Here is a 60948-nt window from a genome sequence, read left to right on the forward strand (position 1 = left end):
AATACCTATTAATATCCTTCATAAGAAGCAGGTGAGCAGCTATACAATAGCTGTATAATTTACATTTTAATGTATAACTCTTGGTATACTGGAGGAATTATGAAGGAGCTAAAGGGGAACAAAAATGCATTAACTCTAATGCATATAAAATAGCTACATTGTGGAATCCATTTCGACCACCAGGGGGCAGGGGACTTTTACTTGCTAACATCAGCGCATGCTAGTGCTAGAGTCCAACCGTCTTCCACTTACATGAAAATGTATCTATGGGGACAATTAAAACCCAATAACAAACTTACAGCATTATAAATAAAATTGTTATTAATTGTGTAAGTTACTTTCAAGTTTGATGACTTAAAGTATACTTTAGATAACATTTTACTTCCACTTGGGAAGTTTTATTTTGGCTCCAGTCATTTGACTTCTCAAACCAAATAAATCTTGAAGGCAGCTGTCTGGGCTTGTTTGTACTACTCATGGGGCGATTAACACTTGTTTAAATCTCTTAAAATGACATAGGAATGGCTGAGTTTGGTTTAATCGTGTAATTTAAATTACAATGTCACTAGGAACTACATACACTGAGAAAAATAATGAATTCAAATCACACATGAACGTTCAACAGGAGAGAAGACACTGGACAATAAATGGACCAATCACATCCACTGTCTCCTTGCTATCAGCATCTCACAATTGGGCCTAGAACTAAAAATCTAAATTAGTGCACAAAATACTTAAACATTGTATGCATTTTTAAAAGATCCCACAATATTCCCTCCCTCAGGTTTTACACAAGTGCAAAGAACCTGCTCAATTAAGTGGTATGTGCATACAAAATTTCAATTAAAAATGCCACTTCCCTGTCAGGAAGAATAACCAAGAAACATCTTACATTCAGAAGCATTTTATTCAAGACATTAACATTTTACAAAAAAAAAAAAAAAACACCTCAGGTGGAAGTTCAGAACCATTCTAATACTCATCTTCATCTTCTACATCCTCAGCAGAGTCTGCTCCAACTTCTTCATAATCCTTCTCCAAAGCAGCCATGTCTTCTCTGGCCTCAGAGAACTCCCCTTCTTCCATTCCTTCACCAACATACCAGTGAACAAAGGCCCTCTTGGCATACATCAGGTCAAACTTGTGATCCAAGCGGCTCCAGGCTTCTGCAATGGCTGTGGTATTACTCAGCATGCACACAGCCCTCTGGACCTTGGCTAGATCTCCACCAGGAACCACAGTTGGGGGCTGGTAGTTGATACCCACCTTAAAGCCTGTGGGGCACCAGTCCACAAACTGAATAGAGCGACGGGTCTTTATGCTGGCGATGGCAGCATTGACATCTTTGGGCACAACGTCCCCACGATACAGCAAGCAACAAGCCATGTATTTGCCATGCCGAGGGTCACATTTCACCATCTGATTGGCAACCCCCTCATTTTCTAACGCTGCAGCGTTGAAATCATCATGTTCCACAATTGTTTTGCTTTTCTTTATTGCTTTGCTTAAGAACAAATAGTTTACAGAAAATGAAGTAATCTGATATCAAAAAATCTGCAGTGTAACAGAGAACAGGAATTTGAGAACATTATCTGAGGCTTTTAAACCTTAAGACAGAAGCACTTCAACATTTTACTTTAAGGAATTTAAAAATATTTAAACACAATCATCAATGCATTTACAATTTCTTTGGTTTTCTCAGGAATGCTATGCAAACCTGTACTTATTCTTGTACGTATTATTACCTTTACTATTGTAGGTATTTTCAAACATTGAACTGGCTGTAATTTGAGAATAATAATTTTCTTTGTTTGTCATCTTTGAATTTCCACCTATTTTTTCAAAATCTCGCACAGTTCTAACATTCAGAAAGGGCTCATTGAAACATAATCCTTTCTAGAAAAAGTTAGTTGCATTTGTCTTGGAGAATTATTCACACTGGTGTGGACAGGAACCAGACGTCTGAAGAATTTAAAGTCTTTAGAGCATAGGTCTGATTGAATTTAATATTCTGTACGGTGTAAAATTAAATCTGACACATGCAAAAGGTGTGGCCCCCTTTAAGTCTCAGACATGTATAAGTCATTGAGCTTTACATTGAGTGTAAATAATTCTTTTTAACTTAGTTAATCTGACTTAGTCAAATTGAAGATAACACAAGGGATTGTGGGGAAAAAAATCCAGAATTCAAAGCTTGTTATGTGGTTGCAAGGTATATTTGGAGACTTCCATTGCCAAACTCAGTAAGGCCTTCTTTAAAATCAAACAGTGAATTAACACGAGCAGAAATATGACAAATTAAAGTTTATCTCATGGTAGGGGTGTGGTTTTACATCTTTTCACATAATCATCAAACATGTATTTGACCAGGGTCCCACACACTAGTTTCATCAAAGAAATTGTAAATAAAATGGTTAGAAAAAAACATAATATTTCACTATTATTACCACCACTGTGTTATGACCATCTCCTTATTTCTACACTCACTGTCTACACTGTCACTGTACATTTACAAGGTCCATCTGTTGCTGTACATTGTTTGTCAATGTCCACTATCAGTGTCCACTGACGAAAGACTAAAAGACGACCAACACAAACTGTGCAGCAACAGATGAGCTACTGTCTCTGACTTTACATCTACAATGTGGACCAATAAAGGGGGTGTGTCACAGTGTCGGAGTGGACAGTGAGTGGACAGTGAATGGACAGTGAATGGACACAGTTTTAAAAAGTCTGTAATTATAAACCTACAAATTGCTCTTGTACAGACAGTGGAACTCAGAGACAGGACACTGAGTGTATAAATAAGGAGGTCGTCATAATGGTACCATTAATCTGTATATGTTTACAGGGATATTATTACAAAAGCAATTCCCTGTCAATAAAACGACAAAGCTGGTCTCCTGTAGTATCTGCAGGTCCATAATGCACCTTTGTGAATAGGTCCTGTGAACATATCACACAGAGTCAGCTGCACTGAAGAAAACAGAGGTTTTATATATACAACAATAGTCCAGCACTTTAATCATGTCTTCATTTCCTAACAATAAATTCAATTGCTCTCTAAACAGATCAATGGGTTAATTTTTAATGAAAAATTGAAGCAGTGAAAACTCTTGTGTCGACTCTTACCTTGTGCACTACACACTTCTCTGAATCTAATACAGGAACAAAGAGTCATACAGATAGAATATGTTTATACTGAACATTAATAATGTATATTAGTGTAAATACAGTAAATTGTACATGATCAGAAGCGGTTAAGTACCTTTTCTGAAGATGATTTTAAACATAACTTGAAAGACCAGCGCCAGAGCAACCACAATCACAACAGCAGAGACCCCATAGAAGAGCATTAAAGTTTCACTCTGCTCTGACTCTCTGAGATCTGAACACAGCACATAAAGGAAAGAAGAAACACAGAGAGGTGTCAGAACACTGTTTACTGCTGAAAACCTTTTGGTGTGAATTTGACAACTTCACAAGTGTCTGAATATTTATGGACATGTGGTTCACGTTGTGATCTTGAGCTTGTTTGTTTGTAAAATGAGTTTTGAGAAGTATCTTTACCTGCTGTTTTATTTTCATTGTTTACAGTTTTAAAACAGCTGGGAACAGCTGAAAGGTCAAAAATAAAGAGTATTAAGACGTGTATACAGCAGCATATATATATTAGCTCTGAGTGATACATATTAGCTCATCTTCTATTAGAAAACACCTAGACAGCACTATATCTTTATGCTTCAGCTCAGTTTTTTTGTTTAGTTTTGCTGTCTCTCTTCCACTTTTAATAGCACACTCACTAAGACACCACCACCACATCAATGTTACTGCTACGCTGAGAATGATCCACTGACCACATAATGTGCTCTGTATGTGTTCTGAATATTGAAGAACAACAGAGCAACTGATCGATTACAATTAAAATGCTGGTCAACAATGTGCACCTATTGTCCATTTTATCAACACCACTGACAATATAAGTTTAGAAACAATTAGGTCATTGTAATGTTATTGCTGATCAGAGTTTAATTTATATGATTATATAATGCATTATGTGTTTAGCTGTCACAGTGAAATGAGATGTGCCCTTACTTATTGTTTTATTTTCCTTGCTCTCCAAATCAAAGACCTCATCAGATGCTGAAAGATAACCAGAATGTTACAGCATTTGAGGTTGGGTTAATATCTGCTTTAAATAATTATATAAATATATATTTATTAATATACATATGCACAGAACACACATATAGAAATACAGTCATGTGAGGACACCCTATTAAAACTTTTGTCTTTTTGAATATTTTGAAACAATTCTGCATGGAGGAATGGGGACGTTGGAGACTGGTAGACGGTTACAGCAAACATCTGATTGAGGTCATTTCAGCCAAAGAGGGAAATGCCAGATATTAGGGCATAGGGTGTCCTAACGTTTTCCTCACAAGAGATTTTTATTACATTTAACAACTTATGTTTGTAAGTAATTTCTTCAGGTTTATAAGCTCCATCTCTCAGTGCTGTTCAAATGAAGCTCAAATGTCCATATGCTTAAATATGTTCAAAAAGACAAAGATTATCATGGGGTGCTTCTTCACATGACTGTATATATATAATGCATTATGTGTTTTACCTGTCACAATGACATTGATGCCGTGGCCTGTAGCAAACACAGGTTTTAGTATTTCACACCTGTAAAGACCAGCGTCCTCCACAGATAAACTCCATAAAATCAGGAATAAGATTCTTTCCTCCTCATTAATATTCCTCCATGTTGTTGAAGTGTGATTGCTGTGATTCAGAGGTCTGCAGTTATTCCCATCACTAATTTTACACCATGAGAACGATAATTTCCTCCAGCACTGAGGCTTCATTATAACAGGGCAGTTAATCATCAGAGTCTTAAGTTCAGGAGATTTACAGACTGTGTTCCGAGAAACTTTTATAGATGGTATACAATCCAGCTCAATATCTAAAAACACACACACACACACACACACAGAGAGAGAGAGAGAGAGAGAGAGGAGAGAGGAGAGAGGAGAGAGAAATCAGCATCGTCCGTGTCTGTTTATTGCATGACTCTCTATTAAAGCAGGTTAAATGTAATCATGAAAATAATAAAAAAATATTAACAATAAAAATAAAAATAATAACTGGATTGTTTATGTATTTATCGGGTGCTGAATGTAATTCTAAAACTTGTAATTCTAAAATTTTCTCAGTGCATTTAAATATTTAAATAAAATATTTAATATAAATATAAAATATTTAAATAAAAAATATTAATTTGTTATAGTTAAAACATTAAAAATGTTCTAAATCTTTTGCGTGTAGTTAATTTGTTAAATTTGTACAGTTTATAATTTTTTTTTAAAAGAAATTGGATGGTACTTATACTAAGTGTCTTGGAGAATCTGCCACAGTTATTTTTATATATATTAAATAATATAGCAAAATTAACTACACATATAAAAACCTTAGGTTTGAATGATTTAGAGCCTTTTTATTGTTTTAATATAATACACTAAACTGACCTCCTTCAAACTGCACTTAACTGAACCTCTAACAGGAAATGAACAGAACAATGATCCGTGTGAAAAGTAAAAAGTTAAAATGTTAATTGTGTTTACAGATCTAGGGTGTTATGCCAATGCCAGATATAGTTTACATTACAATACATTTACAGACATGAATTACTTCACTTTTGAGAGCTCAGTGCTGTAATGAATCATAGCTTTTTATCATAGATTTTTTCAGTCATTAAATAATAAAAAAATAAATTCTCTCTCTTTCTTTCTCTTTACAAATATATAACATTAACTGGCTCTTTACGTTAAGAAATGTAGTTCTTTGTATAAAACATGTCTGTTATATTGATGCCAGAAAATCACAACTTAAAACAGTAAATTAACTGACCTTGTGTGTGTCCACTGTCACTGAATAAAATCAGATTCAGCAGCAAAACACAGATGAACACTGAGGTACAGGACTCCATTAATGATGACCTTTAAACAGAACAAGAGAATAAGAACAAAACGTAGCTGTTAATCTGTGTGTGTGTGTGTGTCTGAAGGGTCTTCAATTCACAAGCTATGCTGCATTGTGTGTGTGTGTGTTTAGTTATATCCTGTGAGTGTCATAAACTTTCCCTCTGAACTGAACTGAAAAACAGCTAAGACCAATATGCTATGCATTACAATTTATACTAATCTGCATATCAAGGTTATGTGATTTATGAACCATTTCCAGAAAATTTGGGACTTACTAAGAAATCAATAAAAACTGAAATATTTAACAGACCAAAGGGCATAGAAAATATTTTTAGTGATAAACATGATTCTATTCTTTAACTTTAAACAAATGTATATATTGATGCCTGTAACACACACAAGACAACAAAACAACTGACATTTACCACTGGGCCACATCACTTTTCCTTTAAATTATACTTTAATCATTTGGGAACTTTCAGTGAAAGTCAATGTAAATATATATTATTAATAAGTAATTTGGAGCATTTCTACTGGTCCATTCATGAAATTGACAAATAAAGGACAGCTTCTGTTTTCAAATGATGTAGCAAACTAAAAATGGACAAAAAAAAAGTGTGTTTTTGATTGGATAGCAGCAGTACAGTGTAATACTGTGTCCTATTCTACTAACATTTACAGCACATATATTGTAAGGTCTCTGACTAAACTGTTTTTAAAGCACTTCAGTTTTTCATGAGAACCAGATCTCAGAATTGCTTTTAAGTCAAAACTGAATCAAACTAGACTTTAATAGTTGAACAGACTGTTTGCAGAGACCAGTGGTTTTAGTTTACCACCCTCACTTGTTTCCTGTACGTTTTTGATACTCATGGTCGCTACTGAGCCCACGTTATACTGCTGTGAATAAGGGTAAACTACATACCTCAAATATTGTGTAATTGATTGTTATGGACGTTCTGAAATATCCAAAAAGCACAAAGACGTACGTGGTGGTGTTTGTGTATGAACACAGAGCAATCTTGTGGTCATTAGACTAAAGCTAATAGCCACAAAAGAATAGCCTTGAAGTTTGACCCCTGAAAAGGATCAATCAGAACAACAGACACTGATTAAAGATTCTGTATTAAATTTAGAATAATTTGAAAGAGATATAATGAAGTGCACTTGAAGAACACACTTATGTAACAATGACGTGTGCACGTCCACTGTCAATGAATGCGGGAAAAAAATACCCTGAAAACAACACATAAAAAGACTCTATATTGATAAGAAGCTTATATAAAAAAGACATATCAATAGTGAGTGTAATATAAAAGTATTCATGTTATATTAAAGATCCTGCATTAGGCCAAAGCTGCTTTTAGATTTACCCCCCAAAACACAACCAAACCAGCAGCTTCTCATTTTCTGGACTAGTCTTTTAATTCATCTTACAGCCGTTTTGGATGGATGTTGAATCTAGACTATAAAGAATTTCCGACGTCTGGTTTCTATAACTTCCACTTTAAACAGCTCTGTCTAGGATAGTGTTAATTTGTTTAAAACAAACACTTCAATCTCATGGCTTTAAGGATTAAATGAGTTGAGTGTTGAAGGGTGATGAAATTCTGTTCTGTTCTGTATATATATATAAATAATAAGATGTTTCCTTAGTACATACATCTTGTTTCAATAGTCTGGACTGTGTCAGGTTTCTTGGTCCTTGTGTGGATATGAAAGTGAAAGTTTCACAGGAAGTTACAGCAGATAATATAAAGCCTCATATCACAAAGGCCTTAACTGCAGCAAAAGTGATCAGAATACCTATTAATAGCCTTCATAAGAAACAGGTGAGCAGCTATACAAACTTCTGGCTGTATAATTTACATTTTAATGTATAACTCTTGGTATACTGGAGGAATTCTGAAGGAGCTAAAGGGGAACAAAAGCATCAACTCTAATGCATATAAAATAGCTACATTGTGGAATCCATTTCGACCACCAGGGGGCAGGGGACTTTTACTTTCTAACATCAGCACATGCTAGTGCTAGAGTCCAACCGTCTTCCACTTACCTGAAAATTTATCTATGGGGCCAATTAAAACCCAATAACAAACTTTGCCTCCAGTCATTTGACTTCTCAAACCAAATAAATCTTGAAGGCAGCTGTCTGGGCTTGTTTGTACTACTCATGGGGCGATTAACACTTGTTTAAATCTCTTAAAATGACATAGGAATGGCTGAGTTTGGTTTAATCTTGTAATTTAAATTACAATGTCACTAGGAACTACATACACTGAGAAAAATAATGAATTCAAATCACACATGAACGTTCAACAGGAGAGAAGACACTGTAAAACAAATGGACCAATCACATCCACTGTCTCCTTGCTATCAGCATCTCACAATTGGGCCTAGAACTAAAAATCTAAATTAGTGCACAAAATACTTAAACATGGTATGCATTTTAAAAAGATCCCACAATATTCCCTCCCTCAGGTTTTACACAAGTGCACAGAACATGCTCAATTAAGTGGTGTGTGCATACAAAATTTCAATTAAAAATGCCCCTTCCCTGTCAGGAAGAATAACCAAGAAACATCTTACATTCAGAAGCATTTTATTCAAGACATTAACATTTTACAAAAAACCACCTCAGGTGAAAGTTCAGAACCATTCTAATACTCATCTTCATCTTCTACATCCTCAGCAGAGTCTGCTCCAACTTCTTCATAATCCTTCTCCAAAGCAGCCATGTCTTCTCTGGCCTCAGAGAACTCCCCTTCTTCCATTCCTTCACCAACATACCAGTGAACAAAGGCCCCCTCGGCATACATCAGGTCAAACTTGTGATCCAAGCGACTCCAGGCTTCTGCAATGGCTGTGGTATTACTCAGCATGCACACAGCCCTCTGGACCTTGGCTAGATCTCCACCAGGAACCACAGTTGGGGGCTGGTAGTTGATACCCACCTTAAAGCCTGTGGGGCACCAGTCCACAAACTGAATAGAGCGACGGGTCTTTATGCTGGCGATGGCAGCATTGACATCTTTGGGCACAACGTCCTCACGATAAAGCAAGCAACAAGCCATGTATTTGCCATGCCGAGGGTCACATTTCACCATCTGATTGGCAACCCCCTCATTTTCTTACGCTGCAGCGTTGAAATCATCATGTTCCACAATTGTTTTGCTTTTCTTTATTGCTTTGCTTAAGAACAAATAGTTTACAGAAAATGAAGTAATCTGATATCAAAAAAATCTGCAGTGTAACAGAGAACAGGAATTTGCAAACATTATCTGAGGCTTTTAAACCTTAAGACAGAAGCACTTCAACATTTTACTTTAAGGAATTTAAAAATATTTAAACACAATCATCAATACATTTACAATTTCTTTGGTTTTCTCAGGAATGCGTTGCAAACCTGTACTTATTCTTGTACGTATTATTACCTTTACTATTGTAGGTATTTTCAAACATTGAACTGGCTGTAATTTGAGAATAAATATTTTCTTTGTTTGTCATCTTTGAATTCCACCTATAATCCTTTCTATAAAAAGTTAGTTGCATTTGTCTTGGAGAATTATTCACACTGGTGTGGACAGGAACCAGACGTCTGAAGAATTTAAAGTCTTTAGAGCATAGGACTGATTGAATTTAATATTCTGTACGGTGTAAAATTAAATCTGACACATGCAAAGGGTGTGGCCCCCTTTAAGTCTCAGACATGTATAAGTCATTGAGCCTTACATTGAGTGTAAATAATTCCACACTTTAACAACTTATCTGAGTTAGTCAATTTGAAGAAATTGCAAGGGATTGTGGGGAAAAAATCCAGAATTCAAAGGTTGTTATGTGGTTGCAAGGAATGTTTGGAGACTTTGATTTCAAAGAGGGCCTTACTGAGTTTGGCAATGAAACAGTGAATTAACACGAGCAGAAATATGACAAATTAAAGTTTATCTCATGGTAGGGGTGTGGTTGTACATCTTTTCACATAATCATCAAAACGTGTATTTGACCAGGGTCCCACACACTAGTTTCATCAATGAAATTGTAAATAAAATGGTTAAAAAAAAAACCATAATATTTCACTATTATTAACACCACTGTATTATGACTCATTACATATCGTGACCATCTCCTTATTTCTACACTCACTGTCTACACTGTCACTGTACATTTACAAGGTCCATCTGTTGCTGTACATTGTTTGTCAATGTCCACTGTCAGTGTCCACTGACGAAAGACTAAAAGACGACCAACACAAACTGTGCAGCAACAGATGAGCTACTGTCTCTGACTTTACATCTACAACGTGGACCAACGGGGGGGGGGGGTCAGTGTCGGAGTGGACAGTGAATGGACAGTGAGTGGACACAGTTTTAAAAAGCCTGTAATTATAAACCAAACAAATTGCTCTTGTACAGACAGTGGAACTCAGAGACAGGACACTGATGTATAAATAAGGAGGTTTTCATTATGGTACCATTAATCGGTATATGTTTACAGGGATATTATTACAAAAGAAATTCCCTGTCAATAAAACGACAAAGCTGGTCTCCTGTAGTATCTGCAGGTCCATAATGCACCTTTGTGAATAGGTCCTGTGAACATATCACACAGAGTCAGCTGCACTGAAGAAAATAGAGGTTTTATATATACAAAAATAGTTCAGCACTTTAATCATGTCTTCATTTCCTAACAATAAATGAAATTGCTCTCTAACAGAACGATGGGTTAAAGGCTAAGCACCAGCTCTATGAAAGTGTCAAACAAATAAATACAGTGGAATCTGAGTTCCTAACTTGTGTTTATTGATGGTCAGAAAACATGTTATTTCTTACTAATTCAAGGAATAAGGTTTAAAAGGCCGTTGGTCCCCCGCCCCTACGCTACTCGGCTACGTAGCTGCATTACGGAGGTTTATAGAGTCGGATGAATTAGAGTTCCACTTCAATCACATTTACAAGAAAAACGGTACCTCTAAATCTGAGTTTAGCTTATTGCTAGGCTATTGTCATGAATAATGTTGGTTATTTAGCTATCACCTAGATACTGTCATAACAGTCAGTCATAACGGTGTTTTACCGCGGCGTTGTTCAGCTGTTGTCCACCAGTGACGTCACTGTTGCGTTCAAGAATTTCCGTAGCGAGCTCGGGTTTTTCCGTCAATTTAATGAAATTGTCAGTTTTAAAGCAAATTAAGCTGCTATTTTCATTTTAATTCATACTTATATATGTCAGTAACTAAAGTAATGTGAAATATTCATGGAGGTCCATTAAGTGGTGCTTAGCCTTTAATTTTTAATGAAAAATTGAAGCAGTGAAAACTCGTGTTGACCCTTACCTTGTGCACTACACACTTCTCTGAATCTAATACAGGAACAAAGAGTCATACAGATGAAATACAGATAGAATATGTTTGTACTGAACATTAATAATGTATATTAGTGTAAATACAGTAAATTGTACATAATCAGAAGCGGTTAAGTACCTTTTCTGAAGATGGTTTTAAACATAACTTGAAAGAGCAGCGCCAGAGCAACCACAATCACAACAGCAGAGACCCCAGAGAAGAGCATTAAAGTTTCACTCTGCTCTGACTCTCTGAGATCTGAACACAGCACATACAGGAAAGAAGAAACACAGAGAGGTGTCAGAACACTGTTTACTGCTGAAAATCTTTTGGTGTGAATTTGACAACTTCACAAGTGTCTGAATATTTATGGACATGTGGTTCACGTTGTGGTCTTGAGCTTGTTTGTTTGTAAAATGAGTTTTGAGGAGAAGTATCTTTACCTGCTGTTTTATTTTCATTGTTTACAGTTTTAAAGTCCATGGAAACGGCTGTAAGGTCAAAAATGAAGAGTATTAAGACATGTGTATACAGCAGCAGATACATATTAGCTCTGATTGTACTTCATCTTCTATTAGAAAAAAACCTTACTTAGTAAAGTGCCCTTACTTATTGTTTTATTTTCCTTGCTCTCCAAACCAAAGACCTCGTCAGATGCTGAAAGACAACCACAATGTTACAGCATTTGATGTTGGGTTAATATCTGCTTTAAACAATTTTATTAATATATATTTATTAATATACATATGCACAGAACACACATATAGAAATACAGTCATGTGAAAACAATAGGACACCCCATTAAAACTTTTGTCTTTTTGAATATTTTGAAACAATTCTGCATGGAGGAATGGGGACGTTGGAGACTGGTAGACGGTTACAGGAAACATCTGATTGAGGTAATTTCAGCCAAAGGGGGAAATGCCAGATATTAGGGCATAGGGTGTCCTAACGTTTTCCTCACAAGAGATTTTTGTTCATTACATTTAACAACGTATGTTTATAAGTAATTTCTTCAGTTTTATAAGCTCCATCTCTCAGTGCTGTTCAAATGAAGCTCAAATGACCATATGCTTAAATATGTTCAAAAAGACAGATTATCATGGGGTGATTTTTCACATGATTGCATATATAATGCATTATGTGTTTTACCTGTCACAGTGACATTGATGCCGTGGCCTGTAGTATACACAGGTTCTAGTATTTCACACCTGTAAAGACCAGCGTCCTCCACAGATAAACTCCAGAAAACCAGGAATAAGATTCTTTCCTCCTCATTAATATTCCTCCATTTTGTTGAAGTGTGATTGCTGTGATTCAGAGGTCTGCAGTTATTCCCATCACTAATTTTACACCATGAGAACGATAAATTCCTCCAGCAGTGAGGCGTCACTATAACAGTGCAGTTAATCATCAGAGTCTTAAGTTCAGGAGATTTCCAAACTGTGTTCCGAGAAACTTTTATAGATGGTATACAATCCAGCTCAATATCTAAAAACACAGAGAGAGAGAGAGAGAGAGAGAGAGAGAGAGAGGTTCAGTTAAGTGCAGTTTGAAGGAGGTCAGTTTAATGTATTATATTAAAACAATTAAAAGGTTCTAAATCTTTCAAAACAAAAAATTTTGTGTGTGTAGTTAATTTGTTTAATTTGTACAGTACATTTTTATAAAGAAATTGTATGGTACTTATACTAATTGTCTTGGAAAATCTGCCACTGTTCTTTATTTATATATAAATATATTAAATAATATAACAAATTCTCCCCGTGTCCGCGTGGGTTTCCTCCGGGTGCTCCGGTTTCCTCCCACAGTCCAAAAACACACTACTTTTGATGATACATACAATTTTAAGTAACCTACGTTAATTTTTTTTTTTACTTTTCATAAAAATAATGCCAAGTAAGTCACAATTTACTAAAGTACTGGAATAGGAAACTAATGCATGGGCATGAATTAATGAGCCATTCAAAGTAATGTCATCACAATTCCTCTCAATGCTGACAACCTAGTTTTCATAAAAATAATATGTGATCACAATTTATTAAGGCTTGGGTATAAGATTAACCAGTAACAGCCAAGACATTTTCAGTTTTTAATAATTTAATTCCTACAGCTTCTAAAGTGTGGAATATCACACTCTTCTAATTAAACTCTAAATGCTGCCTGGGTTTCCTCCCACAGTCCAAAAACACACGTTGGTAGGTGGATTGGCGACCCAAAAGTGTCCGTAGGTGTGAGTGTGTGAATGAATGAATGAATGTGTGTGTGTGTGTGTGTGTCTGTGTTGCCCTGTGAAGGACTGGCGCCCCCTCCAGGGTGTATTCCCGCCTTGCGCCCAATGATTCCAGGTAGGCTCTGGACCCACCGCGACCCTGAATTGGATAAGGGTTACAGATAATGAATGAATGAATAGAACAAATTAACTACACATATAAAAACCTCAGTTTTGAATGATTTAGAGCCTTTTTATTGTTTTAATATAATACATTAAACTGACCTCCTTCAAACTGCACTTAACTGAACCTCTAACAGGAAATGAACAGAACAATGATCCGTGTGAAATGTTAGAGGAAGCAAAGTAACTGAGACTGTGAAAAGTTAAAATGTTAATTGTGTTTACAGATCTAGGGTTTTATGCCAATGCCAGATATAGTTTACATTACAATACATTTACAGACATGAATTACTTCCCTTTTGAGAGCTCAGCGCTGTAATGAATCATAGCATTTTATCAAAGTTTCTTTCAGTCATTAAATAAAAAAAAAATAAATTCTCTCTCTTTCTTTCTCTTTACAAATATATAACATTAACTGGCTCTTTACGTTAAGAAATGTAATTCTTTGTATAAAACATGTCGTTATATTGATGCCAGAAAATCACAACTTAAAACAGTAAATTAACTGACCTTGTGTGTGTCCACTGTCACTGAATAAAATCAGATTCAGCAGCAAAACACAGATGAACACTGAGGTACAGGACTCCATTAATGATGACCTTTAAACAGAACAAGAGAATAAGAACAAAACGTAGCCGTTAATCTGTGAGTGTGTGTGTGTGTGTGTCTGAAGCGTCTGCAATTCACAAGCTATGATGCATTTTGTGTGTGTGTGTGTTTAGTTATATCCGGTGAGTGTCATAAACTTTCCCTCTGAACTGAACTGAAAAACAGCTAAGAGCAATATGCTATGCATTAAAATTAATACTAATCTGCATATCAAGGTTATGTGATTTATGAACCATTTCCAGAAAATTTGGGACTTACTGAAAAAGCAATAAAAACTGAAATATTTAACAGACCAAAGGGCATAGAACATATTTTTAGTGATGAACATGACTCTGTTTGTTAAATATAAACAAATGTATATACTGATGCCTGTAACACACACAAAACAACTGGGACAGAGACATTTACCACTGGGCCACATCACTTTTCTTTTAACTTATACTTTAATCATTTGGGAATCAAAGGTTCTAACTGTTGAAGGAAAAACCTTTGTAACTTTCAATGAAAGTCAATGTAAAAATATATTATTAATAAGTAATTTGGAGCATTTCTACTGGTCCATTCATGAAATTGACAAACAAAGGACAGCTTCTGTTTTCAAATGATGTAGCGAAATAAAAATGGACAAGTGTGTTTTTGATTGGATAGCAGCAGTACAGTGTAATACTGTGTCCTATTCTACTAACATTTACAGCACATATATTGTAAGGTCTCTGACTAAACTGTTTTTAAAGCCCTTCAGTTTTTCATGAGAACCAGATCTCAGAATTTCTTTTAAGTCAAAACTGAATCAAACTAGACTTTAATAGTTGAACAGACTGTGTGCAGAGACCAGTGGTTTTAGTTTACCACCCTCACTTGTTTCCTGTATGTTTTTGATACTCATGGTCGCCACTGAGCCCACGTTATACTGCTGTGAATAAGGGTAAGCTACATACCTCAAATATTGTGTAATTGATTGTTATGGACGTTCTGAAATATCCAAAAAGCAAAGACGTACGTGGTGGTGTTTGTGTATGAACACAGAGCAATCTTGTGGTCATTAGAGTACAGCTAATAGCCACAAAAAAATAGCCTTGAAGTTTGATCCCTGAAAAAGATCCATCAGAACAACAGACACTGATTAAAGGTTCTGTATTAAATTTAGAATAATTTGAAAGAGATATAATGAAGTGCACTTGAAGAACACACATAAAAATACTGTATATTGATGAGAAAAGTTTTATTAAAAAAAAGCCATATCAATAGTGAGTGTAATATAAAAGTATTCATGTTATATTAAAGATCCTGCATTAGGCCAAAGCTGCTTTTAGATTTTCCCCCCGAAACACAACCAAACCAGCAGCTTCTCATTTTATGGACTAGTCTTTTAATTCATCTTACAGCAGTTTTGGATGGATGTTGAATCTAGACTATAATTAACAGTCTTGCTTAAAGAATTTCTGACGTCTGGTTTCTATAACTTCCACTTTAAACAGTTCTGTCTAGGAGAGTGTTAATTTGTTTAAAACGAACACTTCAATCTCATGGATTTATATTTTTATACGTTAAAGACGATTTACTTAGTGAAGCAAACTGATTTTAATAAAAGATGCTTTAAAAATAAGCAATTCTGTATGTTTTAGGTTACTGCCATTTTGCTTGAAGTCCAATAAAGATTAAGATTTTTATATTAGTTATCTCTAACAAAAAAAAAAGTAATAAATGTAAATCCTTTTTAAATTTAGATTATCATGAGATTTATTCACCATAATTTCTTTTGGGCATAACGGTGGTTTCAGGGTAGAGTATGTATATATACACAAAACGTTGTCTTAGTTCATTTATCTTGTTTCAATAGTCTGGACTGTGTCAGGTTTCTTGGTCCTTGTGTGGACATGAAGTGAAAGTTTCACAGGATTGGTTTAATCTTGTAATTTAAATTACAAGGTCAAAAGGAACTACATACACTGAGAAAAATAATGAATTCAAATCACACATGAACGTTCAACAGGAGAGAAGACACTGGAAAACAAATGGACCAATCACATCCACTGTCTCCTTGCTATCGGCATCTCACAATTGGGCATAGAACTAAAAATCAAAATTAGTGCACAAAATACTTAAACATGGTATGCATTTTTAAAAGATCCCACAATATTCCCTCCCTCAGGTTTTACACAAGTGCACAGAACATGCTCAATTAAGTGGTGTGTGCATACAACATTTCAATTAAAAATGCCCCTTCCCTGTCAAGAAGAATAACCCACAAACATCTTACATTCAGAAGCATTTTATTCAAGACATTAACATTTTACAAAAAAACACCTCAGGTGGAAGTTCAGAACCATTCTAATACTCATCTTCATCTTCTACATCCTCAGCAGAGTCTGCTCCAACTTCTTCATAATCCTTCTCCAAAGCAGCCATGTCTTCTCTGGCCTCAGAGAACTCCCCTTCTTCCATTCCTTCACCAACATACCAGTGAACAAAGGCCCTCTTGGCATACATCAGGTCAAACTTGTGATCCAAGCGGCTCCAGGCTTCTGCAATGGCTGTGGTATTACTCAGCATGCACACAGCCCTCTGGACCTTGGCTAGATCTCCACCAGGAACCACAGTTGGGGGCTGGTAGTTGATACCCACCTTGAAGCCTGTGGGGCACCAGTCCACAAACTGAATAGAGCGACGGGTCTTTATGCTGGCGATGGCAGCATTGACATCTTTGGGCACAACGTCCCCACGATACAGCAAGCAACAAGCCATGTATTTGCCATGCCGAGGGTCACATTTCACCATCTGATTGGCTGGCTCAAAACAGGCGTTTGTGATCTCCGATACAGACAGCTGCTCATGGTAAGCTTTTTCAGCAGAGATGATGGGAGAGTAGGTGACCAGAGGGAAATGGATACGAGGGTATGGGACCAAGTTTGTCTGGAACTCCGTGAGATCCACGTTAAGAGCTCCATCAAAGCGTAAAGATGCAGTGATGGAAGACACGATCTGGGCAATTAGTCTGTTGAGGTTATTGTAGGAGGGGCGCTCAATATCGAGATTGCGCTTACAGATGTCAAAAATGGCTTCATTGTCAACCATGAAGGAGCAGTCCGAGTGCTCAAGGGTGGTGTGTGTGGTCAAGATGGAGTTGTAGGGTTCTACCACTGCAGTAGAAACCTGAGGTGCAGGGTAGACTGAGAATTCAAGTTTGGACTTTTTGCCATAATCCACTGAAAGGCGCTCCATCAGCAAAGATGTGAAGCCAGACCCAGTTCCACCACCAAAGCTGTGGAAGATCAGGAATCCCTGCAGACCTGTACACTGGTCAGCCTGGAGAGGGAGCAGAAGAGCACTGTTAGAAACCATTCAAGGGGTTTAACGCAACATGTCGAGGAGAAAACTAAACACATAGCTTACCATTTTTCTCATTCTGTCAAGGACAGAGTCCACAATCTCTTTGCCAATGGTGTAGTGGCCACGGGCATAGTTGTTAGCAGCATCCTCTTTGCCACTGATGAGTTGTTCAGGATGGTACAGCTGCCGGTAATGACCATTGCGAATCTCATCTGTGAGTAAACAATTAAGCAACCACCAACTCATACTCCATTCTGATACACTAAAAAAGGCACATATTCTAAAAAACATAGAACAGGATATTTCAGACCAAGCGATTCAAATTACGTTACCTACAACCGTGGGCTCCAAGTCTATGAAAACAGCTCGTGGAACATACTTTCCTGCTCCAGTCTCACTGAAGAAAGTACCAAAAGATGAGTCAGCCAGAGCAGTGCTGCCAGCAGTGATCGTCCCATCAGGCTGGATACCATGCTCCAAACAATACAATTCCCAGCAGGAATTACCCATCTGGACTCCAGCCTGGCCAATGTGCACAGAAATGCACTCCCTCTGTTGGGCAAAAAGCTTCAGTCACACCAGTGGCAGCCTATATCGTAAGATGTTCAAGGAGGTTCCAGGTGTCTACATTATCACTCAGCTTATATTTGCATTGCTCAAAGGGAATATTTGTACAAAATATAAAATAAATTCTTACACCCCTAAACACATTCCCCAGTCTGCTTTTCTATAGGCCTAACACAAGACATTACACAGCAACATGGTACTTTCCCAAAATATCCTACTGAGATTTATATAAAACCCTAAAAAAAGCCACAGGTTTTGGGTTGCTACATATCCTGTCCAAAGTTGCTTAAAGCTCACCAGAGCAAAGCTGACCCTAGCCCAAAATTATTAGGCATTAGCAATAGGCTATAAGTCACATATACTTTTTTTTCCTAATCAGCGCTTTATTAAAATCGTTGTCCTATCTTTGAAGGGCATGAATACAAACTTTGAATTAAATCAACTTAAAGCACTGTAAATGCCTGGAGTACACCAACACATCAGGGACTTAACCAGTGTTCCCTGGCTCTGTGTCATTAAGTTATCTGTATCAAAAATAAGCACATTCTACTATATTCAGTATGAAAATAGATCAGTACTGCACAACTAACATTTTCATCATGACTTGTTTTAAAGAACAACCCGATTTGGCTTAAAGTGTAAGATCAGAACTTACCATTTTAACAGAAGGCCTTAAACTGAAAAGTCACAAAACTGTAAACAAAAATAAACAGACTAGTACAAGTTACTGTGACCTCTCAAACACAACCAGCTCCTACAACAGCCCAAACTAATCGAACTTAATGAAGTGCAGCTGTTTTAACGGCTTTATGACGGGCGACCGGAATTGGTGGGCGTGGCTTGTGAATTTAGACCGGAAGTGAGTTTTGCGTTTTTAGAGTATTTTTGTAAAAATATTGTTGTAGGGACAGGCAGAATTAAACACATTTAGGCTTGTGGTAGATCCTTTTAAACGCATAAAGAATTCATCATTTTAATGGCTAGCAAGTAAAAATGCAAAATTTGTTTCCAGCAAAAATCCAGTTGAAACCTGTAGACAAAATATAAAACATGCTCCAGTCAGCTGTAAGAATTGCTAAAAATCTGGTGAACTTCCACTTTTTCTTACTTGCAAATGTACTCTTTTATCTATGGGCCAATTCAATCCCAATATTGTAAACTTACAGTTTTATAATTAAAATGGTTGCCAGTTATGTGTCACCATCATCATCATCATTTTCTTCTCCGCTTCTCCATTTCAGGGTCGCAGTCAGTTATGTGTCAGTTACTTTTAAGTTTGACTACTTAAAGTATACTTTAGATAACATATTACCAACCTTCCCCACTCTGGGAATTTTATTTTGCTCGCAGTCATTTCTCACTTTTGTGGAAGCCCATGAAAATGTAGGAGAGACTGATAACTGTACAAACCAAATGAATCTTGGAGGCGGCGTTCTGGGCTTGTCTATACAACTCATTGGGCTATTAACATTTGTTTAATCTATTAAATGAGGTGGGAATTACTGAGATTTGTTTAATCTTGTAATTTATTTAAATTTCAAGGTCACCAGGAACTACAAACACGATTTGAGAAAAATAATGAATTCAAATCACACATGAACATTCAACAGGAGACAAAAGACTAAAGGAAAAAGAAATAAATTAACCAGTGTCTCATTTGCATGTTTTAAAAAATCCTATGCAATCCAGCAAGCAAAGCTTGGATTTCATCATTTGTAGAACCACATTTAAATTATTCAGTGTCATCATAACCCATCTGGCAGAGAATCTCTTTTGACTTTATTAAAAATAATTAAATATCAAAACTACTGTGAGGAGTCGGTTTCCTCCGGGCGCTCCGGTTTCTTCCCACAGTCCAAAAACACACGTTGGTAGGTGGATTGGTGACTCCAAAGTGTCCGTAGGTGTGAGTGAATGTGTCTGTGTTGCACTGTGAAGGATTGGCGCCTCCTCCAGGGTGTAGACCCGCCTTGCACCCACTGATTCATGACAGGCTCTGGACCCACCGTGACCATGACCTAAGTGGTTACAGACAACCAACGAATTTATCTCATAATTATGACTTAGTCATAAGAGAGATAATACCCACTAACAGAATGGGTTATACACACACACACTATATATATATATATATATATATATATATATATATATATATATATATATATATATACACATACACACTCAGTGATTATAGTCCGACTACGCCACCTGAGGAATTTCACCTCAGGAAATAAGACTAGTAAAACTAGCCAGGCAACCCAGGTTCGTCTGTTGGGGACAGAGGCTCATGGTCCACACAATATTTTGTTTTCACAATAAAAATTTTATTTCAGTACACATTCAAACATTACCCTAAAACACTAAAATACTTTAGCTGCAGCTTTTGAATTAATACATCAACATTAATTAAAAATCATTCAAAATTACTATTTTAAAATGACAACAAGGTGCCATAAACTAGCTGCCACAACTAGAAAGGAAAAAAAAAACACAAATTGACAAACTCAAAGTATAACCAATTACAATAAAACCAAAATAAACAAATGAAAATCAACAATTTCCGAAAGAAATACAAATGTCGCAGAATAAACTGCACCTTGAAAACGAAACAAAAAAAAAAAGAAAAAAAAAAAAGAAACAATTTAACAGACCCGCAATTGATACGAATCTATACAGCGCAGCAGCATGACTTAGCCAAGACGTGGAGAAAACAGCAGCACCATGAGAGGAGGAGCAGCTAGGAGAATGTTTAAACTCCATTTAAAAGAAGTTTATCTATCTCTGTCGGCACAGAGGTGCGACAACCGATAGAAGAGGCGGAGCAGCTGGCAGTGTCACGGTTCTGACGAAACATAGAATGTAAATACAATAGATGCCGGGAAATATTCTTAGAGAGATGAAACATGCCTAGCTGGAATTAAGCTGTGAAGCAGCAAAATAGCGAAAATGCAAAGCACAGAACAGCAACGATGCCAAGCAGAGAATGATTGAAGGCCTCAGACCACGGCACAACACCCACAGCAATCACTACTAAATACACACAAATCACACTGTTACTCCACACATTGTAAACCCACACAAATAAGGAAAATATACCGAAACCCATGGTCCTACCTCAAATAATTAAAACACAAATCGTTGCAGTTGTACCCGAATCCACCACGCCAAACCACACACCAAGCCAACAACAGGGGGGTCAAGTTCACCGGAAAGGGGGGAGCCAAGCAGGTCAAACGAATCACTAAGTCCTCCTACTCCCCCTTCTTATAGGGCTAAAGTGACATCCCCCAATTAACCCTTGACATTACCCTTACATCAGTATCAAATGGAAATAAATAAAACACAATCTACCACATTCTGCCCCCACGACGATGAGACACAATAACAGTGCTGACTGTTAGTCCCATGGCCTAAAAAGAGCAAACTGCTCACCAGACACCACTCTTACCAAATTATTAGAACCCATACCCAGTGGACCAGCAGATCTGGGGAGGTGATGAACGTTAGGGTGCTGTTCAGCTGTAATAGGGGTAGTACGCCGCAAATCCCCCAAACTGGAACTAGGTTGCTCCCCTGAGCATGAAGCCACTGGGCAAGAGCTTATCACCCCTAATGCTTGGTCCAACCTGGGCCCCGCCACAAAATCTTCCCCAGTGGACTCCACCTCAATATCGATGTTCGGCACAGGACCTGCCTAGGACCCACTAGGGCTAACTAAAACAGCATGAGGGATCTTAGAGACCCACACACAGAGGTCATCATCGCTAACTGAATCACCCTCCACTACAACTGGAGCAGGGGAAGACCCACTGGAAGGGGAAGGAAGAGGCACCGGACGCAACCTGGCCTTTAACATGCTCCGGTGTACATGTTTTACCTGCTGCAAATTTTCCAGAGTTGCTATGGTATACACAGCCCCCTGCCCAACCGGTGCCTTCAACACATGATAGACAACAGAACTCCAAATATCTTGAATTTTATGCCGGGCTCTCCAGCTATTATCCCTCAGGTACACCAACTGACCCACCTGCAGAGGTGCCTCACGCACCTTCTAATCATGACGCTCCTTTCGACGTCCAGCTGCCTGCAACATTTTCTCCCGGGCACCATCAAAGGCAACCTTAAGTTGGGCCTGATGCTCCAACACCCAATCATGTACCTCTCCTGACACTGGCTCAGACACTCTGCCAAGGAGGAAATCCACCGGGAGTCTAGCTTCTCTCCCAAACATTAAAAAGAAGGGCGACTCGCCTGTACCCTGATGGGGAGTAGTATTATAGCAAAACAGGACTTGGGGTAAACAAGAAGGCCAATTCCGCTTCCTTGCAACAGGAAGGGTGCGCAACAAATTGTGAAAAGTCCTATTGAACCGCTCACACTGCCAGTTTCCAGCTGGGTGGTATGGGGTAGTCCGGGACTTTTCCACCCCATATAAACTACAAACCTGCTGGATAACAGAGTTCTCAAAACTCCTACCTTGGTCAGAGTGAATCCGATTGGGTATCCCAAATTTATAAAACCATTCAGCCAAGAGAACCTGCCCCACTGTAGTTGCCCACTGATCCCGAGTTGGGCTTGCCACTGTGTACTTACTGAACACATCATTCATAACCAATACATTCTCCAGCCCATTTGCTGCAGGCTCTAAAATTGTAAAAGCTATGGCCACAATCTCATTAGGTCTAGAGGCCATCAAATGCCCCATAAATCTATGAGGCCCTGACCCAGAATCTTTAGCTACTTGGCAGCGCTCACATTCTTGACACCACTGTTTAACATCTAAAGCCATTCCAGGCCAATAACAGCGCTCCCTCACCAGTTCAGAAGTCTGCTCTACACCCTGATGGCCATGCTCCTGGTGTAGTGAGGTCAAAATATCCCCCTTAAGGGCTGAGGGTAGGAGAAGCTGCAAGTTCTCCTCACCTCCCTCAGGACAGAACACTCTATGGATCAATACCCCATCTTGTTCCACCAATCGAACCCATTGGCACAACAGGGCCAAAACTGGTCGAGAAAGCTGCCGTCTCTCTTCTGGAGTGGGTTGCCTTTGTTCCCTCCAGAAATGCCAGATGTCCCTCAACACTGAATCTGCCACCTGAAGTTGGCAAAGATCTGATGGAGAGAAACTGGGGAACACTGAAACTAAGGTCTGGCTGACCGGAACTCTACTGTCCAAACCCGACACCTGCTGCAAAGAAGCAGGAACAGCGGTACCAGGCAAACCCTGCTCTGTCAAACTAGACCCCAAAACATACTGCCGAGAAAGGGCATCTGCATTCCGATTACTTCGACCTGACCGATATTTGATTTCAAAATTAAAAGAGGCCAACTGAACAGCCCAACGGTGTTCCATAGCCCTCAATTTTGCAGTCTGAAGATAGCTCAAGGTATTGTTATCGGCAAAGACAACACACCGGTGACCCAACAAATACTCCCGGAATTTCTCTGTTATGGCCCACTTGAGAGCCAGAAAATCCAATTTCATGGAACTATAGTTGGTCATGTTGCGCTCAGTCGGGCGCAGGCCACGGCTGGCATAGGCTACTGGCCTAAGGCAACCATCCTGTTCCTGAGAAAGGACAGCACCTAGACCACTATAACTAGCATCAACTTCCAGGATAAAGGGACGTGAAAAATCTGCATAGGCCAACACTGGGGCAGAAACCAATTTGGCCTCAAGGCCTCACATTCAGGTGTCCATGCCTCACCCACAGATGGACCAGACCCCTTTTTAGACTTGGTGCCAGCCAATTTTGCCACCAACCTAAGGAGAGGGCCAGCTAACTGGGCAAAACCCTCCACGAAACGCCGATAATAGCTGGCAAACCCCAAAAAAGAACGCAGATCTGACACGTTTTGAGGCCGCCGCCACTGAGCCACTGCCTCAACCTTAGCAGGGTCTGTGGAAACCCCCTTGGCCGAAATCACATGCCCCAAATACCCAACCTCCTGCTGAAAGAAGGCACACTTCTCTAATTTAACCTTTAGACCTTCCCTCTGGAGTCGATCAAGGACAACCTCCAACCGCTGAATATGCTGAGAAACTACCACAAAGAGGAAAATACCACAATATCATCATGATACAAAAGTAAGGACTGACATTGTTGGTCACCAAACATCCTCTGCATGAGATGTTGGAATGTGCTTGGGGCATTGCAAAGCCCGAAGGGCATACGATTCCATTCAAAGAGGCCGAAAGGAGTACAAAAAGCTGTTTTGGGTTTATCCCCTTCAGTCACCAGCACCTGATTATAACCACTGGCCAAGTCCAAGGTAGAAAACCAACGAGCCCCAGACAAAGCATCCAAACTCTCTTCAATCCAAGGCAAAGGGAAAGCATCCTTTCTAGTTTTACTATTTAACTGGCAATATTCCACACACATACGCAAGCTCTCATCCTTCTTCTTAACCAGAATGACTGGAGATGCGTATGGGCTACTGCTCTCACGTATGATCTGGGCCTCAAGCAACTGATTAATATGGGCATTCACTACCTCGTATTCAGAAGGGGGAACCCGACAATAGCGCTGCCTAACAGGGACTTCATCCAACAAAGGAATATCATGAGAGATGAGATCTGTGCAACCCAAGTCACTCTCATGGGCAGAAAAGACAGCCTGATACTTCTGCATAAAAGGTTGAACCTCACTCTGTTCCTGCTCTGACAGCATCGACATATCCAGCGATTCCAGTTGTGTCTGTACAGAATTAGCAGCTGCCTGCGAAGACACAGTTGCCGTAGTAAACCTCTCTTCCTCAACCCCAAAAGGTAAGCTAATTACATGTGCAAGGCTCAAAGAGCCTAGAAGGACCCGAGGATGCAACAATACCTCTGTGGTACCTACATTGACCACAGGAACATAAACAGTACCTCGGACCACTAGTAACAAACAGGAAGAGACCAGCAACCCTGCTGGCAACCCACACTCAGGGGGCTCCAGCAACGCCACCTCACCAAATAACTGCTCTGGACAAGTGCTGGCGACCAATTTCATAACCCCACCTGGCACACGAATCGCTCAGGAACCACGAACCCTGACCTGGCCAGAGAAATCCCTTGAGCCCTGAAGGGCAGACGAGTGACATTGTTGCAGTGCATCTAAAACAGGACCTGGGGCCTGAGACACCAAAGGCAAACTAAACAAAGAGGGACCATGCACCACAAACAATTCCTGGTAGCAGCAACTGATAACATTCATGCCCAAAACACCAGGAGCTAAAGAAGATGCCCCAGGTGGGTCCTTAACCACCAGAATACCACACTTAGGGATAACCTTCCCACACAAAACTACATCAAGCTCAATGTAACCAATATAGGGGATATCAAGCCCATTGGCAGCTCGAAGATGCAGCCAATGGCAGGACTGTAGACGATCGGGACCTCAAGGTTGAAACTGCTGCAAAAAGAAACTCTCCGTTATGGTGGACACCATGGACCCAGTATCCACTAAGCAGATCACAGCTACTCCCCCAATCGACACTGTAATAGTAGGACAAGATGACATCAACCGGTGCACAACCGGACAGACAAAATATTAATAAAAATGCATGGAAATGGAACCACAAGTCTCTGTCAACACAACAAATCCTGCCGACTACACCAGTTTGTGACGCGGCCTACCTCCTACCCATTAAATCACCACACCCTAATGGTCATAAGAGGGATAATACCCACTAACAGAATGGGTTATATATATATATATATATATATATATATAATATACTCAGTGATTATAGTCTGACTACGCCACCTGAGGAATTTCACCTCAGGAAATGAGACTACTAAAACTAGCCAGGCAACCCAGGTTCGTCTGTTGGGGACAGAGGTTCGTGGTCCACACGATATTTTGTTTTCACAATAAAAATTTTATTTCAGTACACATTCAAACATTACCCTAAAACACTAAAATACTTTAGCTGCAGCTTTTAAAATAATACATCAACATTCATTAAAAATCATTCAAAATTACTATTTTAAAATGACAACAAGGTGCCATAAACTAGCTGCCACAACTTGAAAGAAGAGAGAGAGGCTGAACAGAAAAAAATAACAAAAATTGACAAACTCAAGGAATAACCAATTACAACAAAACCAAAATAAACAAATGAAAATCAACAATTTCCGAAAGAGATACAAATGTCACAGAATAAACTGCACCTTGAAAATGAAGTATAAAAAAACAAACAAACAAAAAAATAAAAAAAAAGCAAGTGATACGAATCTATACAGCGCAGCAGCATGACTTAGCCAAGACGTGGAGAAAACAGCAGCACCACGAGAGGAGGAGCAACTAGAAGAATGTTTAAACTCCATTTAAAAGGAGTTTATCTATCTCTGTCGGCACGGAGGTGCGATAAGCGATAGAAGAGGCGGAACAGCTGGCAGTGTCACGGTTCTGACGAAACATAGAATGTAAATACAAAAGATGCTGGGAAATATTCTTAGAGAGAGGAAACATGCCTAGCTGGAATTAAGCTGTGAAGCAGCAAAATAGTGAAGACTCAAAGCACAGAACAGCAACGATGCCAAGCAGAGAATGATTGAAGGCCTCAGACCACAGCACAACACCCACAGCAATCACTACTAAATACACACAAATCACACTGTTACTCCACACATTGTAAACCCACACAAATAAGGAAAATATACCGACACCCATGGTCCTACCTAAAATAATTAAAACACAAATCAGTTGTACCTGAATCCACCACGCCAAACCACACACCAAGCCAACAACAGGAGGGTCAAGTTCACCGGAAAGGGGGGGGGGGGGGGGGGGGCAAGCAGGTCAAACGAATAACTAAGTCCTCCTACTCCCCCTTCTTATAGGGCTACAGTGACATCCCCCAATTAACCATTGACATTACCCTTACATCAGTATCAAACAGAAATAAATAAAACACAATCTGCCACATTCGCATGGTCTCCTCCTCCCCTCCCCTCTTTAATGAGCTTGTGTAGGTCTTCTGTCCATGCATGTATGTTGTTTGATGGGTTGTTAAACTTCTCAACTAAAATCACAGCAAATGAAAAGCCACTCATCTGTTTGACAAAGGGTTTGTGTGTCTCCTTGCAAGGGCTGCTGCACCCTCCAGGGTGTTCCTACTTTGCACCTAGGGGATTCTAGACCACACTTGACCTTGAATTGAATAAGCAATGAAGCAAAACATTTAACCCAATTCATGATTAAACTGGGGTCAATTTGACACCATGGGTAATAGGACAGTTAACTATTTAGTGTTTTCTCCAAACATACCAGCTCAGTAGTATTCCCCACATGGAATTAAATGCAATTTAGCTTCAGCAATAGCATCTTGCTATTAGAGAGATTGGGGAAATTTAGAAATAGATCAGAAATATCCATTTGTATAAGTTTTGCACAGGAAGTTTAAAATCATTTCCTAAAGTTATTGGTTACCTCAACAGGCATTGAAATGGAAACAGGTCACCAGGACGTCAGTTTGTTACTAATCAACCAAAATATGTAAACTAATTTTCCTAGATATTTGCCCGATTTAGTTTAAGCCTCATGTATAAATAAACAGGAATTACACAGGTAATTAATACCCTGAATTTTTCCCTCCCCCTTGCACACGACTAAAAAGGCATATTTGGGTGGATTTAAGAATGGATGCTGGATATTCTTAAACTTAAGTTTTTAAAAATGGTGCATGTTTTAAAGATCCCACAATATTCCCTCCCACAGGTTTTACTTAAGTGCACAGAACATGCTCAATTAAGTGGTATGTGCATACAAAATTTCAATTAAAAGTGCCACTTCCCTGTCAAGAAGAATAACTCACAAGCATCTTACATTCAGAAGCATTTTATTCAAGACATTAACATTTTACAAAAAACACCTCAGGTGGAAGTTCAGAAGCATTCTAATACTCATCTTCATCTTCTACATCCTCAGCAGAGTCTGCTCCAACTTCTTCATAATCCTTCTCCAAAGCAGCCATGTCTTCTCTGGCCTCAGAGAACTCCCCTTCTTCCATTCCTTCACCAACATACCAGTGAACAAAGGCCCTCTTGGCATACATCAGGTCAAACTTGTGATCCAAGCGGCTCCAGGCTTCTGCTATGGCTGTGGTATTACTCAGCATGCACACAGCCCTCTGGACCTTGGCTAGATCTCCACCAGGAACCACAGTTGGAGGCTGGTAATTGATACCCACCTTAAAGCCTGTGGGGCACCAGTCCACAAACTGAATAGAGCGACGGGTCTTTATGCTGGTGATGGCAGCATTGACATCTTTGGGCACAACTTCCCCACGATACAGCAAGCAACAAGCCATGTATTTGCCATGCCGAGGGTCACATTTTACCATCTGATTGGCTGGCTCAAAACAGGCGTTTGTGATCTCCGATACAGACAGCTGCTCATGGTAAGCTTTTTCAGCAGAGATGATGGGAGAGTAGGTGACCAGAGGGAAATGGATACGAGGGTATGGGACCAAGTTTGTCTGGAACTCCGTGAGATCCACATTAAGTGCTCCATCAAAGCGTAAAGATGCAGTGATGGAAGACACGATCTGGGCAATTAGTCTGTTGAGGTTATTGTAGGAGGGGCGCTCAATATCGAGATTGCGCTTACAGATGTCAAAAATGGCTTCGTTGTCAACCATGAAGGAGCAGTCCGAGTGCTCAAGGGTGGTGTGTGTGGTCAAGATGGAGTTGTAGGGTTCTACCACTGCAGTAGAAACCTGAGGTGCAGGGTAGACTGAGAATTCAAGTTTGGACTTTTTGCCATAATCCACTGAAAGGCGCTCCATCAGCAAAGATGTGAAGCCAGACCCAGTCCCACCACCAAAGCTGTGGAAGATCAGGAATCCCTGCAGACCGGTACACTGGTCAGCCTGAAGAGGGACCAGAAGAGCACTGTTAGAAACCATTCAAAGGGTTTAATGCAACATGTCGAGGAGAAAACTAAACACAGCTTACCATTTTTCTCATTCTGTCAAGGACAGAGTCCACAATCTCTTTGCCAATGGTGTAGTGGCCACGGGCATAGTTGTTAGCAGCATCCTCTTTGCCACTGATGAGTTGTTCAGGATGGTACAGCTGCCGGTAATGACCATTGCGAATCTCATCTGTGAGTAAACAATTAAGCAACCACCAACTCATACTCCATTCTAATACACAAAAAAAGGCACATTCTAAAAAATATAGAACAGGATATTTCAGACCAAGCGGTTCAAATTACATTACCTACAACCGTTGGCTCCAAGTCTATGAAAACAGCTCGTGGAACATACTTTCCAGCTCCAGTTTCACTGAAGAAAGTACCAAATGATTAGTCATCCAGAGCAGTGCTGCCAGCAGTGATCTTCCCATCAGGCTGGATACCATGCTCCAAACAATACAATTCCCAGCAGGAATTACCCATCTGGACTCCAGCCTGGCCAATGTGCACAGAAATGCACTCCCTCTGTTGGGCAGAAAGCTCCAGTCCCACCAGTGTCAGCCTATATTGTAAGATGTTCAGGGAGGTTCCAGGTGTCTACATTATCACTCAGCTTATATTTGTATTGCTCAAAGGGAATATTTGTTAAAAAAAAAATAAATAAATAAAAAATACACCCCTAAAAAACTTCCTCAGTCTACTTTTCTATAGGCCTTGCGCCAGACGCTACACAGCAAAATGGTAGTTCCCCAGAATTCCCTAATGAGAATTACATAAAACCCTAAAAAAGCCACAGGTTTCAAGTTGCTAGATAAATATTCAGTCCAAACTTGCTCAAAGCTCACCAGAACAAAGCTGACCCTAGCCCAAAATATGAAGGCATTAGCAATACGTTATAAATCACAAACAGATTTTTGTTTAATCAGCAGTTTATTAAAATCTTGTCCTAACTGTGACGGGCATGAACACAAACTTTGAATTAAACCAACTTAAAGCACTGTAAATGCCTGGAGTACACCAAGACATCAGAGACTTAACCAGTGTTCCCTGGCTCTGTGTCATTAAGTTATCTGTATCAAAAATAAACACATTCTACTATATTCAGTATGAAAATAGATCAGTACTGCACAACTAACATTTTTATCATGACTTTTTTAAAGAACAACCCGATTTGGCTTGAAGTGTAAGATCAGAACTTACCATTTTTACAGAAGGCCTTAAACTGAAAAGTCACAAAACTGTAAACAAAAACAAACAGACTAGTACAAGTTCGTGTCACCTCTCAAACACAACCAGCTCCTACAACAACCAAAACTAATCGAACTTAATGAACTGCAGCTGTTTTAACGGCTTTATAACGGTCGACCGGAATTGGTGGGCGTGGCTTGTGAATTTAGACCGGAAGTGGGTTTTGCGTTTTTAAAGTATATATGTAAAAACATTTTTGTAGGGACAGGCATAATTAAACACATTTAGGCTTGTGGTAGATCCTTTTAAATTAATCATTTTAATGGCTAGCAAGTAAAAATGCACAATTGTTTCCAGCAAAAATCCAGTTGAAACCTGTAGACAAAATATAAAACATGCTCCAGTCAGCTGTAAGAATTCTGAAAATCTGGTGGACTTCCACTTCCTTTTACTTGCAAATTAACTCTTTAATCTATGGGCCAATTCAATCCTAATATTGTAAACTTACAGCTTTCTAATTAAAATTGTTACCAGTTATGTGTCAGTTACTTTTAAGTTTGACAACTTAAGGTATACTTTAGATAACATATTACCAACCTTCCCCACTCGGGGAATTTTATTTTGCTCGCAGTCATTTCTCACTTTTGTGGAGGCCCATGAAAATGTAGGAGAGACTGATAACTGTACAAACCAAATGAATCTTGGAGGTGGCGGTCTGGGCTTGTCTATACAACTCAGGGGGCTATTAACATTTGTTTAATCTATTAAATGAGGTGGGAATTACTGAGATTGGTTTAATCTTGTAATTTATTTAAATTTTAAGGTCACCAGGAACTACAAACACGATTTGAGAAAAAATAATTAATTCAAATCACACATGAACATTCAACAGGAAACAAAAGACTAAAGACAAAAGAAATAAATTAACCAGTGTCTCATTTGCATGTTTAAAACAATCCTATGCAATCCAGCAAGTGAAGCTTGGATTTCATCATTTGTAAAAGCACATTTAAATTATTCAGTGTTATCATAACCCATCTGGCAGAGAATCTCTTTTGATTTAATTAAATATCAAAATTCATAACTATTTTCACATCAGCTTTCAATGGACTGTGATTGGAAAAGTGCAAAAATGGGACATTTTGTCTAACACTCTTCGTTGATAATCGATTGTCTGCCCAGAAAACACTTTGCAACTTGCCAAATGGACATTTTCCTTCTTGCTATTATCATCTTACAATTAGGCCCTGGGAAGGACTGGCGCCCCCTCCAGGTTGTAGACCCGCCTTGCACCCAGTGATTCATGACAGGCTCTGGACCCACCGTGACCATTTTCCTCCTTCCACAATGTGTCCCTACCCCATCTCTTGTCTCTCTGGAACTCGCAGGCGCTTCTGGGCAACTGGGTTATTTCCTAGAAGAACTAGACACCCTGCTTTCATCCATCCCTGAACATGACTGTCCCATGCTCATTCTCTGTGACATGAACATCCACCTTGACACTCCGGCTGCTGCTGACTTCTTCTCTCTGACCCACTCCTTTGAGCTACAGCAGGTATGCACCCCCTCAACTCACAAAGCAGGTAATGCACTTGGTCTCATTCTCACCAAACGCTGCCTAATTAACTCTGTAAATGTTACTCCTCTACATCTCTCTGACCATTACTTTATTCAGCTCAATGCTTGTCTCCCTCAGCAACCCACTGTGTCTGCTCCCTCTGTCCCCTTCCGGCGCAATCTCCGCAACCTATCTCCCACTCACTTCTCTGCCCTTGTGACTTCTGCTCTCCCACCCCCCAGCACCTTCTCATCTCTTGAGGTCAATGACGCCACAGAGTCACTCTGCACAACACTGAGCTCGTGCTTAGATCGCCTGTGCCCTCTGACTACCAGACCTGCAAGACCTATGCAGCCCCACCCATGGCTTACTGACTCCCTTCAATCAATGCGCACTAACCTCAGAGCTGCTGAGAGGAGATGGCAAAAAACAAAAGACCCTTCACACCTGACACAACTACAATCCCTGCTCTCAGCCTTTTCAACAAATGTCACCATTGCAAAAAAGAAATTCTGCCAAGACAAAATCAACAACTCTACTGACACCCGGAAGCTGTTCTCAACCTTCAAGTCTCTGCTGAACCCTCCACCTCCACCCCCTGCAACCATCCTCACTGCTGACGCATTTGCTGACTTCTTCACTGACCCTTGCTGACCCTTCTACACAGCCTCCTGCTCTCCCTTCGAATCCTCCTAAACCTACTGCTTCCTTCCCTTCTTTCACTCCTCTCACAGAAGACGAGGTATCAAATCTTCTAGAGGTGGCCATCCTACATCCTGTCCACTGGATCCCATTCCTACCACCCTACTACAAACCATAGCCCCGTCCATTGTGTCCGCAGCCACTCATGTAATCAATTCTTCACTAACCTCGGGAACATTTCCAAACAACTTCAAGCAAGCTCAAGTAAGACCCCTACTCAAAAAACCTTCTCTTGCTCCTTCTATACTAGAGAACTACCGGCCAGTCTCTCTTGTCCCCTTCCTGTCTAAAATCATTGAAAGAGCTGTCTTTAAGCAGGCAGCAAAATTCCTCTCCCACCATAACCTTCTTGACTCGAACCAATCCGGCTTCAAGAGCGGCCACTCGACGGAAACTGCATTTCTGTCAGTAATGGAAGCTCTTAAAGATGCCAAAGCAACAGGTCAGTCCTCAGTTCTCATTCTGCTCAACCTATCAGCAGCATTTGATACGGTCAACCACCACATCTTACTAAACAAACTCACTGACATGGGCTTCAAGAACAATGTACTCTCTGGTTTGAGTCTTATCTCACTGGACGATCCTTCAATGTGTCATGGCTTGGACAAACATCAGCACGACACCACCTCACCACAGGTGTGCCCCAAGGCTCAGTGCTGGGACCCCTCCTCTTTGCCTTGTACACCACCTCTCTAGGCCCAATCATACATTCACATGCTTCTCCTATCACTGCTATGCAGATGACACACAACTCTATTTATCCTTTCCTCCAGGAGACACTTCAGTGGCAACTCGAATCTCTGACTGTCTCTCTGACATATCTACATGGATGAAGGAACATCACCTCCAATTGAATTTATCCAAAACTGAACTACTGGTCCTCCCAGCCAAGCAAGCTATTCTCCACAACATCAGCATCAAGCTAGAGTCCCTATCAGTGGCTCCCACCAAGGTTGTAAGAAACCTAGGTGTCATGGTTGATGACCAGCTGACCTTCGTAGATCACGTTACCGCTGTAGCTCGATCGTGCCGCTTCTCCCTATTCAACATAAGGAAGATTAGGCCATACCTAACTCAACATACAACACAGTTCCTTGTTCAGATGTTAGTAATCTCCCGTCTAGACTATTGCAACGCCCTCCTGACAGGTCTTCCGGCCTGTGCTGTGAGACCGATACAGATGATCCAGAATGCTGCAGCACGCCTGGTCTTCAACCAACCTAAAAGAGCACATGTCACGCCCCTATTAGTTGAGCTGCATTGGCTACCCTTAGCTGCTTGCATCAAATTTAAACCACTAATGATGGCCTTCAGAGTATTCACTGGTTCTGCTCCCATCTACCTCAATAGACTCTTAAAACCATACGTTAGCGCCCGCCCTCTCCGTTCCTCAAAGGAGCGCCAAATAACACGACCAACCCCCCGTACAGGTCAGTTGAGGCTATTCTCATCTCTGGTACTACGCTGGTGGAACGAGCTTCCAAGCACTATCAGAGCAACAGAAGCCCTCTCCGCATTCAAGAAATCCTTGAAAACCCAGCTCTTCCGAGAGTATCTTTTTGTGACGATGTACAGTACCTGTGACACATCACCAAGAGAAACCATTATATGTATACTTACCTGTACTTACTCACCTGCATACGGGTCATGTGAGAGGGAAAAGAGTACTATCTCTTGATGCTGAATTTTGCTTACCTGGTTGAATCCATTCTCCACAGAGGGAAGGGAGAACTAGCATCTAGAAGAGGGAAAATATATTAACTAATAAATATTGATATTATGAATGAATGTTAAACATGCCATGGCCGTAATTGAATCTTGGTACAGTTGTTAGTTTATTGTTATTTTTGTTGTTTATGAAAGTTATAACTTGTGTATCCAAGATACAATAACTTTTACCTCCTAAGGGAATGGTATATTCTAGGGGGCGAGCCTATATATATACCACACAAGGGTAAAAGAGGGAGACTCTGCTAGACCGTGGCGAGAGAAGCATAACTTAAGTGTATAATAAGACTCAATTGATTTTGTTGTCATTATCCTTTTTTGTCTCTGCTAATAGAGAATTTTGTTTTGTTATTTATTTATTTTTTTGTTCTCAAGGAGCACGCGCGTATATATTGTAAATAGTAATATAAAGTCTGGTGTGTAAATAAAGGTGGAAGGGAACCAAAAATCGAGCCTCTCGGTGTTATTTCGAGTCGACCTTATATCATCTCAGGCCTCTCGCCCGACTCTACCCATAGAGAACGCCTCCCACCATTACACTTTGTGGTGGTGAAGGGGTGAGCTTTATCACAAATGGTGGCAGTGACTACGAACCTGATGACAGCAACCACATATAGTCCACGGCATACGACAAGAAACGAGAGAAAGGTACGACACCGAATGCAGAGGAGCGTTGTGCAACTCCAGTAATAACCACTAGGAGAAGATGGCTCCCAAGAAACCACCAGTAACCCAGACACAGAGCGAAGAAGAGGAATGCGAGTCAACCACCGACAAAGGGAATACATCAGAGATCACCAACTTACAGCAGATGCTCGAAAGCTTGTTCAGTTCTCAACAGCAGAGGGATGAAGAACTGCAGAGAGAAGCAACGAAGCAAGAGCAGAGGTGGCGTTCCCTACAACACCAGTTCGGCCTTCTACAGGAAGAAGTACGGAGGGGCCAAAATGGAGTACAACAAGACAGGGAAACGGAGCATTCCACAACAGCATCGCAAACAAGAATATACAGACCCGCGACTCCGGCAGTAAGTGCACACGACGAGATCGGAGAACAATTAAGGACAACACAGGTAGCATGGCCAAGACTCCCGCAACTTAAAGATGATGATGACATCGAACATTACTTCATAATGTTTGAGCGGTTAGCGCTAGTGGCTAGATGGCCGAAAACGGACTGGGCTTTTCATCTGGTCCCCTTGCTGGAAGGTAAGGCAAGAGCAGCCTACGTCGCCATGAGCGTCGAAAAGATAAATGACTTTGAAGCAGTAAAAGAGGCTATTCTCAGAAAGTTTGAGATTAACCCAGAGACTTACAGACAGCGTTTCCGTAAAGGGCACCTATTAAAGAACGACACGCCAACGGAACTATTCACACGGCTCACAGGACTTTATGAGAGATGGATACGTCCAACAGAAAAGTCAAAAGAGGACATCGGACAAACCATCGTTCTGGAACAGTTCCTGAGCGTAATTAATCCAGAATTGAAGAGCTGGATATTGGAACGCAGCCCGACTTCTGCGGAGCAAGCGGTTGAAATGGCAGAAGCTTTCATCGCAGCACGGCAAGCCGAGGGAGAGTTCCATCTCGGAAACTCAACCTTCACCAAACAGACCAGTAAGTTTGAGAGATGTGACTATGGTAGTGGTGTTGAACGTTCAAAGCCAGCCTTTAAAATGCAGTGGCATAAGTCCAGTAAAAGCTCAGCTGAAAAACAAAAAATAAGATGTTTTAGCTGCAACCAAATAGGACACAAAAGCTCTGAATGTCAATATCCTCCCACTAGCTCTAACCAACTGTGCTACATCCCTAGAAAAGAAAATCCCTTTAGTACACAGGAATGTAGTGATGAAACCACAGTAACAGTTAAATTGAATGGCAAACAGTTTAGAGATTTATTAGATACAGGGGCAAGCCAAACTTTAGTCACACAAGCATGTCTTGAAAACTCTCAATATAGCCTTACAGGAACGTTAAATGTCAGATGCATACATGGTGATGAGCAGATTTATCCTACAACTGAGGTTAATATATCAATCAAAGGGCAAACCTACCTGGTACGCGTAGGCGTGGTACAAAACGCTCCATATCCCATCATACTAGGCAGAGACATCCCTATTTTGATTGATTTATTGAACTATAAAAATGTAAAAAAAAATGGCAGAGGCTATGGTACTGACCAGGCAAAGCAAAAAAATTTAGCCAAAGAAACCACAGAACTATTTAAGGAATTGCCATATGCTGCAGAAACTAAAAGAAAGACAAGTCGGAGAAACTACATATGAACTCCACCTGCCTGACAGACGAAAGAAATTTCAGAGCTTCCACATTAACATGTTGAGACCCTGGAAGGAGCCTGAGAATAAGAGTTCGGAGCAGCTATGGATAAGGGCCGTTCATGATGAAGACGAGGTGGCCGAAAAGTATTTCCCCACAAGAAAAGAAGGTGTCATTCTTCCAAAGGTGCCCCAGTTAACATCACAGCAACAAAATGAACTACTGCACGTGGTCCCACCTAAGCTCTTCTCAGATGAACCAGGATAAACAGACGTGACCCAGCATAACATCAGACTCATCAAAGATGAGCCAATTAGACAGTTCAACTGCAGAGTTCCAGCACGACTTGTCCCAGAGTTGAAAAAAGAAGTTGAAGAAATGATCAAAATGGGGGTAATAGAACCGTCGAAGAGCGAATGGTGCAGCCCTGTCGTCTTGGTCCCCAAGAAAGACGGAGGCTTACGGTTTTGCATTGACTTTTCAAAGCTAAACGCAGTGTCCGCTTTTGACCCATATCCCATGCCAAGAGCAGATGACCTAATAGAGAGGCTAGGGAAGGCTAAAGTTCTATCCACTGTGGATTTATGCAAGGGATACTGACAAGTTCCACTCAGCCAGTCCGCTAAAGAACTGACTGCATTTAGAACACCATCAGGGCTATACCATTTCCGTACAATGCCATTCGGATTACATGGAGCAGCTGCAACTTTTGAGAGGTTAATGGATGACGTTCTCAGAGGTACGGAGGACTTTGCGGCAGCTTACATAGATGATGTGGTGATCTACAGTTCATCATGGGAAGAACATCTACAACATCTAGGCATTGTCCTGAGGAAGATCGCAGATGCAGGTCTGACAGCAAACCCCAGCAAATGTAATCTCGCTCGTGAGGAGGTCTCATATCTAGGTTACGTCCTGGGCGGGGGTCAAATAAGACCTCAAGTGGACAAAGTAGAGGCTGTGAGGGCAACACCCCAACCTAATACAAAGAGGAGGGTACGTTCATTTTTAGGTCTTGTGGGATGGTACTGCAGATTCATCCCTAATTTTTCGACTAAAGCAGCAGCACTGACGGATTTAACCAAGAAGGACTTGCCTCAAAGGGTTAAATGGACAGAGACCTGTGAGTATGCTTTTAAAGACCTCAAAAATGCATTATGCCAGGAGCCAGTTTTAGCCAGCCCTGATTTTTCAAAACCTTTTATTGTGCAGACTGATGCTTCAGGTACAGGGTTGGGTGCTGTCTTATTACAGGGGGAGGACAATGAGAGAAAACCTATCCTGTATATAAGCAGGAAACTGTTTCCACGTGAGACTACGTACTCTACCATTGAGAAGGAGGCTCTCGCTATCAAGTGCTTGACTCTTTAAAGTATTATTTGCTTGGACATGACTTTGTTCTAGAGACAGACCACAAAGCTTTGCAGTGGATCCAAAGAATGAAAGACTCTAATGCTAGGATTACACGATGGTACTTGTCATTACAGCCCTATCGTTTTGCTATAAGGTATAGAAAAGTGTACCCAAAATGTAACAGCTGACTACCTGTCCCACCACTGGGAAGGCGTTGAGCTTAAGGAGGGGTGTGTGTGTTGATGTACAGTACCTGTGACACATCACCAAGAGAAACCATTATATGTATACTTACCTTTACTTACTCACCTGCATACGGGTCATGTGAGAGGGAAAAGAGTACTATCTCTTGATGCTGAATTTTGCTTACCTGGTTGAATCCATTCTCCACAGAGGGAAGGGAGAACAAGCATCTAGAAGAGGGAAAATATATTAACTAATAAATATTGATATTATGAATGAATGTTAAACATGCCATGGCCGTAATTGAATCTTAGTACAGTTGTTAGTTTATTGTTATTTTTGTTGTTTATGAAAGTTATAACTTGTGTATCCAAGATACAATAACTTTTACCTCCTAAGGGAATGGTATATTCTAGGGGGCGGGGCCTATATCTATACCACACAAGGGTAAAAGAGGGAGACTCTGCTAGACCGTGGCGAGAGAAGCATAACTTAAGTGTATAATAAGACTCAATTGATTTTGTCATTATCCTTTTTTGTCTCTGCTAATAGAGAATTTTGTTTTGTTAATTGTATTTTTGTTCTCAAGGAGCGTGCGTGTATATAATGTAAATAGAAATATAAAGTCTGGTGTGTAAATAAAGGTGGAAGGGAACCAAAAATCGAACCTCTCTGTGTTATTTCGAGTCGACCTTATATCATCTCAGGCCTCTCGCCTGACTCTACCCATAGAGAACGCCTCCCACCATTACACTTTGTGGTGGTGAAGGGGTGAGCTTTATCACACTTTTGCACTGAACGTCTTTCTTTAATGCACTTATTACTTCCTGGCATATTGCACTTAATGAAAGGTATTTTGTATAATTTGTGCTGTAGTTCGAATGTTAGATCCTCTTTTGTAAGTCGCTTTGGATAAAAGTGTCTGCCAAATGCATAAATGTAAATAAATGGACCTCATAATTATGACTTAGTGCATGGTCCCCCACCCCCCCTCCTCTTTTTAATGGGCTTGAGTAGGTCTTCTGTCCATGCATGTATGTGATTTGATGGGTTGTTAAACTTTCAACTAAAATCACAGCCAATGAAAAACCACTCATCTGTTTGACAAAGGGCAGCATGTAGTGTTGCCATCACACAGCTCCAGGGACATGGGGTTGTGGGTTTACCGCTTCAGGTGACTGACTGAGGAGTTAGTGTTTTCTCCAAACATACCAGCTCAGTAGTATTCCCCACATGGAATTAAATGAAATTTAGCTTCAGAAAAAGCATCTTGCTATTAGAGAGATTAGGGAAATTTATACAAATGGATATTTCTGCTCTATTTCTAAATTTTGCACAGGGAGTTTAAGAAGCTCTTTATAGTACACTGCAATTTCACATTTAGGTTTCATTAGAACTAATTGTCTAGACAGGTCATTTTACTGTCTCATAAGTTGTATCTGCATTTGCTATCTTGCTGGACAAAATGTTTAACTACTTTTAAGTCACCTGACCCTAGACTGTTGCTTTTATAGATGCCAGTCACACCTGATATTTAAAATAATTTCCTAAAGTCACTGGTTACCTCAAAAGGTGTTGAAATGGAAACAGGTCACCAGGATGACAGCTTGTTACTAATCAACCAAAATATGTAAACTAATTTTCCTAGTTATTTGCCCGATTTTGTTTAAGCCTCACGCATAAATAAACAGGAATTACAAAGGTAATAAAAACCCTGAATGTTTCCCCACCCTCTTGCACACGACTAAAAAGGCATATTAGAGTGGATTTAAGAATGGACGCTGGACAAATTCTTAAACTTATGTTTTTAAAAATGGTGCATGTTTTAAAGAACCCACAATATTCCCTCCCTCGGGTTTTACACAAATGCACAGAACATTCTCAGTTAACTGGTATGTGCATAGTACAAAAGTTTAAATAAATGCTAACTCTCCATCAGGAAGAATAACCAACAATGTCTTACATTCAGCATTTTATTCAAGATTTTAACATTTTACAAAAAACACCTCAGGTGGAATTTCAGAACCATTCTAATACTCATCTTCATCTTCTACATCCTCAGCAGAGTCTGCTCCAACTTCTTCATAATCCTTCTCCAAAGCAGCCATGTCTTCTCTGGCCTCAGAGAACTCCCCTTCTTCCATTCCTTCACCAACATACCAGTGAACAAAGGCCCTCTTAGCATACATCAGGTCAAACTTGTGATCCAAGCGACTCCAGGCTTCTGCAATGGCTGTGGTATTACTCAGCATGCACACAGCCCTCTGGACCTTGGCTAGATCTCCACCAGGAACCACAGTTGGGGGCTGGTAGTTGATACCCACCTTGAAGCCTGTGGGGCACCAGTCCACAAACTGAATAGAGCGACGGGTCTTTATGCTGGCGATGGCAGCATTGACATCTTTGGGCACAACGTCCCCACGATACAGCAAGCAACAAGCCATGTATTTGCCATGCCGAGGGTCACATTTCACCATCTGATTGGCTGGCTCAAAACAGGCGTTTGTGATCTCCGATACAGACAGCTGCTCATGGTAAGCTTTTTCAGCAGAGATGATGGGAGAGTAGGTGACCAGAGGGAAATGGATACGAGGGTATGGGACCAAGTTTGTCTGGAACTCCGTGAGATCCACATTAAGAGCTCCATCAAAGCGTAAAGATGCAGTGATGGAAGACACGATCTGGGCAATTAGTCTGTTGAGGTTGTTGTAGGAGGGGCGCTCAATATCGAGATTGCGCTTACAGATGTCAAAAATGGCTTCATTGTCAACCATGAAGGAGCAGTCCGAGTGCTCAAGGGTGGTGTGTGTGGTCAAGATGGAGTTGTAGGGTTCTACCACTGCAGTAGAAACCTGAGGTGCAGGGTAGATGGAGAATTCAAGTTTGGACTTTTTGCCATAATCCACTGAAAGGCGCTCCATCAGCAAAGATGTGAAGCCAGACCCAGTTCCACCACCAAAGCTGTGGAAGATCAGAAATCCCTGCAGACCTGTACACTGGTCAGCCTGAAGAGGGACCAGAAGAGCACTGTTAGAAACCATTCAAGGGGTTTAAGGCAACATGTCGAGGAGAAAACCAAACACATAGCTTACCATTTTTCGCATTCTGTCAAGGACAGAGTCTACAATCTCTTTGCCAATGGTGTAGTGGCCACGGGCGTAGTTGTTAGCAGCATCCTCTTTGCCACTGATGAGTTGTTCAGGATGGTACAGCTGCCGGTAATGACCATTGCGAATCTCATCTGTGAGTAAACAATTAAGCAACCACCAACTCATACTCCATTCTGATACACTAAAAAAGGCACATATTCTAAAAAACATAGAACAGGATATTTCAGACCAAGCAATTTAAATTACGTTACCTACAACCGTGGGCTCCAAGTCTATGAAAACAGCTCGTGGAACATACTTTCCTGCTCCAGTGTCACTGAAGAAAGTACCAAATGAGGAGTCATCCAGAGCAGTGCTGCCAGCAGTGATCTTCCCATCAGGCTGGATACCATGCTCCAAACAATACAATTCCCAGCAGGAATTACCCATCTGGACTCCAGCCTGGCCAATGTGCACAGAAATGCACTCCCTCTGTTGGGCAGAAAGCTTCAGTCACACCAGTGGCAGCCTATATCGTAAGATGTTCAAGGAGGTTCCAGGTGTCTACATTATCACTCAGCTTATATTTGCATTGCTCAAAGGGAATATTTGTAAAAAATATAAAAAATTCTTACACCCCTAATCATTCCCCAGTCTGCTTTTCTATAGGCCTAACAAGACACTACACAGCAGCATGGTATTTTCCCAAAATGTCCTACTGAGAATTATATAAAACCCTAAAAAAAAGCCACAGGTTTTGGGTTGCTACATATCCTGTCCAAACTTGCTTAAAGCTCACCAGAGCAAAGCTGACCCTAGCCCAAAATTAGAAGGCATTAGCAATAGGCTATAAGTCACATATACTTTTTTTTCCTAATCAGCCATTTATTAAAATCATTGTCCTATCTTTGAAGGGTATGAACACAAACTTTGAATTAAATCAACTTGAAGCACTGTAAATGCCTGGAGTACACCAACACATCAGAGACTTAACCAGTGTTCTCTGGCTCTGTGTCATTAAGTTTTAAAATAAACACATTCTACTATATTCAGTATGAAAATAGATCAGTACTGCACAACTAACATTTTCATCATGACTTGTTTTAAAGAACAACCCGATTTGGCTTAAAGTGTAAGATCAGAACTTACCATTTTAACAGAAGGCCTTAAACTGAAAAGTCACAAAACTGTAAACAAAAATAAACAGACTAGTACAAGTTACTGTGACCTCTCAAACACAACCAGCTCCTACAACAGCCCAAACTAATCGAACTTAATGAAGTGCAGCTGTTTTAACGGCTTTATGACGGGCGACCGGAATTGGTGGGCGTGGCTTGTGAATTTAGACCGGAAGTGAGTTTTGCGTTTTTAAAGTATATTTGTAAAAATATTGTTGTAGGGACAGGCAGAATTAAACACATTTAGGCTTGTGGTAGATCCTTTTAAATGCATAAAGAATTCATCATTTTAATGGCTAGCAAGTAAATATGCAAAACTGGTTCCAGCAAAAATCCTTTTGAAACCTGTAGACAAAATATAAAACATGCTCCAGTCAGCTGTAAGAATTGCTGAAAATCTGGTGGTTTTCCACTTCCTCTTACTTGCAAATTAACTCTTTTATCTATGGGCCAATTCAATCCTAATATTGTAAACTTACAGCTTTCTAATTAAAATGGTTACCAGTTATGTGTCAGTTACTTTTAAGTTTGACAACTTAAGGTATACTTAAGATAACATATTACCAATCTTCCCCACTCTGGGAATTTTATTTTGCTCGCAGTCATTTCTCACTTTTGTGGAAGCCCATGAAAATGTAGGAGAGACTGATAACTGTACAAACCAAATGAATCTTGGAGGCGGCGGTCTGGGCTTGTCTATACAACTCAGGGGGCTATTAACATTTGTTTAATCTATTAAATGAGGTGGGAATTACTGAGATTGGTTTAATCTTGTAATTTATTTAAATTTCAAGGTCACCAGGAACTACAAACACGATTTTAGAAAAATAATTAATTCAAATCACACATGAACATTCAACAGGAGACAAAAGACTAAAGACAAAAGAAATAAATTAACCAGTGTCTCATTTGCATGTTTAAAACAATCCTATGCAATCCAGCAAGCAAAGCTTGGATTTCATCATTTGTAAAACCACATTTAAATTATTCAGTGTTATCATAACCCATCTGGCAGAGAATCTCTTTTGACTTTATTAAAAATAATTAAATATCAAAATTCATAACTATTTTCACATCAGCTTTCAATGGACTGTGATTGGAAAAGTGCAAAAATGTGACATTTTTTCTAACACTCTTTGTTGACAATCGATTGTCTGCCCAGAAAACACTGTATAAATTGCCTAATGGACCTTTTCCTTCTTGCTATTAGCATCTTACAATCAGGCCCTGGGAAGGACTGGCGCCCCCTCCAGTGTATTAACCCGCCTTGCACCCACTTATTCATGACAGGCTCTGAACCCACCGTGACTCTGAACTACGTGGTTACAGACAATAAACGAATGAACCTCAATTATGACTTAGCACATGCCCCCCCCCCCTTTTTTTTTTTTTAATGGGCTTGTGTAGGTCTTCTGTCCATGCATGTATGTGATTTGATGGGTTGTTAAACTTTCAACTAAAATCACAGCCAATGAAAAACCACTCATCTGTTTGACAAAGGGCAGCATGTGGTGTTGCTATCACACAGCTACAGGGACATGGGGTTGTGTGTTTACCGCTTCAGGTGACTGACTGAGGAGTTATCCCCCCGGTGCTCTGGTTTCCTTCTATTGTCCTAAAACACATTGGTAGGTGGACAGGCCACTCGAGAGTGTTCATAGGTGTGAGTGAACATGTCTCCCTGCGAATGACTGCTGCACGCTCCAGGGTGTTCCTGCTTTGCACCTAGGGGATTCTAGACCACACGTGACCCTGAATTGAATAAGCAATGAAGCAAAACACTTAACCCAATTCATGATTAAACTGGGGTCAATTTGACACCACGGGTAATAGGACAGTTAACTATTTAGTGTTTTCTCCAAACATACCAGCTCAGTAGTATTCCCCACATGGAATTAAATGCAATTTAGCTTCAGCAATAGCATCTTGCTATTAGAGAGAATGGGGAAATTTATACAAATGGATATTTCTGATCTATTTCTAAGTTTTGCACAGGGAGTTTAAAATCAGTTCCTAAAGTCACTGTTACCTCAACAGGTGTTGAAATGGAAAAAGGTCACCAGAATGACGGCTTGTTACTAACCTAGCCAAAGATGTAAACTAATTTTCCTAGTTATTTGCCCGATTTAGTTTAAGCCTCATGTATAAATAAACAGGAATTACACAGGTAATTAAAACCCTGAATGTTTCCCTCCCTCTTGCACACGACTAAAAAAGAAATATTAGGGTGGATTTAAGAATGGATGCTGGACATTCTTAAACTTGTTTTTAAAAATGGTGCATGTTTTAAAGATCCCACAATATTCCCTCCCTCAGGTTTTTTTTTTTTTTTTTTTTTTTTTTTTTTTTACACAAATGTACAAAACATTCTCAGTTAACTGGTATGTGCATAGCACGCACGTTTAAATAAATGCCATTTCCCTGTCAGGAAGAATAACCAACAAAATGTCTTACATTCAGCATTTTATTCAAGACTTTAACATTTTACAAAAAAACCTCAGGTGGAAGTTCAGACCCATTCTAATACTCATCTTCATCTTCTACATCCTCAGCAGAGTCTGCTCCAACTTCTTCATAATCCTTCTCCAAAGCAGCCATGTCTTCTCTGGCCTCAGAGAACTCCCCTTCTTCCATTCCTTCACCAACATACCAGTGAACAAAGGCCCTCTTAGCATACATCAGGTCAAACTTGTGATCCAAGCGGCTCCAGGCTTCTGCAATGGCTGTGGTATTACTCAGCATGCACACAGCCCTCTGGACCTTGGCTAGATCTCCACCAGGAACCACAGTTGGGGGCTGGTAGTTGATACCCACCTTGAAGCCTGTGGGGCACCAGTCCACAAACTGAATAGAACGACGGGTCTTTATGCTGGCGATGGCAGCATTGACATCTTTGGGCACAACGTCCCCTCGATACAGCAAGCAACAAGCCATGTATTTGCCATGCCGAGGGTCACATTTCACCATCTGATTGGCTGGCTCAAAACAGGCGTTTGTGATCTCTGATACAGACAGCTGCTCATGGTAAGCTTTTTCAGCAGAGATGATGGGAGAGTAGGTGACCAGAGGGAAATGGATACGAGGGTATGGGACCAAGTTTGTCTGGAACTCCGTGAGATCCACATTAAGAGCTCCATCAAAGCGTAAAGATGCAGTGATGGAAGACACGACCTGGGCAATTAGTCTGTTGAGGTTATTGTAGGAGGGGCGCTCAATATCGAGATTGCGCTTACAGATGTCAAAAATGGCTTCGTTGTCAACCATGAAGGAGCAGTCCGAGTGCTCAAGGGTGGTGTGTGTGGTCAAGATGGAGTTGTAAGGTTCTACCACTGCAGTAGAAACCTGAGGTGCAGGGTAGACCGAGAATTCAAGTTTGGACTTTTTGCCATAATCCACTGAAAGGCGCTCCATCAGCAAAGATGTGAAGCCAGACCCAGTTCCACCACCAAAGCTGTGGAAGATCAGGAATCCCTGCAGACCTGTACACTGGTCAGCCTGGAGAGGGACCAGAAGAGCACTGTTAGAAAGGATTCAAGGGGTTTAACACAACATGTCGAGGAGAAAACACATAGCTTACCATTTTTCGCATTCTGTCAAGGACAGAGTCCACAATCTCTTTGCCAATGGTGTAGTGGCCACGGGCGTAGTTGTTAGCAGCATCCTCTTTGCCACTGATGAGTTGTTCAGGATGGTACAGCTGCCGGTAATGACCATTGCGAATCTCATCTGTGAGTAAACAATTAAGCAACCACCAACTCATACTGCATTCTGATACACTAAAAAAAGGCACATTCTAAAAAACATAGAACAGGATATTTCAGACCAAGCGATTCAAATTACGTTACCTACAACCGTTGGCTCCAAGTCTATGAAAACAGCTCGTGGAACATACTTTCCTGCTCCAGTTTCACTGAAGAAAGTACCAAATGAGGAGTCATCCAGAGCAGTGCTGCCAGCAGTGATCATCCCATCAGGCTGGATACCATGCTCCAAACAATACAATTCCCAGCAGGAATTACCCATCTGGACTCCTGCTTGGCCAATGTGCACAGAAATGCACTCCCTCTGTTGGGCAAAAAGCTTCAGTCACACCAGTGGCAGCCTATATCGTAAGATGTTCAAGGAGGTTCCAGGTGTCTACATTATCACTCAGCTTATTTTTGTATTGCTCAAAGGGAATATTTGTTAAAAAATGTACACCCCTAAATATCTTCCCCAGTCTACTTTTCTATAGGCCTTGCGCCAGACGCTACACAGCAACATGGTAGTTCCCCAGAATTCCCTAATGAGAATTACATAAAACCGTAAAAAAAAAAACATCACAGCTTTAGAGTTGCTAGAAACATATTCAGACCAAACTTGCTTAAAGCTCACCAGAACAAAGCTGACACTAGCCCAAAATTTGAAGGCATTAGCAATAGGTTATAAATCACACATTTGTTTAATCAGCCATTTATTAAAATCATTGTCCTATCTTTGAAGGGTATGAACACAAACTTTGAATTAAATCAACTTGAAGCACTGTAAATGCCTGGAGTACACCAACACATCAGAGACTTAACCAGTGTTCCCTGGCTCTGTGTCATTAAGTTATCTGTATCAAAAATAAATACATTCTACAATATTCAGGATGAAAATAGATCAGTACTGCACAACTAACACTTTCATCATTTCAACTTTTTTAAAGAACAACCCGATTTGGCTTAAAGTGTGAGATCAGAACTTACCATTCTAACAGAAGGCCTTAAACTGAAAAATCACAAAACTGTAAACAAAAATAAACAGACTAGTACAAGTTAGTGTCACCTCTCAAACACAACCAGCTCCTACAACAACCAAAACTAATCGAACGTAATGAACTGCAGCTGTTTTAACGGCTTTATGAAGGTCGACCGGAATTGGTGGGCGTGGCTTGTCAATTAAGACCGGAAGTGAGTTTTGCATTTTTAAAGTATATTCGTAAAAATGTTGTTGTAGCCACAGGCAGAATTAAACACATTTAGGTTTTTGGTAGATCCTTTTAAACGCATGAAGAATTCATAATTTTAATGGCTAGCAAGTAAATATGCAAAATTTGTTTCCAGCAAAAATCCAGTTGAAACCTGAGAGAAAATATAAAACGTGCTCCAGTCAGCCGTAACAATTGCTGAAAATCTGGTGGATCAATATCAATAAAAAACAAACAAACAACACAAAAAACGGTTTATATATATATCAGTGGCGATTGCTCTAAGACTGCAAGGGAAGCTCAGCTTCCCCTAAAATGTCAAAAAATAAGTGATCAAATATATTCTGTTGTGTGTACATGTCATTGAATAAATATGCACTACAGCGCGATTAACTTTTGTTCAGAATCAGCTTCTTATCACTGGTAAATACGCGTGATAAAAATTCCTCTCAATCATTCGCGCAGATTCACAGTGATTTAAACAGTGAGGACGCTGAGCGTCCACAGAGTTCAATGGAGTAGCAGCGAAGTGCTGGGAGACGAGACGAGTCATTGGATAAATGCTGGGCTTTGTCCCGCCCATCGGACGCTCAGCGTCTCTGGGGGTCTATGGGGCAGTGGGCTGGCCTCGGCTTTCCCGGACGCTCAGCTTCTGCATGATGATTGGATGATCTGTCTGAGGCTGAAACCCTTTTTGATTGACAGCGAAATGAGCGAATCAGCGACCCTCTGGTGTAAAGATCCGAGGGAGCGTTACATTTTCATTCTGTTCTGCGTTGTAGTGATGGGAATTTCGGCTCTTTTTGGGGAGCTGGCTCTTTTGGCTCGGCTCTTCATAAAGAGCCGGCTCTTTCGGCTCCTAAATGGCTCTTTTATTTCCACTGGTACAGAACAATATTACCTACATTTTACATGACTGTATGGACAAAATATTATTGTTCAATATTAAAAATAATAAAGTCTTGCAATGGCCAATTGTTTTTATGGCTGTCTTGTAATAATTCACTGATTGCACTCACACATTCAATTGTATGAATAACTGGATTTTTATTTAAACACCTTAATAAAAAATCACTTGAAAACTCTGAAATACAGCCAATGGAACCCAGAAGGTAGGTATTACAATATAGCTTATTAAATTAAATAATCATCCATTTCTGGGTAATAAAATAAACAAATACTCTCCAAAGTGCAAAACAGCAGCGTTCAACAGTAGTGATTAAAACAGACATTTAACTGATTTAACATTTTCTTCAACTATTTTTTGGAAGGCAGATCGGCATTCAGGAAAACCAAGTGTCTCAGCTTGGAGGGTTGGAGGATTGGAGCTTGCTTGTTGTTCTCTGATTGGTTGAATGACAAGCCTTAGAAAAAAAATGGCTCGGTCTTAGACGGGAACCGGCTCTCATCGTTCACTTACAAGAGCCGGATCTTTGAACCGGTTCGTTCGCGACCGACACATCACTACTGCGTTGAACCAGACTTTCTTAAACCTCGTAGCGGCATTTTCTTTGTTAAAAAGACTAGCGACAAATCGAGCTTCTATTTCTGGTGGGTTTTTTGTAGCTGCTTGTGTTTGGAGACTGACTTCTAGTACTCTTTCTGACTTCTATCGCAGTTTCTGTCCAGCGGGTGCTGCTGAGCCCCTCCACCGTCACAAAGCACTCACAGGCGACACACTTCACATGGGCCAAGGCCGTTTAAGCAGCCTAGCTCTGCTGGCCATTGAGAGGACACTAGTCAAGTCCCTGGAAAAGACGCCTTGTTGGTACGACAGGGTCACAGATCATTTTCTTAAAAAGGAACGGAGGGTAGAATTTACGTATAAATAAACCGACACATTTTATGATGTAGGACGAAATTGAGCTTCCCCTCCTTGAAAGACCAGTATATATATATATATATATATATATATATATATATATATATATATATATATATATATATATATATATATATATATATAAATACGTTGCCCTGTGAAGGACTGGCGCCCCCTCCAGGGTGTATTCCCGCCTTGTGCCCAATGATTCCAGCTAGACTCTGGACCCACCTCAACCCTGAACTGAATACGTGCTTACAGATAACGAATGAATGAATATAGAAATAGAAAAATCTCACAGTGTGATGGAGGTAGTGCAATTAACCAATGTGTAAACCAGTACATTACAGTACAGTACTGCAGTTGTAATGTCGTCAGTGCAAAATATATAGGAGAGCAGCAGAGACACAGGGTTATTATTTGCTGCAGCTCCTAACTACACAATTGTTAAGGTCAAAACCCAGTCAGTGCATTGAGTGCGTGCCTCTTGTATGGCTCAGTCCCAGTAAACACGGAACATCCCTGGACGTTCAAAACAGGTCTAAAAGTAGTCTGTCCGTCAAGGACATGTTTTAAACGTCAATGGACGTCCAAAATCCATCTTAATAAGTTAGTTATCAAGTGGTGACCAATCGATAACGTCAGTGGACGTCCAAAACGCGTTTTATACAAGTAATTTATTTCAGGACCAATTAATAACGTCAGTGGACGTCCAATATATGTCTAATAGTCGTCTTTTCAATGTCTGTGGTTGGACGTCTTTTCAACTTTCATTTTCAACCTTAAGAGAACGTTGATTACGGTATTTCAACGTTGAATCAACAGCTAAACGTTTACTGGGGTTGGACCGTCATCATTCAAGTCACGTGGAAGACACGGGGTTGTTGTATGTTGCTATATATGTAGGTATATATTTTATATACTTAGCCACAGAGTTAAAAAAAAAAGAAGATCTTATGTTCATCATGCTTGGATCATGTGTGTTTTGTGCCCCAGAAAACGTAAGATCAGCCTCTACTCGTCTTACATATGACAAGGAAACAAATCTTGAATCAACATTTCATTTGTTGCTCATTCTTGATCCGTGAGATGGCACTGTTGAGTTGGGAATATGTATGTAAACCACAACACAGGACATGAAGTCATAACAACTGTGTTAGACTTTTAAGTCAAGAAGAAGTAAGAGAGCGAAAGAGAAACTGAGGTGACAAATGAGACAAAGGAACAAAAAAATTTTGACCTGTGCTCTTTCTCCCACACATTTACACACTTCTGACAGGTGATATGTGTTAAAGCTCCGTGTTCCTCCTCATGCTTCCACAACACTGACTTCTGGTGTCTGGTGAAAGGTGGTCATTCATGGCGTCCTCTGTTCTGAACATTATTAGCAGCATCACCATCCTGCTGTGGCTTTCTCTTGCAACCAATGGAAATACACAAGGTACGATTTACCTGCGTGGTTTACTCATGACACCCAGGCACTAGATCCAAGTCTTTACATAACACACTAAATATATGTAAATTTGATCACTTGGTTGAACGGAGATTAATTCATGCTCAGCTATTCTTATACTAATTTTAAAGTATTGTTATTGACAAATTATGAAAGCCAGGTGTTTACCAAATTATTCTGGGTGAACATTAACAATTGTGAAGTGCCAAAGTTATTTGTTTGTGGAAGATCACATTATTATTGGTAATCCAAGTTTGGGATTTGTCTTAAACTGGTCTGGGGCACCACCCTTTAACTTTTGTTGCTGTACATGTTTCTATCAGTCTAGAAGTGACTGTGTAGCAGTTTTGTTTACAAATAAATGCCTGGCCCAGCTGGCTCTGAATATTTAAAAAATGGCTATTTAAATACAGATTAAACTGATGCCTGAACTCAAAAGATTTTGCGATTGTAAATCAAGTATGAAGATTTTCTGGTGGTAAACATACACTGTGGGAAATTTCTCGTGCCATTCCAAACCACAGTTTTTATTTATTTTTTTTATTGTTTGTTGTTTGTTTTTTAGCAGTGGTCACATTGCAAGATTGTAGACCAAAATTTAAGACACAATGTGAAGATTATTGTGGGCTTTGTTCAGTCACAGTGGCCCCAAATCTACTGCAGTGAAGCTTGTCACATCAGATCGTCAAAGACAGAAATCATAGATCGTGAAATATTTTTTGATAACAATCACACACAGGTGTAAACCAGCCTTTGGTCCACTACTGAACTTAATCCAGGTCTCAGAAAACAACACGTTGGGCTGGTTTCCCAGACGGGGATTAATCTTAGTCCTGGACTATATTCTCCTTTCTATTAAGAAAATAATGATAAATCACAATTCAAAATGCTGTGTAGCCCAGGACTGGGCTTCAACCCTGACAGGGCAATAGTTCTTTGTGTAGTAAGTAGCTCTTCAAAATGTAGATAAGTTTGTTGTTCATTTTCAGATAGACAACTGATGAAATGTCATATATTGGGATGGTTGCCCAGACAAGGATTAAGCTTAGAACTGGACTACACAGCATTTTGAAATGTTATTTTCTACTGAGAGAAGGATTCCAGGACTACGCTTAATCCCTGTCTGGGAAACCAGCAAGCATCAGCAAGCATCAAACTAAAGGTTTAAGGGCAGAAAAAGAGACAACGTATGTATATAAAAATTGGCTTTGACGCTTATATTTGATAACTACAAGGCTATGGGTTTTAACCCAATGAATTACAGCATTATAGCCTATAGTTATTATTTTATGATGTATGATAATATTGTTTATGTATGAATAGAGAAGGTACTTATTTTACTACAGCTCTAAATTGTATTGCAGGTTTTTTTTAAGTAGACATACAGACTCTTGACAGATTTCAGTTCTCCTGAAATATTTTAGTTCCGGAACTGAGCTCATTTTAATGTCCTGGGCAGTTTCCACACTTTCAGTCTATTAATAAAACTGTGAATAAAAAGCAGGATGTGTTTTTTTATTTCCAAGGTCAAGGTGTAAATGTGGGGGGCTATGTTTCATTTTCTTCCCCTTAAGTCTTCGTCTTCTAATGCAAAACACCCACCCATGGAAAAAATGCCACAAAAAAGTGATTTTGAGAAACAAATTGATGTCAAATGTTCTCTATTTTCTGTGACTGCTGCGGGGAGGTTCATCATAGCAGACATCATTTACATATATGATTCTTTAAAGGACCATTCATACTATATGACCATTAATATTTGCTCATTTATTTATTTATTTATTTTCTTTGAGCTAACAGATGTCAGAGACTAAACTTTTAATTTTTGGCATTTCCAGTTAAAACAGCCATTAAGTTTGACATTAAGTGGATGTTTAAGTCAATGTGCACTCAAGTGCATTTGGAATGTTTAAAAGAAATTTCCACAGAAGTCTATTAAAGCATTTAAATGCAAACTTCTCTTACATATCTTAAGGTTTTTCTTTATCACAGGTTGTGTAAATTCTTGCAGACTACATATAAGAAACCATCATCTCTTTGACCAAAAGTAATATCTCTCTCTCTCTCTCTCTCTCTCTCTCTCTCTGTGTTTTTAGATATTGAGCTGGATTGTATACCATCTATAAAAGTTTCTCGGAACACAGTTTGGAAATCTCCTGAACTTAAGACTCTGATGATTAACTGCACTGTTATAGTGACGCCTCACTGCTGGAGGAATTTATCGTTCTCATGGTGTAAAATTAGTGATGGGAATAACTGCAGACCTCTGATTTACAGCAATCACACTTCAACAAAATGGAGGAATATTAATGAGGAGGAAAGAATCTTATTCCTGATTTTCTGGAGTTTATCTGTGGAGGACGCTGGTCTATACAGGTGTGAAATACTAAAACCTGTGTATGCTACAGGCCACGCCATCAATGTCACTGTGACAGGTATATTTTTCTGTGCATATGTATATTAATAAATATATTTACAAAATTGTTTAAAGCAAATATTAACCCAACATCAAATGCTGTAACATTCTGGTTATCTTTCAGCATCTGACGAGGTCTTTGATTTTGAAAGCAACGAAAACAAAACAATAAGTAAGTGCACTTTAACATCTCACTTCACACTGAAAATCACTATAATGAAACCTTGTAGTCCATTGAATAAATGAGTAGTACATATAAAATTATCCATTAAAAATTAGAGTTAATTTATTTGTGAATGTGTAATCACTGTATCCAATTTTACTTTAAGTAATTTTTTTATCACATTATCTCTATATTTCAGACAGTTCTTCTGCGAGGAACACCTCAAATGATCTTGAGATGGAATGGATGTGGCCTTATGTGTACATCTGCAGTGGGATTGTAGGGCTTGTCCTCGTAGTGTTGACTGTGGCTCTACTCATCATCCATTGCCAAGGTGTGACTTTACTCCACACATTGAACTTGACTTTCAGTAATAAATTGTATATGATGAAATATTATTTGTTGTTATATGTATATATTTTTTTATTTTAATAGGTGCAAAACGTTCAACGAAAAAGAAAATAGCAGAAAATCAGGCACAGTGCACACAGGTAATCACTGTCTCAACAAAACCTTGAAAGAAGTGATAGCTTCGTGTCATACTTCCTCTTTACCATGTCGTACTACAGAGATTTATTCTATTTATTAACAATCCCTTTATCTTACAATATTTCTTTTATGCAGTCCAATGCAAGTGAAAATCCTCATTTTAAAGCGTGGGTACCTGATGCCAGTCCTTGTGGAAACACCAACAGTCTTCCATTACAAATCCATCCACCGTCACCCGGTATCTATGGCAATACTCCAGTTAGAGGATCATCTCAGAGAGATGGCCCTTCCAGAAGACATCCAGCCAATCACAGGCCACAGCCAGGCCAAAGACACGAGCGTGTCCCTGTGAATGAAGAGGAGAATCTTCTGGTGTATGCTTCTCTCAATCATAAGGCCACATCTCAGGGCCCCGTCAGAAGCTGTCACCCAGATGAGACCTCAGAGTATGCCGCCATTCGAGTCACCTAATGCTTTACAGACCTTATTGACTGACCTGAGAACTGCTTTTTGTATTTTATTTTTCAATGGTTAATGTTTAAATTTCATTAACAGCAGCTGGTAATCAGTGCTCTGAATCTATAGGCACTGGCAAACGCTGGCCATTCACACACGGAGCACTGAAGTGCCACAGAACTCCTTTCCAAAGAACATTCACGTTCTGTGTGTAAAATCAACATTATTATTAATGTTTTGATCATGTTTAAGAATGTGTCAGCTGTGATTGCACATATGCGATTAAACGAGGACTAAGGATAGCAAAATTAAATGTAAAACATGTCGAACTCTAATACATTTTGCCCAAGTTAAAATAAAAATTACCATGCTAATATTTGCAAGTTGCCTCATGAACAGGAACACAAAATAATTAAGTAACCCAACATTAATTAATTAATTCATTCATTATCTGTAAGCGTTTATCCAGTTCAGGGTTATGGTGGGTTTGCTCAGTATGCCATTTATGTTAGTTATACTAAATATATCAAGATAAAAGCAGTCTTATACCTGTGATGCACCCACTCATGGCTGAAAGTCCTAAAGGAGTAACCATAAATGTAGCTGTCTTATAAAAGTATGAAGCCTTTAGGGACTGAACATTTATTTCTATAAGACTTTTTGATCCCCTACTTTACAATCTGATTTCTTTAAAATCAAGTCAAATGTATTTCTAAAGCACATTTTAAAAGACTAAAAGAGCCAAGCAAAGTGCCGCAAACGTTTGAATAAATACTTTAGAACAAGAAAATGTATTAACTTTTAAATATCAATCATATGTAAAAGTAGGAAAACAGATAATCAATGGATGGCACAGTGGTAAGTAAAAGAGTGGTAAGTAAAATCACAAATGTAAATGTGAGGATTACATGCGTTAATCAGACATTTAAGATATGGGCCAAATTATCTTTCAACAGAGCTACTGAACAGTGACTTTTATTATGTTTTTTGTTTATTGGGAACACCTGCAGCATAGAAGCCAGAGACAGTGAAAAAGAAAACAAATTACACATGTTATAGATTATTATTATTTGTAGTGAATCAAGTTAAGGTTGATTTTTTACTTTATGAAATTTGAAATTTTAGGGTATAAATATGAAGAAAAAATATTAATAATGTTCCTTGTAGAGGTGTGTATTAAACTTCACACAGAAAATCAACAAGGTGTTCAAAACGTTTAAGCACTGGTAAATATGTAATATGTGGTTGAAGGTTTTAGAAGTGCATGATGGGACGTCCTTGTGCAGCACAACAAAGGAAAGAGCCCACAAGTACTACAACACTCAATCACATTTCCTGTGTGAAGCATGGGTGTGTGTGTGTGTGAGAGACGGAGAGAGATGAACGGAACACTGCGTGGTCTTACTCTCACCTGAAGCTGTTGTGTAGTATGTGTCAACCTGTAAATGGATGAGTACAATACCCCTTTGTTTTTCCTTACATTGTACCAGTGCGTGAACATGTGGTGATATTCCATTTCTACTTTCAAAACCATGCACCTCTCTGAAGCATTACATTGCCTCAGTCGCCCTTGGATTGTGTACAGATATTTATACAATGACAAACTCCACTTAATTTGCATAGAAAAATCCTTATTAAAAAAAAAGTGGTTCTTTTACACTGATATTTCCCAAATGTCTGCAGTTTTCCTTGATGAGGAATTTTGTAAAATTCCAAGTGCAACGTTTAAGTAATGATAAACATGCAACTGCACTAAAGAACATACACACCCTTAATGGCAAGCAGCCATGTTAGAGTCCAGGGAGCAGTTGGGGATTAAGGGCCCTGTCTAATGGCACTCCAGCTGTGAATACTAGGGGATTAGCAGCGCTGTTCCTTCACTCCCAACAATCCCAATTTTCCTGCAGTCTTCAGGCATCATATAGGCACTCCTTTGGCTCCAATTCCACTTATTGTATCTTTAGGCCCCTGTCCCTGAAATGGTCATGAATACCATGGCTCCTTCTGCCCCACTCAGCCTAAAGCTACAGTGAATGTGTTAGTGATTGAGTGATTATGTGGATGAAGTTGAAGCCCCTTCCAGTGATGTTTTTCATCTAATAAAAACTTTTAATTGGTACAGAACCTTTACTTTATTAAAAGATTTGTTATTATTTTATTGAGTAATCATTACTTTATTAAAAGCTTACACTTTAATACTTTTTTTAAGAGTTTAAGAAATACCTCCTCTTCGTGACAAGCAAATAGATAGTTTTTTATAACTGAGCAACCCATCTATTTTCACTTCTCTATGATCAGTTTTCTAGTTTCCTCTTTGTTGGAACAGATAGTGACAGATTTCAATAGTGGACTGGGGTTTTTATCAGCTCAGAAAGGCCAACAACTATTCTAAACAACATTAACAATACAGAAGTGATAGGATAGTTTTGACACTTTAGTTCACTATTCTCCAACTTCTGAGGAGCAGAATTATTTTCAGTTCACATCAGGGATTGGGGCTTTTTTCAGTTCAACAGAGTTTTGTTAGTGGTCTTTCATATATCCATACTTAAAAATAATGCGTGTACAAGGATTCTTTAGTAAAGACTATGGTTCTATATAAAACCATGAGCAATTCAAGAACTGTTCGCTTGATTTAAGTGTTCTTTGCATCATTTAGAGGCTCTTTAGATTGATAGAAAATGTGCAGTAAATGGTTCTATAAAGCACATTTTAGAAAAGGGTTCTATATGGCACCAAAAAGGGTGGTTCTACTGCAACGGGCTTGACACTGTAACAGTAGAAGAAGCCTTTTCTAAATGATGCTATATAGAACCATTTATAGCACATTCTCCATCAAGCTGAAGAAGCCCTTCACAATGCAAAAAAACCCCAAAAAACTTTAATCAAGCAAAATGTCCTTCAAGTGTTCAAAGTTCTATATAGAACCATTTTGTTTACTAAAGAACATATGTAGAACCATCCTTTTTAAGTGTGTAGTTTAGCAATGTTGTGTTTGGCTGTGGTGTGTTGTGACAATCTAAGAATCCTTCATAAAGTCTAAGTCTTTTTGACATAAATACTGTATGTACCTTAGACAGCTTTGTCGACTCTTAGAGGATGCTGTGGTAGAGGATGTATGATTTGTGGGTTTTAGGAGCATGAGTGCAAAGCTTGCAGGTCTGAGGTAGCTAGCATCTCACATTCTGTCCTTGCTGTTTGACCTACTCCTTTGCATAGGTAAATTAACTCCCCACATTAATTCCCCAGATTTTAGGCACTTGCCTGAGCTTAGTTATTTTCTTTTAAGTCATATGTTTTTTTTTTCAGAAAGGTTTAATGTGGGAAATTACCTTAATGACTTATGAATGATCCCCTTGGAACCGCAGTTCAAAACCCCCCACCTTACAGTGTCTGCTGTAATGTCTTTAGTGTTGAAAACCATTGCACTTACTGTCATTACTAGCGAAAAGCTCAGGCTTTTTAATCTTAACTCTTGTATTGGAAAATTGGCACAAGTAATTTTTATTTCTCCCTGAATCTCAATGGCCTTAGCTCAATTTGTGTTTTACAAACAAAAAATAATAATTGAGCACACATGCTACTATACCCCAGCACCTTTACATCCTTCATACGGTCTTCGGGCCAATTTGACCCTCATACACAGAGACACACAAAAACATACTCACATACATACACAGAGACACACAGATATACACTCACACACACACACACACACATATTAATCACCACAAAATGCAGAACTCATTCAAATCCAGCACAAAATTCAAAAATTAGAAATAATATTTCTACAATTACAGCAGCTTTCACATTTTTTTTAATCCAACTCACAACGGCAAAGCCAAATGTTTGAAAAAGAAAACTGATCTGTAAGAATGGATGCAGACCTTGTTCAGTCCAAAAAACTAAAACAACAGGTGAATACACTGAGTAAACAGCACCTAAATTTACTTTTATTTTCAAAATAATAAATGCTAATGAAAACATTGTCTCAATGTAATTTAGCTGGACCACCTGCCTGGCAAACCTAGAAGAGGCATATGCGCTTTCTGACTGACTGACTGACAGCTAATGCTGAAACGTGCATGCACGAGTAAAGTCGGTTAATTCAATCGTATTTCACAGAGAGAACTTAGTTCAGAAATATTTCACATACCTCCCTTCTGACAAACAAACCTTACAAGCTGATAGAATATGCTTCAATGTGCCAACCCCTGTACATAATCTACAACTAGGGTCTTCTCTTCACCTACCCACTGTCCAATGTTTTGTGGAGTTGGCAGGACATCATAAGTTGCTCCAAGCAAAAACTTAATACGAGTTATTTTTGAAATTCTGAGTGTTTTCTGAGACATGTTCATTGTTGAGTTTGTTTACTGAGCATTATTATTATTATTATTATTATTATTATTATATGATACATGTATTACTACATGAATTCATATTATATTGCTCCTGCATTAAAGCATGCATTTAGTTTGTTAACATTCAAGGGGGTATCTCACAAAGCAGCATTTCTAAGTTTAGTCAAGTAACTTAAGCCTAATGTCAAATCTGTTCAATGAGAAAAGAGCAGCAGGGCAGCAGGCAGGATTATTATTGGACAGTCCTCAATGTTTGACTTAAGGTATATGGCTAAATTAAAAAGCCTGTTTTGTGGAATAACTTACAGGTTTTTAATGAGACAAAGGAGGGTTACTCTTGCTCAACCATACAGCCTTTATATTATTTTAAGACATACAACATAAGCATGATCATAGCAAATATCCACAAATGGCATTAACTTCTCTAATTAAGTCAACAATGCAAAATGTATGAGGTAACTGCCTACATTCTGTAAAACAATTGTAAAATAATGTAATGGCTGGTTGATGAGACCACAATGTAAAAAGTGAGGCTGACAAATTTAGGTTTTAAAAAACAAGAAGGTATTGAATGATTGACATCATAAGAGGAAACAGCAGGACAAAAGGGTGAAGTGTGAACATAAATGCATGGGTTTGCAAACTAAAAAAATGACAGTGCCAGGCCTGAGAGCAATGACTACATGTAACATTTTATAGATCAACTGTCATACCATGGTTGGCTGTGTGGCATTTGGATACACCAATCGGTCAGAGAAAGGAATGTAAATGTATGGCTTCCCAAAGGAAAGACACAAAAGTCAAAAATGGTAAGCAATGGTCAGCAGAAATTACATGACAATCACAAGAATCTACAATAACAGAAAATTGTGTCAAGTATGTTATCTTTAAATAAAAGAATTAGAAAACTTATAGGCATCGTGGTGGTGCAGCAGGTAGTGTCGCAGTCACACAGCTCCAGACACATGTTTTATACCATCTTGCGGGCTATATAGTTAAGAAGTTAATCAGTAACTCTACAGTTTGTGAGAAATGCAAGGATACTATTACAAACAATAATTAGTGACACAGTATTTTATTACTACTGAAAGAGTTCAAGTGGGTGCTCTCTACCAGCCATCAGATGAGTCCTTTGATCTCGTTTGTAAAGCAGAGCAGCTGTTCCGGGCGAGACCAAGTGTTTCCCTCACTGAGCTCAATGATGCTGTGGCATTGCTGGAAAGAGAGGTCATGCTCCAGGTAAGCAAGCTTCCCTCATGCCTTGATCTAAAAAGAAATTATCAGCAGGTACATCAGGCTGAGGTTATGAATAGAGTCCAAATGTATCAGAGCTACAAGGAGGGAAAAGTTAGTAAGAATAGAAAAGCAAAGTAGACATAACAACAACTACACCACTGTCATGAACATTAGTTAAACAATAGTTTAAGCTGTGGAGGACCTGGAAGCCTGGTTGCTGCAACAGCCTCAACATCACTATACTAGTCTCAGTAATTTCATGCCAGCCTGGTCACTGTGTTTTGAAGCTTATATTAATAGGTCCTGTATGGTCATTTTCTTTTTTTTTTTTAACAGTTTACCTAAGTGTTTTATATTATTACTCCAATTTGTTTTCCATCATTAATCATTAAATATTTTGATAAAAAATGTAATGTAACCACGTCTGCTCTCTCATAGTATTAAACCTTTTGGAAATTTTCTTACTAGGTCAAAATAATATAAATCAAATATAAAATAGACCAGTTTAATAAGTCTAATTCAATCATAAAGTCTGTACATGACTGAATGAATGAAACACAACCACTTGTTTCAGAGAAGCCTCGTGATCACCTCATATTAACTGGCACACATTCTCTTCATAATGCCATCACTTGTTTTTCCTCATGTTGTCTAAAACTAGCAACATTACCCAAATATACTGTAGTTTCATTTAACTGTTCATATAAATTGTTTGATATCCACAACTTAAAATGTAACTACCGTACATCAAAGACTAAAAGTGATGTGACCTTAAAGTTAGCGTTGAAATGGGAATGCTAGTCTTAATAGCTAGCTGATAGCTGGCAGGCTAAACCAAATTCATTCATATCTATTAATCAAGATAAACATTTAACAGTTAATGCTGAGTGAATACAAATCAATAGCAGCCTTAAGTATATTAATTACAGCTAATGCATCAGCTGTTCTAATAAAAAAAGGCAACGTACAGCTTGGTAAGTAATGGAAATGAATGTGTTTCTATGGGCTGAATGTAGTATGTTTGTAACTATTCACCACTCGCACAACCCGGAAGCTTCTCAGAAAAAGTCTCCGCCCCTTTTACAACGGTTCTCTGTGAGTGTGACGCCACTCTGTTGTTTCTACTGCTCTGTGTGAGCCGTGTTCAAAGCCGTTGTTAACAACATCTGACTTCCATATTAATGCGCCACTTGAACCTTGGTAGCGA

General features: G+C 39.4%; 6 protein-coding genes and 1 pseudogene across 6 annotated transcripts; 1 reads left to right on the forward strand and 6 right to left on the reverse strand.

The window, feature by feature from the left end:
* Nucleotides 1-947: 947 nt before the first annotated feature.
* LOC136677976 (tubulin alpha chain-like) lies at nt 948-6860 on the reverse strand. Its single transcript, XM_066655711.1, has 6 exons — nt 6833-6860; nt 4631-4657; nt 3269-3388; nt 3133-3158; nt 2864-2946; nt 948-1504 (listed from the first exon to the last, which is right to left on the reverse strand). The coding sequence occupies exons 1-6, from the start codon at nt 6858-6860 to the stop codon at nt 973-975; spliced, it is 816 nt and encodes a 271-aa protein (XP_066511808.1). The 3' UTR covers nt 948-972.
* Nucleotides 6861-8629: 1769 nt separating this feature from the next.
* LOC136687048 (tubulin alpha chain) lies at nt 8630-9094 on the reverse strand. The gene has a single exon (XM_066661243.1). The coding sequence runs from the start codon at nt 9092-9094 to the stop codon at nt 8648-8650; it is 447 nt and encodes a 148-aa protein (XP_066517340.1). The 3' UTR covers nt 8630-8647.
* Nucleotides 9095-16588: 7494 nt separating this feature from the next.
* LOC136687047 (tubulin alpha-1C chain-like) lies at nt 16589-19026 on the reverse strand. The gene is made up of 4 exons (XM_066661242.1): nt 18885-19026; nt 17995-18214; nt 17726-17874; nt 16589-17638 (listed from the first exon to the last, which is right to left on the reverse strand). The coding sequence occupies exons 1-4, from the start codon at nt 18885-18887 to the stop codon at nt 16664-16666; spliced, it is 1347 nt and encodes a 448-aa protein (XP_066517339.1). The 5' UTR covers nt 18888-19026; the 3' UTR covers nt 16589-16663.
* Nucleotides 19027-28098: 9072 nt separating this feature from the next.
* On the reverse strand, nt 28099-30454 carry LOC136687052 (tubulin alpha-1C chain-like; annotated as a pseudogene).
* Nucleotides 30455-40094: 9640 nt separating this feature from the next.
* On the reverse strand, nt 40095-42507 carry LOC136687053 (tubulin alpha-1C chain-like). Its single transcript, XM_066661255.1, has 4 exons — nt 42366-42507; nt 41489-41708; nt 41220-41368; nt 40095-41132 (listed from the first exon to the last, which is right to left on the reverse strand). The coding sequence occupies exons 1-4, from the start codon at nt 42366-42368 to the stop codon at nt 40158-40160; spliced, it is 1347 nt and encodes a 448-aa protein (XP_066517352.1). The 5' UTR covers nt 42369-42507; the 3' UTR covers nt 40095-40157.
* Nucleotides 42508-44844: 2337 nt separating this feature from the next.
* Nucleotides 44845-47254, reverse strand: LOC136687054 (tubulin alpha-1C chain-like). The gene is made up of 4 exons (XM_066661256.1): nt 47122-47254; nt 46240-46459; nt 45972-46120; nt 44845-45889 (listed from the first exon to the last, which is right to left on the reverse strand). Exons 1-4 carry the CDS (start codon nt 47122-47124, stop codon nt 44915-44917), a joined length of 1347 nt encoding a protein of 448 aa, XP_066517353.1. The 5' UTR covers nt 47125-47254; the 3' UTR covers nt 44845-44914.
* A 2806-nt stretch (nt 47255-50060) lies between these two features.
* Nucleotides 50061-55235, forward strand: LOC136687268 (uncharacterized). Its single transcript, XM_066661605.1, has 7 exons — nt 50061-50165; nt 50444-50605; nt 52714-53052; nt 53158-53205; nt 53396-53530; nt 53632-53687; nt 53821-55235. Exons 2-7 carry the CDS (start codon nt 50524-50526, stop codon nt 54154-54156), a joined length of 996 nt encoding a protein of 331 aa, XP_066517702.1. The 5' UTR covers nt 50061-50165; nt 50444-50523; the 3' UTR covers nt 54157-55235.
* Nucleotides 55236-60948: the final 5713 nt, after the last annotated feature.

Source organism: Hoplias malabaricus, chromosome 2, assembly GCF_029633855.1.
Source record: "Hoplias malabaricus isolate fHopMal1 chromosome 2, fHopMal1.hap1, whole genome shotgun sequence".
NCBI classification, from domain to species: Eukaryota; Metazoa; Chordata; class Actinopteri; order Characiformes; family Erythrinidae; genus Hoplias; species Hoplias malabaricus.

Coding starts and splice junctions, on each gene's coding strand:
- LOC136687053 (XM_066661255.1), bottom strand. Junction 41,369..41,488: donor CTTGGAGCCCACGGTTGTAG/GTAACGTAATTT, acceptor GTTTACTCACAG/ATGAGATTCGCAATGGTCAT. Junction 41,133..41,219: donor TTGACAGAATGCGAAAAATG/GTAAGCTATGTG, acceptor GTCCCTCTTCAG/GCTGACCAGTGTACAGGTCT.
- LOC136687047 (XM_066661242.1), bottom strand. Junction 17,875..17,994: donor CTTGGAGCCCACGGTTGTAG/GTAACGTAATTT, acceptor GTTTACTCACAG/ATGAGATTCGCAATGGTCAT. Junction 17,639..17,725: donor TTGACAGAATGAGAAAAATG/GTAAGCTATGTG, acceptor CTCCCTCTCCAG/GCTGACCAGTGTACAGGTCT.
- LOC136687048 (XM_066661243.1), bottom strand. CDS start 9,094: ATGGTGAAATGTGACCCTCGGCATGGCAAATACATGGCTTGTTGCTTG.
- LOC136687268 (XM_066661605.1), top strand. CDS start 50,524: ATGGCGTCCTCTGTTCTGAACATTATTAGCAGCATCACCATCCTGCTG. Junction 50,606..52,713: donor AACCAATGGAAATACACAAG/GTACGATTTACC, acceptor CTGTGTTTTTAG/ATATTGAGCTGGATTGTATA. Junction 53,531..53,631: donor ACTCATCATCCATTGCCAAG/GTGTGACTTTAC, acceptor TTATTTTAATAG/GTGCAAAACGTTCAACGAAA.
- LOC136677976 (XM_066655711.1), bottom strand. CDS start 6,860: ATGAGTATCAAAAACGTACAGGAAACAA. Junction 3,159..3,268: donor TAAAATCATCTTCAGAAAAG/GTACTTAACCGC, acceptor TTCCTGTATTAG/ATTCAGAGAAGTGTGTAGTG. Junction 1,505..2,863: donor ATTGACAGGGAATTGCTTTT/GTAATAATATCC, acceptor TTTGTTCTTAAG/CAAAGCAATAAAGAAAAGCA.
- LOC136687054 (XM_066661256.1), bottom strand. Junction 46,121..46,239: donor CTTGGAGCCAACGGTTGTAG/GTAACGTAATTT, acceptor GTTTACTCACAG/ATGAGATTCGCAATGGTCAT. Junction 45,890..45,971: donor TTGACAGAATGCGAAAAATG/GTAAGCTATGTG, acceptor GTCCCTCTCCAG/GCTGACCAGTGTACAGGTCT.